The sequence below is a fragment of the Hibiscus syriacus genome, unplaced genomic scaffold (assembly GCF_006381635.1).
Source record: "Hibiscus syriacus cultivar Baekdansim isolate YM2019G1 unplaced genomic scaffold, ASM638163v2 tig00110318_pilon, whole genome shotgun sequence".
Lineage (NCBI taxonomy): Eukaryota > Viridiplantae > Streptophyta > Magnoliopsida > Malvales > Malvaceae > Hibiscus > Hibiscus syriacus.
The window spans coordinates 1,510,389-1,582,477 of record NW_024062677.1 but is presented as its reverse complement, the minus strand read 5'-3'; the positions used below and the strand labels follow the sequence as shown (position 1 = coordinate 1,582,477).

Sequence of the window (72,089 nt, the reverse complement as noted above, 5' to 3'; positions counted from 1 at the left end):
TGATTTACTAAGATGGGTTTTCAAGAGAATTGATTTAAATTGATTATATTTGGATTTTTAAAGATATATTTGACTTGTCAAGGGTCTAATTAAGAGGTTGAAAGTGTTAGAAAGGATTATGAACATGTTTGAATATTTGATAATATTTTTAGTTTCAAGTGTTCTAGTGAGATTTTTAGATATTTAGGAGGGTTAAAGTGATATAAGTTAGTTTTGATAAGTGTAGTTGGGATTAAAGGCATGAAAGGAGATAAAATGGAAGGTTTAGGTGGTAGATGAGTAAAATTTGAAGTGAAAGAGATGAAATCTGGGCAAGGGTATCGGTACTGGAAGAACAATATCGATATTATAATGTCAAATCGAAGGAAATAGGTTGAATATGATGAACAATATCGGTACTGATTGAATTAGTATTGATACTGAAAGTAAGGTATCGATACCAAGAGTAAGGTATCGATATTATTATTAAGTATGGATTACAGAATGCCAAAATGGTATCGATACTGAAAGGGGGGTATCGATACCCTAGGAGAGAAATATCGATACTGTAGTTGGAGTATCGATACTGTAGTTGGGGTACCGATACTATTAAGTCTGAAACTTGAAATTTTAAAGTCTTTTATTCCATTTATGTAGTGTTAATCTTTTATATGTTAACGGAGATTCGGTATTGATATGAGACATGTCTATGTGTAGATTTGGATCGAAGCGGCATTGAAAGACGGCATAGTACGAGATTGAAAGAAGATGATTTCGTTTAGAACTTATGTAAGGAAAATGTGAGTGCTATTTACTTATTTTATTTATGTTTGGAGGACGGCTTGCGAGGAGCCAACCTCAATTGTTTCTGAACATGTAACACCCTCAACCCGTATCTGACCCGGATACGATCCGAGGTGCACATTGACTTTTTAAAACATTTACTTTTACAAAAGAATGAAGAATTTTAAATTAATTAAAAACAACTGGTTTACAAAACATATTAGAGAGTATACAATTCAAATCTCTTAATTACATGCCAAATATATTCATTAAAACAAAATACATATTAATCATTTCTTTTCTGATATGATCTTCGAAAAGGAGAGGTTGAACTGTCTTGCTCTTTAATCTTCTCGAAACCTACGTGTGAAACATTCACACGCTAAGTCTATGACTTAGTAAGGCATATAAACATATAATGGAAACTCTAAATACTTAACGATGCATGAACATATCATACCATGACATCACACACACACACACATATATATATAACATTTCATATAATCAAATATATATATACAAGTCACTCATCATTTCCATCATTAACCTCATTTCACTATCAATATTATTATCATTTATATATTTTTACCCTCTTGTACCTAACCTTCTTAACTATCATATAACTCATTTAACCAAACAATACACACAACATCATATAAACCATGTAATACAATTCATATCACAAAGCATATACATCACATACAGTGTATTCATTGTTATCTCTTTATTAGCCCATGTATACTTCTGAGAACTAAAGATATATGAGTACATTGAGGTTGTGCACATATGTTGTCACCACAACACGTATAAATTCCCACTAGGGGCACATAGAATTTGTCCCAAATAACCACATATATGTCTCGAAGGACCACATAGATGTCCCGAAGGACTACTCCTTAGAGACTACATACATATTCCAATGGACTAAATAAGTGTACCAAAGTACCACATATATGTTCCAAAGGAATACATATATGTCCTAGAGGACCACGTAGAACCCTCAAATCTTGGTATGCCAACTATACCCCTAGCTCTCATAACACATAACATGGGCATTATCATTTATGTTTGTCACATATTCACATATTCATATCACATAGGCACATAATCTCATAACTTCTTTCACATTGCACATAGTCACATTTTCATATGATCACATAGGACATATCTCATAGAGCTCATAACCTTTCTCTTATAATCACTTATACCGTATCATATAGCTTACACTTGGTTATCTTATGTTAATATATCATATAATTCTTTAGCTCGTAGCTTATGTCACATGTTCATATCATTCCTTATGTCCCTATCATATAACTTATTTCATATTCTTATATAATCACATATATCATGTATACTAGTTCACATGGCTTATCACACTAACATGTATTCACACAAATTATGTAACATATACAATAACCTATAACACATATATTAATATCAAACACATGTTTATATTTATGAATTCATGCATTCTACTATAGGAAATAGACTTGTCGCAAGTTTTATTTCCATTAAACATCATATACTAACTAGTATGCACTCACCTGGCCTCACTAGTCCATTTCGAACACTTATGGCTCTTGTACATTCTTATCTCTTCGAATATTCTTGCTTGACTTCGATCAATATCTACACGAATATATGACATATATAAATATCAAAATTCGAACTGCTTATAACCAATCAATATAACTTAAATTATATAAAGTACTATCTTAACAATTTCTATATAAGTAGTATCGATACCCTGCAATACAATACCGATACTTCTAGCCTATGGTATCTATAACTTTGAGCAAGTATCGATACCCAATTTTGATTCTGAAAATTCAACTTCAAAATGGTATCGATACTTGCTCAAAGATATCGATACCCCCAGTATCGATACTACTCCTTTGGTACCGATATTATTTGAACAATTTACCAATTTTTACCTTATGGTATCGATACTCATTCAACCAGTATCGATACCCATATCCCAAATATAACTCATTTTCTCTTTAAAGTATCGATACTGAATGAATAGTACTGCTACCCCTTGCCTAGAATACACTTCTTTAACCCAAAAATCTTACCAAACTCACTTAATTCTTATACCGTAACCTTCTTTTAACCCTTTAAGCTTAACTACACTTGTTCAAATCAACTTAGATCACTTTAATTCATCTTAATATCCAATATCCTACATACACACTTGAATTCTATAATTATGCCAATAAATCAACATGTTCCAAATTCATTTCTAACACTTCATACTACTTAATTTTGCTGATGACAAGTCAATTTTAGTCTCAAATTCTACTTATTAACCCTCATAACTTATCATTCTTTTAATTTCTACATCCCTTTAAGTTTCCATAGTCTTTCCTTATGCTCTATCAATCAAAACTAATCTTTAATTGAAAGAAAACCAGCTGAAAAATCAAACTTACCTTAGTTGAAGAGTTCACGTTGAGAGGAGAAAAAAGAGTGAATATATCTTTGAAAATCTCTCTTTTTCTCTTTTTCCCAACTCATAGTGGTATTTAATATCACCATGAGGAATTTTTAATTCATTTACTTGTCAAATGACTATTTTTCCCTTCCATCTTTTCTTCTTTCCCAATTAATCCAAGCCAAAGAATTACAATTAAGTCCCTAAACTTTTAAATTTTCCTAATTTGATTACCAAATTTAAAAAACTTCTATTTTAGTCACTAACCCAGTTTTTGGGATATTACAGAACAAAATAAAATAATATGAGTATATATATATATATGAAATTTCTATGTAAATATGGTTTATATAAGTAAATGGATAAGTTGTGTAAGGATATGTAAAAAGAGATAATTATGTGCATCACTATGAACGTATGTGATATGTGATTAAATGAAAAATAAATAATAATATTTGACAATGCTATGTGATAATGTTCTATGTGAAATGTTATGTGAATATGTGCTAAGTGAATATGTTCTATGGAACATAAATGATAAGTGAGAAAGGTTATAAGGAATGTTATGAATGAATCCTCTATATGAATGTACCTTATACGAAAATACTCTACGTGAAAGTAAACTACGAGAATGTACTCTATACAAATAAGACATGCTTTAAACAATGAAACGAAACCTAATTATAAAGCTAAAGCCTAAAGTATATTTTATGAGAATTAGGGGTATAGTTAGTATGCCAAGAGTCGAGGGTTCTTTGTGGTCCTTCGGGACAATCTTATGTGGTCATTCGGGACAATCCTATGTAGTCTTTTGGGACAAAACTATGTGGTCATTCGGGACAAATATGTGTCACTTCGGTGAAAATTATGTGAGTTATAGTGACAACATTAGTGCACAACCTCAATGAACTCACACACATTGAGTTCTCAACGATATACGTTGGGCTAACTAAACAAATGAATATAAATTAAACAAATTGATATTGAATGAAAATTGTATAAGTTATATGTAGATTATATGAAATGAAAACTAGTTATAAATTTTACATTGTTCTAAAAGTTTGTGTTAATTGTAACATCCCAGAAACTAAGTAGTGACTAAATTGTAAGATTTTGGAACTTCAGGTCTAATTTTGAAAAATTATAAAAGTTTAAGGATTTAAATGGAATCTTTTGGTATTGGATTAAATAGTAAAGATGGAAGGACTAAATGGTATTATGGTCTTTTAAGTTTAAAGGATATTTTATCTCCTTTATTAGGAGATAAGTGCGTGGGATTTGGGAGAGTTATGGAAGTTATTTCCTATTATCTTCTTCTTCTTCTTCCCGTTAGCTTCATTTTAAAGGTGAGTTGAGTATAGCTATTTATTTCTTAAATTTCTAAGTTGGTTCTTATTATTTGGGTGTTATATAAGCTTAGGGAAAACTTATATAAGATTAAAACAAGAGAAGAAAATTAGAAAGGAAATTGTAATAAAGGTATATAAGTGAATTATTGATATGATGTAGTTTTTGGAGTTTTATTGATAAATTTGACTTGTCATAAGAAAGAAGTCTAAAGTATTATAAATGAGTTTGAAAGTTTAGTAAAATTTTTAATATAAAGAGTTATGGTGAAATATTAAAGATGATGAGGTGTTATAGTGTTAAAAGATGGTTTAAGTATGTATAGTTGAGTTTAATATATTAAGGGATTTAAATAAATAGAGTTTAGGTGAAGTGTTTATAATTTTTGGGTTATGAAGCATATTCTGGGTTAGTAGTATCAGTACTAGTTGAGTAAGTACCGATACTACAAGGCATGATATGTGATAATTATGCTTAGGGTATCGATACTGCATGAACAATATTGATACCATAAGGCAAAAAGTTGGTAAATATTCATGGGGCATCGATATTGGAGTGATAGTATCAGTACCATGGGTATCGATACTAAGATGGAAGTATCGGTACCATTCTTGCAAGGAAATTATAGAATCGAGAATAGTTATATATATCGTGGAAGGGTATCCATACTACAAGCATAGAGGTATCGGTACTATACTTGTAGTACCGATACTACTTAAGTTGGAATTTAGAAATTAGTGCTTTGTTTAGTTTGTATTGGTAAGAATCTTTTCGAGTAATTCGGATTCTGATATTTATTGGATTGTATATTCATGTAGATATTGATCAAAAGTAAAGTCTGGATAAGTCAACAGAGCAAGAGTTACCGAGGAAAAGATAATAGATTTATATTGACTAGTGATACCAAGGTGAATATATGTTATTATGTATAGGCTATTTTATGGAATTAAGACTTGCGATGAGTCTAATTCCTATATTAGATTACATGAGTACATTAATGCAAGTACGATATTGAGATGGTGCTTATGTGTACAGGAGTATATACACATGTCTATATGTTAAGTGAATTTCTATACATGATTTAGATGAATACCTTTTAATATGAGATGATTATATGTGATATACTACATACGACTATAAGTTATGAGAATGTTATATGATCTATACAAGGATAAGTTATGAGACTATATGTGAAATGATATGAGCCATATGAGTACATGTATATGTGATGAATTGGTTGACAATGTGAGTCTATGAGAAGACATAAGAACAAGATATAAGTCATGTGACATATGAATGTGAATCATATGAAAATGTTCTACGTGTAAGTAAACTAAGTGCTTATATGAATGTGTGAAATGACATAAATGATAATGCCCATGTTATGTGATATGAGAGCTAGGGGTATAGTTGGCGTGCCAAGAGTCGAGGGTTCTATGTGGTCCTTCGGAATATATATGTAATCCTTTGGAACATATATGCAATTCTTCAAGACACATATTTGGTCCTTTGGAATATATATGTGATCCTAAGAAGTGGTCCTTCGGGACATCTATGTAGTCCTTCGTGACAATTGTATATGCCCCTAGTGGGAATTTATACGAGCTGTGGTGACAACATATGTGCATAACCTCAATGTACTCACAAATCTTTAGTTCCTGAAAGTATACATGGGCTAATAAAGAGATTAAACAAATACATTGTATGTGATATATATATATATGAATTGTTATGTGAAATGTATTATAGGATTTATGTGATGTTATGTGTATTGCTTGGTTAAATGTATGATATGATGGTTACGAATATTATGTATAAAAGTATATAATTATAAGGACTAATGATAAGATTGGTAATAATGAAAATGATGGTACATGAGTATGTAAGCATTTGTTATATGATTTGATATAATGTTATCGTATTTAATGTACATGCATTGTTAAGTAGTTAAAGTTTCCATTATTCATTTATATGTCTCACTAAGTCTACGACTTAGCGTGTGAGTGTTTCACACGTAGGATCCAAGACGTCTGGAAAGCAAGGATAAGTAGCGGAGACAACATAACATCATCAAAGATCATATCAGAAGTAAATTAACAGTATGTTATTTTGTTATTGTAAATAGTGCTGGCATGTACCTCAAAGTTAAATTGTATATACTTTGATTAGCTTTTGTAAACTTTTGATTTAATGTATTACTGTAACACCCCCAACCCGCATCCGACCTGGATCCGAGTCCGAGGTGTCACATTGACTTTTCAAAGCATGTTTCTTTACAAACTGATTAAAATTTTAAATTCACAATTCAAGAAAATGAATATTTTACACTAATCAAATCAATTGCTTTTCAAATCATGTCAGAGCGTATTCAACTCAATCAATTAGTACATGCCAACTATATTCAAAATAACCAAATACAACCAGATCATCTCTTTGATTTTCTGATCTGAACTTTGTAAGGAAGATGCTAACCTGTCTTGCTCCTCTTAGCTTCTCTTCTCGCTTTCCATAACCTACGTATGAAACACTCACACGCTAAGTCGATGACTTAGTGAGACATAAATACAATTATAATATAATTGTAACTTTTACAATGCATGAATATTTAATACTACCATTATATACAAAATCATATATTCTTCCATGTAACATATACACACATGCACATATCATGTAACATAACATCATGCATATATACATACTTAGTCCCATTATTAACATACTTATTATTACTTATTTTATCTTCACTAATTTTCTTTCATACTGTATCAACATATAATGTAAACTCTAATTCACATTAATGCATGAACCATTACCAATCTCGTATAACAAATACACATATCATCAATTACATTTATAACTTTATCATATTAATATCATACTTTCACATATGTACATATCATATTACCAAACAAACATATAACATCACATAGCATTTTTCTCATATTATATCTTTTCTATTGGCCCTTGTATACATGTGATAACTATAGATATGTGAGTACATTGAGGTTGTGCACTATGCTGTCACCACAGCTTGTATGGGGTCCCACTAGAGGCTTGTGAAATTTGTCCTGAAGGACTACTATGAAATGTCCCGAAGGATCGCGTAGAACCCTCGACTCTTGGTATGCCAACTATACCTCTAGCTCTCATGATACATAACATGGACATTTCTATTTATCATTTCACATATTCATATAAACATATCAAATATGCATATAGTCTCATAGCTTCTTTCACATAGCTCGCTGTCACATTTTCATATGATCACATAGTTTATATCTCATAGAGCTCATAACTTTCTCGTATAATCCCTTATACAATATCTGTATCACATGTCTTACACTTGAATATCTTATGTTCACAGATATCATATAATTTCTTTAACTTGTAGTTTAAATCACATGTTCCATCTTTATCATATAACTTATTTCATATTCTTATATTATAATATATATCAACCCTACTTTGTTTATATCACTTTTCATTTATTCGCTTATATATAATTCATATAATTGATACATTATCATCATACAATTTCCTATACCCATAGCACACAAAATCACATATAATACCAATAACTCTATTCATGTATTCATGCATACATAATAATCACCCATATTAACATTCATAGAATCATGCAATAATCAATAACACACATGTATCATGTTAAACATATGTTTATTTTAATGAATTCATGCATTCTACTATAGGAAATAGACTTGTCACAAGTCTTCTTTCCATTACACATCATATAACTAATATGCACTCACCTAGCCTCACTAGTCAATACTAATATTTTATCTTTCCTCGATCGATCTTACTTGCCCAATGTTCGAAAACTTGTTTAAGCTCAATATCTACATACACATTATTTCCAAGACGATTATTAGAAACCTATACCTTATAATTCGATGCTAATAACTTGAGTTAACTTAATGAACCAAAATTCATTTTTCCCTTTAGGAGGGTATCGATGCACTATGGGTGTATCGGTACACAAATTAGGTTCGAAATTTCCATGCATCGATGCCTGCCAGTGTGTATCAATACACGAGTATTGATATACCCCTGAATATATCGATGCACTATATAACGATTCTTCAAATTTTGGTCTTAGTGCATTGGTACCTATTCATAGTGTACCGATACATCTACCCAAAATAGGTTGTTTCACCTGAAATTCATCAATACTTCACCCAAATTTTCATGTATAAAGCCCTTATTATGCTATCAAACTCATCTATAACCACTATAACTAATTTCTATCATTCAAACACCTTATAATCTCTCATAGTTCATCCAAATTCTTAAAACTAAGAATCTTACCACATTTTCCATGTTATCCAAACTTAATTCTAACTCTTATAACTTCTTGTTCTCATAGATGAGAAGTCAAATTCATCTCCTAAACTCCTTTTAACATTCTTATTCAACTTTTCACTTATGCACCTCTTACATTCAATCCTCCCTAACTTACAATTCTTTGAGTTTTAAGCTTTTCTTAATCTTTTCTATCACTCCAAGAATCAAAAACAACTTTAAAACAAAAGAATTAACCAACTTGAGACCAACTTACCTTAGCCATGGAGATACAGGAGAAGTAGAAGCTGAAGAAGAAAACTTTGGATGCTTTTTCACATTTCCCACGTTTTATATTACTCAAAAAGGGAAGAAAAAATATTTCCCTTGAAAAGACCATTTTACCCCTTTAATTCTTCCATCTTTGCTATTTAATCCACATTAAAATTCTTTACTTAAGTCCCTGAACTTTTCACTTATTTCAAAATTGAGCATAAATTTCCAAAATTTATATTTTAGTCACTAACCCTGTTTTGGAATGTTACATGTAAATTATTTAGTTTATTCAAATTAAGTCTGAAAATATCCTTTATTTTATATAAATAAATTATTTAAAAGGCTGATGTGACATCTCAGACTCGTATTCGGGTCGGATACGGGTTGGGGTGTTACATTAATGATATGAAATGTATAAGTAAAAGTAACATGAGTATAAAGTTATCAATGTTTAATAAGATATGTTATAAGTTATAGAACTTGTAGTGTTTTGTACCTAATTTTTCTTTTGTAAAATTTCCATAAATGTTTTATTGTTTTATATTGCTCATAATGCCTCACTAAGCCATAGACTTAGCGTGTGAGTGTTTTTACACGTAGGTTCAAAGTATGCGAGGAGTAAGCCGAGTAAACGAGGGGCAGGACAACATACTGCTGAAGACTATCAGGTCAGAAAATATTTGGATTATATGTGATTGTGTTATGGGAATGTTGTTGGTATGTGTTGTAAATGTAAAGTATAGATACTCTGATATGTATTTTAACTATGATTTATTAAGTTTTGCTTTCATTGTCAAGCTTAAACCGCATTTTAAAAAGAGTCAAAGTGTTTTAAAAGTCAATGTGACACCTCAAAGTCGTATCTAGGTCGGTTACGGGTCGGGGGTGTTACAGGGGAATTTAAAAAAATAGTCATTAGTTGGTAGTCATTGAGGTATGAAATTAAAACCGGCCTAACTCGTCACACCGAAGTGACAAGTTAGGATGGATATTTTTTTAAATAAATGAAAAAAATATTACAAATTTTAGAAGTGAAAAAAAATGAAAATAAATTAAAAATTAATAAAATTTATTAAAATAAAAAGAAGAAGTTCAAGATTACTATTCATTAAAATGTAATCGACATTACATTACATTAGAAACATTGCATTAAAATGTACTCTTTTCTTATTTGAATGAAAATCAATTTCTCTTATTTGATTTGATATTTCAATGAAAAGTAAATGACGTGAATAATGTAGATTCTCTGATTTTCTAAATTATTTTACTTTATCTGAGTTGATGTGATATGTCAATGAAAATCAAATTATGTGAATAGTGTAGATTCTCTTATTCTCTAAATTATTTCAGTTTATATGAGTTGATGTTATATGTCAATGAAAAAAAAAGGACATGAATAGTGTATATTCTCATATTCTCTAAATTATTTCAATTTATCTGAGTTGATGTGATATGTCAATGAAAATTAAAGGATGTGAATAGTGTAGATTCTCTAAATTTGATATCCTTTTGATTCTCTACAATGTATAAATGTTAGGAATGATACTTCTCTATTCCGTTTATTTCCTTTGAGTTTAAATCATCTTCAATCTCTTACTCACTCTTCTCATCTAACGAAATACATTTCAAACAATGAGCAAGAAATTATTCACAGTTGTCCATTATAATGGTGAAATTCTACACATTGATGTTGGTGTTGTGTTTAAGTCACATAGGTCTATCAATATGATGTTTCTTCTAGATGTATCTCATCGCCAAATGATGTAAAAAATTGAAAGAAAACTTGGAGGTTCTGTTTCATCTTTAAATTATCGGCACCTAATCTCAAATCCAATCACATATGGAACGGTCCACCTTGATGATGATGACAATGTAGTTGTTATGGTTGGACTTCATCAATCATCAAATAATAATATGGTCGAGATTTATGTCAAAACCACAATTACAACAAATCTTCTGACCTCATCAGTACCAGCACCACAAACAAAAGAAGCAAGACCCTCTGAACCACATGCAAGTACTGCTAATGATTATGATGTTTTTGAGGCTGCTTCAGAGGGACAATGTTTGGATATTGAGCATAATGTATGAGAGACAGCTATTTCACGATGTCAAGGATTGTAGATTGCTCTAAATGTTTCGACACAAACACACACTCAACCTGAAATACCTTACCATGATTTGCCTTGGCATTATCATCTTGTTGTAATGCATAACGTTAATTATGATGCTATGCAGAATCATGAAATCTATGATATGTCAGAGTTATGTGTTGCCCACTAGGGTTCTTAAGACAAACAATCATCTGAGTTGGCGATTGGGTCTCAGTTTGAAACAAAAAAGAGGAACAATTAGCAATCAAGCAGTACTACATAAAAGCTCATCTTCAATTATACGTCACGAAGTCTGACCATAAGACATATTTCATAAGGTGTATACACCATGATATTGGCTGTAATTGAAGGATACGAGTATCATACCTACAACTGAAGATGTTGTGGGAAGTCACAAGGTTCAATGCACTGCACTTATGTACAATGAGATCGTTAACACAAGACCACAAACATTTAGATTCAAAAGTCATATGTCCGTATGTTAAAGCTATTGGTGGAAAAAAATCCAAGAGTACCCATTTTTTTGTTAGTGGCATCCATTCGAAATACATTTGGTTATATTTTGACTTATTATAAGGCATGGATAGCTAAAAAGAAAGCAATGACCTTGTTGTATGGTGATTGGGATCAGTCATACAATGAGCTACTACGTCTGCTGTAAGCAATGAAAATTTTCATCCCTGGAACCACTGTTAGATACTATACTATTCATGCAGTCACGCTTTAGGGAGACATTATCTCTGGAAAGAGAATTTTTGATGGCTTGTTCCAAGCATTTAAGTCAGCAATGGAAGGGTTTCAATTTTGCAAACAAATGATTTAAGTCAGTTATTTTCCCTGTTGTCTTCGCCATTGTTAAAAATGAATAGGAGAAAATTTGAAATTTATTTCTCTCCAACTTGCATTCCCATATTATCACTCAAGATGAGGTTGATCTCAGATCGTTCATCTGGGTTGTTAAGCACAATTTCAAGATCAGAAAGTAGATAGACTCCTCCCCACGTATATCTGGCATATTGTATACGTCATATTGCGTATGATGCTATGAAGAGGATTAAGTAGAAAAAGATAAAAAAAAGAGATTATCAACATGAGTAACTATTATGTCATTTCTCATTAATTATTTATGTTTCATTTATGTTCTTTTTTGTATTTTTCAATAACATATTTTACTACTTTTTAGGGTATCCTTTACTACAACCAAATTCAGTGCACGGCTAGAAAATTTGAGAAGATACGGAGATGATGTGTATGGATTCTTTGCTGAAATCCCTAGGGAGATATGGTCACATGCATATGATGTTGAGGGTCAACGTTACGACCATATGACTACCAACATTGCCGAATATATCAACTCAGTGCTGAAAGGGACTCGACATCTCTCGATAACAAGTATTGTTAGGGAGACTTACTTTAGTTTGGGTAAAGTTTGGGCAGCAAAAGTGCACAAATAGATTCCATTATCAGCGATGGGAGAAATTGAGCTCCAGATTTAGATAAGGTAATTCAAAAGAATTAAACACATGTGACATTAATGTTTGTCCATAATTTTGTTAGACTTGATTCTGATTTCGTTGTCCAAGCACTTGTTCGACACATAAGGGAGGTAATTCTACAACATACATTGGTAATCTCAATAAAAGATGATATAATTATGGTCGATTTCACGCTGTTGTTGGATGTATGCACATTAATGTTAACCCATACTTATATATTGATGACATTTATAGCTTGCACACTATGCGTAACATTTACAGTTGTGACTTTATGTATCTCCCAAATGAAACATACTGGCCTACATCAACAATTTCTGAAGAATGGTTGTCAAATCCTGAATTGCGTAGGAAGTTAAGGGGTTAACTTGAATCTAGCTGAATTTATACTGATATGGATGATCCTTAAAGAGAGCCAGGTCTACTAAAGCTTTGTGGCCATTGTAGAGGTGAAGGGCGCAATAGAAAGCATTGTCTTCATATTCCTAAGTACCGAGTTGGATGCTAAAATCTTTATAAATAATATTATGTTATAATTTTAGTTTTACTCTTTTAACTATGGTTTCACTATGGTTTTTTACTTGTACTCTTTTCAATATGTTTATGAGTTTTTAGTTGAACTTTATTAACAACGTTTATGTGTGTTCATTTGTATTTTTTAACTAAGTTTATGTATGTCTCTAGTTCTACTTTGTTTTTTGTTTATGTATTTCCAACATCATTACTTTCAACTTTCACTTCAATTCTTATATAATTGCAAACAATTACTAAATAAGTTTACTTAATCCAATAATTACTTAATTAATAAAGACAATTTCATACATAAATTAAAACCATACAAATCAACATTTCTACGTATGTTATTTTCAATTTTTTTAGATCTCTCTACAATTCATTCATTAAGTCGGATTAAGACACCTTCGTATTTCTCTTTCGTCGTCTTCTTTTTCTTCTCAATTTATATACTAATATTTTTAATTTTTTCTTCCCTCTCAACGAGTCGTTTGCTAGGTCACTTCAGTAAGTCTTCATACTTCTTCTCCTCCTCCTCCGTTTTCATATTCTTCTTTTTATACTCATCAACTATGTACTTTATTGCCTAGTTTTCCCACTCTTCATCTAAAGAAGAGCCTGAATCTGAATCGTCGGTCTCCGAGTTGGTGTTGTCAAACTCATAAACTGTAATACCCCAAAAATTTAGACAATGGCCAAAATGAAAATTTTGAAAGTTTGATGGTCAAAGAAGAAAACTGGGAAAAAGTTTAGGGAATTAAGTAATAATTTCCTAAAAAGAATTTTATTCCATAAATAGATGGTTTACTCTTGAGAGTGGAGTTTTGATAGAAATCATATTTTTTGGATTTGGAATTTTAGTAAGGAAAAATTAGAAATGACTGAAGCAGGTAAGGAAATCGATATTTCAGATCGAATTGGAATTTTACAAAAATAGGAAGGATGTTATAAATTGGTTGGAAATATTATTTTAATATTTTGGATCAGAGAAATTTGGTTTGGAAATGTTCAAATTTTCAAATTTAAACGAAACAGTGGAATTTAGTGACTAAAACGCAAGTTTTGAAAATTTCATGCCATTTTTGTAGGTCAAAGTCAAATTAATTCATATTTGACTTTGTAATATGATAAGGATCAGATGGATTGGTTTTATGGTGATTATGGAGATTCATTAATGGCAAAAATGGAATTTCCTATGGTGTTGAATAAAAAAATTCTATGATATATTATTAAGCATGTGTTAGATCTATTATATCATAAAATATCAATAATGGAAGAGCAATTTCAGCTTCTTCTTCATCCAAGACCGACACCCCCAAGCTTGCAAGGTAGGTATTCTTGTTTTGAATTTTGAAGCAATCTTGTTGAGAATTAGACTTCGGTGTGATTAGGAAAAATGTTCTACGTTCAATTCTCTACATTTTGACATGAATATTACTAGGGTTTCATGTTCAAGTTCATCTTGAGTTGATGAAGGGGATTTTGATTCTTGTTTTTTTATGGATTTTGAAGAGTTAAGTGATTTTAAAGAATTGATTGTAAGAATTGATGAAGAACCCAAGAATGAAGTTAAAGAAAACAGTTTGGATTTTGAATCTGACAGTAGGTTCGAAAATTCACCAGAAATTATATAAAAATAATTTCGAGGTTATTTTTATATATTTTTATTCATATATCGATCTAGTTTTGTTTAAAATGAACGGGGATCAATTTCAAGGTGTATACAAAAAGATATGAATTTTTAACCAGTGAAAGGTCAGAAAAATCGGACAGCAGATTCTGCAAAACAGATTTTGTTGATCAACTTGGAAAATTCACCATAAATTGTACAGAATGAATTAGAAGAAGTTATTTATATGGATAGATTCGTATTTGAGTATAGTTTTCAAAGGAATAAACGGAATTGAATTTCAGTGTGTATATCAATACAAAATACTGATTCTTTAAAGGTAGTACGAGTTGTATGAATATGGAAAATTGATGGGTTGTTGTGTAAGTGTTGTATAATTGATGTAATATGATGGAATTATTGGTATTAAGAATCTAAGTGGTAAAATGGTGAAGGACCATTTTGGGTAAATTGGAAAAGTTGGTTACAAGGTTAAAAGGAAGTATTAAGAGTTAAGTATTTTGATAGATAATGAGTATCAAAAATATTATGGAGTTATTTAGGATATGTTTATGTTAGTAAAATACTAACATATATATCGTTATGAAATTGTGAATTATACATATTATGATTGATTTGTGATTGAAGCAAGTCAAGTGGGTTTATTGTAGACAATAATGAGGCACAAGTTTGGAAAATTATAAAGTGTCAAGGTGAGTGCAATACATGCATGACATTATACATGGATGTTTTATACATCATCAGAAAGACTTGCAATAAGTCGACGTTGTTTATGTTGACATGATTTTTATGTCATTTATCATATATTTGATATATTCTAAATATGTCAAAGGTTGAAAATAAAATGTATTGATCACTGGTTTTTGCATATGATGTTATCATGAACATATATGATTTTTTACCATGAATGTTATTTCGGGTATGAACTGTCCAATGTTAAATATTGATAATATACTTTACCATGGATGGATCAAATAAAATATACTGTATGCCCAAGTAAGTCATTGAGGGACAGGGTATAGTTGTTATGCCATAGAGTCCAACAGCAGGCTGCATACGGGATACACTAAAGGATACCTAGTGTATATGGTGGGTACGACCTTATGTGCCATACGGGACTGTACTTAAGGATACCTAGTACAGATGGTGGACACGACCTTATGTGTCATACGGATTATGGTGGACACGACATTATGTGTCATACGGATTAGCACTACGGTGCTTATATTTGACTCGTGTACCCAGGGTCCTCAGGGTTGTATATTGGGCTATTGTCTATTGTTTATGGTTATTGTCTATGGTATATGGTTATGGAATAATGGAAAGTGTATTGGTAAAATAAGCTTACGAGCTTATGGATAAATGGTAAGTGTATTGGTAAAATAATCTTACGAGCTTATGGTATTAAATGGTAAAATATTGCTCATGTATGTAACATGATCTTATGGCAATTGTTTTTGACATTGAAAATCATGCATGAATTGTATTGCACTGTTTATTGTTTTAATTGTCTCACTAAGTATATATACTTAGCGTGTGATGATTTTCACGCATAGGTAAAAAGCCAGAGTTCAAAGTGACATCAAGCATCGATGAGTATATTTCAATATCAGTAAGACATTTTATGATGAAATTTGATTTAGATAGTGGCATGCAATTAAAAATGTTCAATTTATTTTGTTAAATGAATTTTAGAAATTTTTATAGTGATGAAAGGTTAATTTTTATAAGATTTATATGTAATTTTGGAAGTTACTGAGCAATGAACAGTAACCACGTTTTAGAAATTTTTTACAGAAAGCTTATGGGGTACCGATTCCCCCACTGTTCACTGTTACTGTTCACTGTTCACGAATAATATTCACTTTTCACGAATACTATTCACTATTCAAAAAAATCTTTCGAATTAAATTGGTTACAACGAAACATGAATTATATGATATGATATTTTTATAATATCATTTACCATTTTAAGAAAATAAATTTTAAATCGCTCATAAATTGAGAAATGGTTTTAGAAATTCGCATAACATCTATAACCTGTATAGGTATAATTATACGGGTTATGGGTGTTACATAAACACCGTTCACCAAATCATACCCAAATTTTTCCCACAACCACATGATTTGATAATCTCAATTTTTTCTCACTTCTCATGCATCAAAACATTTACCCTAAACCCCCTATTTATACTAAAATCATCTCCAATGTAGCCGTTGGTACTCGTCACACCGGCGTGACGAGTTCCCTTGATTTTTTTTAAAACATTGATTGTTGGCCAACAATCCACCAAGCGGGCCAAAAATTTCAAAATTCCCCCTCTTGGCCATTAAAAAATATTTTTTAAACAATATTTTTTATTACCACACAAAAAATATTTTTTATTTAGACTCGTCACGCGGGCATGACGAGTCCAAAAAAATATTAAATATATTTGGCCTACGGGGCCCATGTCCCAAGGCCCATTAAAAATAATATCATTGGAACTCATCACGCCGTCGTGACGAGTTCTAGATTCACTGTAAAATTTACCGTAAATCCCAAAATAAGAATCAGTTTATCCTATTGGGCTAAATAATGAGTCTGCTTGCATTATTTCACTAATTCTACCAACCATTTGTATACTTTACTCTTAAAATTTTAATTCAATTACAACCCATAACAACAATAATGACTATCACAACTAATATAATAATTTTAGACGTGAACCACGGTAGATGACAGGTGTATTTAAAAGTAACTGACAAAAGAGTGAGATCTACATAAATGACATATAATTATATGATGTTGCTTTGTTGATTTACTAGCTATTAAAAATTATAAAATGATCTTTATAAGATAATATTTTGTTAAATTACCTAACTATTAAAGGTTATAAAATAATCACTCCACTATTCATATATTTTAAATTCGTTCTTTTTAGTTAAAAAATTAACGATCAATTGAGCTAGATGTTAATATGTTATTTGGGATATAATAAAATTATATTTTAATGAAGTCTACTAGCACCGCCATTGTTTTTAAGCACTAACTCAACGATATAATATTTTAAGTACTGATTCAATGACATAATATAAACAGAGACTCGATACATAAAATACAACTCAAATGATTCTGACATTAGATTTTATCATATCACAGTCAAACATGTTAACATTAAGCTCAAACACTACTATTGTTTTAGCGGAAAATGATGTGTTTGGAACATATGAATGGTTTGGTGACCATTTTGTAACTTTTAATAGTCAGAGAACTCAACAAAGTAGTGTTTTATAATTAGAGGACTATTTTATAACTTTTAATAATTGGGGGACTCAACAAAATAGTACCCTATAGATGGAGGATATTTGTGTACTTTACCCTTAAAAGTAATTGAGAAAAGAGTAATAGACTGATCCTAATCTGTATTCATCTTGGCCATGTCCAAAGGAAAACCAAAATCCTTCCTACAAGGCAAGAACCCTTCCTGTGTTTAGACTAGTTAATGCTCAAGAATTAAACTGCAGCCTAAGTAGGGAAAATCAACAAAAAAAAGTTAAAAGTTTGTCCTTTCTCTTCACTGGACCGGTGAATCTTTACTACCCGTGTTTATATTTACTCCGCCACTGTTTGCACACCTCCAACTGAGCCATTTCATCTTTAGCTGGTTTCTAAGAGCTTGTATCTCCTTTGCTTGTCGCTGTTGAAAAGGAAAACATTTTTAACTCACGTATGTAACCAAATGGAGCCTAACTAATAACAGAAAGAAGTTAGGATGGCAATGACAGCACCTCATGTAATGCCTTCCACGACATATCTGATTTCATTTGCAGTATTCTCCACTTCATTCCCATATCAAATTCAATGTTATTGGGCTGAGATGCATGTGATGTTGACTTTGCTTTTTTCTGGATGGGGGGGGATGGTTAAATTGATGTAAAGGAGAAGAGCTGATCAAAAAATCGAAGAAAGTTGATGCAAAAATAATGTTTACCACCTCTTCGGTCTGCTTTTGAAGGACTTTGTCAATGGTAAGATGACCAACAAAAGCAGCTACTTTGGCAGGCGTCCTTATAGGCTCCCTCCTAGCAATTAGAGGTCTGCAAGTAAAATAAAGCTATTAGTAAATCACCTATTCTGCCAACAAAGTGAAAACAATCTAATAAGATGGAACTTAATTAAAGTACCTCCCATCTGCTAGCATTAAGCATCTCTCCATTAATTGGTTAATGGCAGAGTTAGCTGCTTCTTTTGACTTGAATATAAGAAGAGCCTTACCTGTTTAAAACACAGAGTTCATGTGATTGTTTGACAAAAGTTACTTTGTACATGAAAGCCACAAGGTGTTGATGTACCATAGCAAGGGCAAGAAAAAGCAGTACGTCCTATCATTTTTGCCTCAACCTTCTCTTTCAATGCATGCCAAACAAGATCCTGGCAAGGAAATTCCAAATTAACTACTAAATAAAACTAAAAATATATTTGGGGACCAGGAAACTTCAACAATATCTATTCTGATAGATTATGGTATACTTGGCATTTCCAATACTGAATTCAGGATTCTATCAAAGCATACAGTTGATAGCATTGGACTCCCATATTTGAAAAAAACAGCAAACATCCCACAGTTTCTGACCTAGGGATGGGCATGGGTCGGGTCGGGTCGGATTTTCGGTCAACCCGACCCGAACCCGATCCAAACTTTTGAGATAAAATCCGAACCCGACCCGAATTAATATATTTATTTAAAAATATTATTTTTATTCAATAAAAATAAGGATTTAATTGAAAAAATAGAATATAGAGGGGGCATTATTGCAATTATCCCTAAATATAAAGGTAAAATTATTGCAATATAAATCGGGTATTTTTCTCCCTAAACCCGAACCCGACCCGAACACAATTAAAAAAAACCTGACTCGACCTAAATCTAAAATTAAAAAAAAAACTGACCCGATCAGGTCGAGTTGAGTCGAAATTCGTAGGATTCGGGTCCCATGCCCATCTCTATTCTGACCCCATAAGCTACTTTTATGGGACGAGAATAATAACCAGGAAAAAAAATCACAAACCTCGACTTCTGATGACGTGGAGGATGGATCTACATTTTCAAGTGAGATCAGGGTACCTGCTTCTTGAGCTCTCTCAAGTCTTTGCTCCCAAGGCTAATGATAAAAACGGTGATAATTACATATTGAAGATAAAAAAGATAAGAGATGATATTATCAACTAGGCCATCCACGATAATGACTAATTTTCAGGTTTAAACTTTAGTCTTAAGCTAATATATGCTTCATATTATGAAGTTTATATATCACAAAAAGAAGTGAAACACTAAAATGAATAAAAGAAGTAGGACGGATAATTTTTAAAAAGATTATCCAAATGGTAAAGATCAGCTATGAACTATGTTGGAAGACATTTCAGTGAATGAAGATAAAATATAAGGATGAAGCAACTGCATGTAAACTTGGAAGAGCAACTAGAGAGAAAATAATGGTGAGCAAGAATAGAAACAAGGCTGAAGCTTACTAGTTTATCGAACCAGTTCCTTCTATCCTGAAATGATCAAACTGGAAGATATTAGAAGGGTTGCTAAAGTCACAAGTGAAATGTGTAACTTGATATCTCAAACTAAAAAGACGTGTAACATACATCATTTGGTATTCGTGAAGCCTGTAGTTGATTATCAATGTTTGTGTCCTGTACTAGTTGACCATCTAAATTTTGAACTTTACTGCTTGTCCTTTCCTCTACAAAAAAGCTTCCTCTTTTTACAAGGGGTTTCCTCAGCAGCGCTAGTAGGTGAATCTCTAGGATATTTCACTTCAGCTTTATCAATTTCATCTTGAGCTTGGCTTTGCAAACTTCCACTATGCTGCGTGCCACTGTTAGAGATAGATGTCTTAGGCCTTAGGGAGGTATTCTTACTTGGAAGATGCAATTGCTTGCTCGTGCTAACAGGTGCTACCTTTGAATCTGCAAGTTCCAGGTACAATCTAATTTCACCTAATTATCCGGGTCTACAGATACATACGGGAAGAAAAAAAAAGAATACATAGAAATCTCCTTTCCCCTATGCGCTTACTCTGCTATCAGAATTGTTATCTTTTACAGAATTACCATTTTCTTTTGCTACTTTAAATTTGAAAGATAAATTTGGTCTTTGAGTCTGCCCCTCAACATTTGATTTGAGATTGGTAGTATCTAGCTGTTTTTGCCCTTTTTTCTTGTTGAAGAAGTGTTCCACTGCAAGCATTAAGAAAAATCATTCGAAAGCATCGCTAGGTACTTATCCCAATCTAAAAGAGTATATATCTATTAACCTTTAACCCCATCCACCATATCTGGAAAATTATCCAATATTGCAAGCTCTCCAACATCAAAATGGCGGCAGAAGACATAATCAGCACATCTCAAGTCTTCATGAGAAGCTTGTGGATTTCTTTGATCATTTGATGTGCAGACAACATTGCATTTTCCACCAATTAGTTCCTACATGCATAACTACATATTATCTCGATGACCATAAGTTTGCACTCAAATGCAAAAGCTGCAAATGTTGGTGATTGATCACAACAATAATAAATCACCCCCATAAGTTGTCAAAATCGTCGACATGGTAAAAGTATATAAGAGCAACGATTAAGACAAATACATGGACACAACATTAGTAAGAACACAAGCAAGTTCAGCAACTTCAGATGATAAGAAAGAACAACCATAAAGAAAATGTTACCGCAAGGTTGATATTAGAAACCCCACGTCCTTGGCCTGTAGCCAAGAAAATCTCATTCCAACGAGGCTCATAATCTCTCAAATGGTTCCTAATCTCACTTGGACGCATAAACCAAACAACCTTAACTTTCTTAACATGGTTTGGACTCTCAAACAACTTCACCAGTTTACCAATGGAGGCTTCGGGTTGTCCAAGGTAGAAGTAAACACAATCATAAACAAAATACTCTTCACCCTTGTGAAAAAACGACTCGTAAAACATGGTGTCCCTGTTTTTCGCTCCAGGCCCTTTCTCAATACCCCATTTGAACCCAAGGTTATTTTCTTCTGGACCATTCTCTCTGAGATGTGACATCGTGCATTAATGAAGAAGCAAAAACATAAAAGAAAAACAAAAACTAAAAGCAAAAGCAAATCGTTGCCGGCGTTGATTCCTCCCTCGCTCTCCCAAGTCCCACACTCGGGAGGCAGTGAGGGCCGAGCTTTAGAGGTTAGAGTTGCTTATCAACTGTTTTTGGCTATGCATGGGTTGAGGCGATCGACTTCATATTCTTCCCTTTTTGAGCTTCTTGGTCACTATTGGACCTTGCTTGGGTAATCGACCGGTCTGATGGTTTACTAAATGAAAATGTCTGGTTGGGTTGTTCAGAGAGAAAAGAAAAGCGAAGTGCTAAAAGAGAGAGTAATCACCAAATTGTTGTGTAGTATACATTTTTCAGTACAACACCACAATATGACATGTTCACATTGTCGCTCTTCATGCCAAAAAAAAACATATCTAAAAATCACAAAAAAAGAATGAGTATTAACATATTACATTAATACTGAGAATAAAAACCCAGAAATTGAGAATGTATTTGAAACTAAAAAAAAAAATTGCATTTTGCTATTCAAGAAAATGGGGGGGTGATATAGGATGGCAGTCTTTTGGAGCTTTCATGGAAAAAGAATATTAAATAGGATCATATTTGTTTTTTATTTTTTATTTTTTTTAAAAAAAAGGAGTCACGTGATTTTAGTTCATAGGCAACTGCCCTAGGCTGAAAATGGGCCAGAATGTACAGTACTAGCTACCCAAGTGATTTTCTATTCTCTTCCAAGCCTTTTTCAGTTTTTACTGGAAAATTAGATTTTTTTAATGGACTTCAGAAAATTCATTTTTCAGAAATAGCTTCATAAAGAGTTAGAAGTCTGTAGGGAAATTTCCTTAATATATTCTTCCATTTTAAATTTTTAGGGAAGTTGTCCTACAAACTCAGATTAAATAAGGAAGTATTAATAAAATTCAGAAAGCCACAGCTTGGTAAATGGAGTTAATGAGGAAAAGTTTCCAAATTTGGGGCTTTTTCAAAGGAAAATTATTGTTCATTAGATAATATTATCATTTACTATAAACAACTTAATTCATTATTGTTCATTTTATCGTCATTCTTTTTCTTATATAAGTCGACTTCTCAAAATCACCAGTGGCTACTAACAAAATTTAAAATTTCATCTCATTTAGACACATAACATTAGATAATATCATCATTTACTATAAACAACTTAATTCATTATTGTTCATTTTATCGTCATTCTTTTTCTTATATAAGTCGACTTCATTAACTATTAATAAATAGTCATTTTCTTATTTTTCTTTTATTCTAAGTTTAATTATTCCAAAAATTATAATTAGAATACAAAATCTATCGAGATAAGTTCACCCCAAATTACGATTACAGTAAATTATATACTGAAACTGGAAGCTAGAATATTGTAAATCAATAAAACCATGAAACAGATCCTTTCCAATCTCCAACCCATCTTTCAAAACTGAAACTCAAATGCATACATTGCCAATTTTGACAAATAATATGTACAAATTCTGCCAATCCTTTTAAGTAGCTCATGATGCATTTTAACCTCAACGCTGTTAGCAGCCAAAATCAGAAGGAAAGCATAACAAATATTACAAACAAACACCCCCAGAGAATTAGGACTAAGGGCAAAGGCTTTTAACTCATCAAAATTACCCAAACGAAGAGGTAAGGGGGTAAATTGCTTGAAGAATATAAGGATGAAAAAGGAAGTGGAAGGTAACATTAAAGATATAGATAGAAAACTCCTACAAGAGATGAGAGTCCTATTTGAATTATGTCAAAAAGGAGGTGTCCTACAGACTCTTTGCAATTCTGATTTGTTTACCAATCTGCTTATGAAAGGTGAAATAGCTGCAAGTAATGCCTTGGGGCATTCCTCGTGAGGTAGATGGCCACACCCGGATATTGCAATCAGCCTCTGCATGGCAACAAATTATCAACATTAAGAAACACGATTCGTTGTTCGCATAAAATGCAACGAATCAAGTATTCAACAAGTTCAGTTTGAAATACGACAACAGAACCCCAGAAACGGTAAACATTCTTTCAGTAGAGTTTATGCATGCCAGATTTTCAATTTCTTGAAGAACTACAACCCGGAATAAAAGAGTGATATGCCAAGAAGATTGACCGTTCTCGTTAAAATCGAAATTTGAGAGGAGAGGATACAAATTGAAGCAGATTACTTACAGAATTTACAAGTTCTGAAGCCATGGCCTGGGATGATTTGAGAGAAATATGGGAATCTTCAGCACCAGCAATGACCAATACCGGCATCTCTTCAACCGCGTTCAGGAGTAATGTTGCATTTTGTGGTGAAAGGATTGTCTCATGTGACAAGCGGCATATCTCATGAAGTGCCTCATCCCAACCCTCTACACATAGTGGGGCCTGATTGCAGCAAAAGATCAATTCAGCTCATCAAATAACTAAACAAGCTGAAACTTCAAACTAGTAGCTACATTCAATTTCAGAAACCTAAAAATAAGCTACAAAATAATTTGACAAAGTATGCCATGCACATGAAAGTTAACTAAAATAAAAATACAATTTTCCTCATGGTAACTAGTTGCGTGTTATCCTTATGCTACAATAGCAATATAGAACTGTAGGAATACATATGCAAATTGCTTTCTCCCTTCTATTTCTTTCAAATTTTGGGTTTAAATGTTAGGTCTTTATGGAGATTCATGTCAGTACCATCATTCTGCATAAATGCACTAACCCTGATATTATATGCTTTTTTTTATCTCGATTAGATTTCCTTTTAAAATGCCCTTGTTCCTTTTGCAAAATAAAGCATTGTTTCAAAAGTAAAATGTAAACGGCAAATATACCTTATAGAGGCTCAAAACTTCAGTAGTTAACTTAGTCGAATCATACCACGCACGCCTATTCACCACTTGCGTAATTTCTGTTCGCAGAAGCGGACGAACTAAGTGCTTCTTCCCAAGTGAAGTACGCAAGAGTATCCTTGCAAAGGCAGGGACAACTTCTCTTGACAAGCTAACACTTAGCAAAACCACAGCTTTGATTGTAATCTGAATAAACCACCAAATAAACAAAAGGATAAATGGTAAGAACAAAGCTTAAGCATTTCAAGCAATTTCTACTAACAGACACTTATTTAGATGGGTCATACAACCACAGAAAGATCTTACAAAACGTTAAGCCTATAATTTGGAATTTCAGTGAGACCTGACACTCCAGTATACAGCAACAAAATTGTGAACATCTAACTCAAACCTCATATGCAATATTCTTAGTTAAATCCACAAATAAAATTCTTAGACCTAAGGAACCAGGTAGATTGAATTAGGAAATCTGAAAAGGACAACAAATAACTAAACTAAACAATCTCCAGGTGTGTGTGTTTTTCTGGCCTGTCTCAAGGCGTATTCTAAATTTAATAACCTTTTCATTGTGCTTCATTCCAATAAGTTAAACCCACAACTAAGCTTCTTCTCAGGAATCAGTCAATTAAAACAAAAAAAACTGACATGAATAGATAAATAAATAAACAACCTTTAAAACACCAAGGTTTAAATTTTCCCTCCTTTATTCAGATTACTTTTGTATACATTTAAAATAATAATCTTTGGGTTTACCAGCAAAACTTACGGAGAAAATGTGAGGTCCTTAAAAATGTAAAAGAAGAGAAAAACACCAAACGAATCACTTATTATTGGTACAGAAAAATCATGAGACCTCACTCACATTGAAAGAATTTGTTGAGGCTTGGACTTTTTGTGCGGCCTTCAAAGCAAGCAGGCCTCCATCGTCGTGGCCAACAAGCACCACTGAAGAAAATCCCACCTCATGGCAAAAGGAAAGAAGCAAATCGACCTGAAAATATCAAGTAACAATACTTATGAACTTCGTATGACAGATGTGAGAACGAACAAATAAACAAAGACACGGCAAGAAAGTCCTTAAAAAATCAAAATGAGCTTCAAGCATTATACGTGTAATTTAAGGCCTCAAGGACTCGAAAGAACTGCTTGTATAAACGGCATGGCATTTATGAAACACTTTGAGGCATTTTACTTGGTAATTCATCCTATGCGCCAGAAATGCATCTCATGGACAATAACCAAACATCATTTAAAGGAGCGCCTAACCATACCTGAGTCTCAAGCTTGTAAGGGTTGGGTAACTCTTTTCCCTCCCAGTCCTTCCGGCTGGGCCTAGAAGTCAATCCCCAGCCAGGTCGATCAAAAGCAGCTACTAAACAACCAACCTGACGAGCAAGCACTCCTATCACATGCCTCCATGAGAAGACTCCCCCTCCAAACCCATGCACTAAAACAATGCCAAGCTGGACATTTGCCTCTATGTCTTGCTCTAGACTCCCAGAGCTCAAATGACTTGTCTCAACTTGAGCAACTGAATCCTCAAGGCTCAAAACGGGAATATCTTCAGAAAGAACAGGAGAGTTTGGTGACCCATCCAACAATGGAGCATAAAGTGAAGAGCTGTGAAACTGATTGCTGTAGCTTCTATGAAGATGGTGATGTTGTGTCTTCGACAACACGCATAGTGCTTGCCTATCAAGCTTTAGCTTTCCAGGAGAAACTTGTGGTGAAGTAGACGACAAAGACCTAGTGGGAGAACCAGGAAAGCAGAGCTTGTAATGAATGGTAAGCCCTTGCAGTTTAATGAACAAACTATCTATGTCAGCAAGTAATCTAACAGGGAGTTCCCCTTCATCTCGAGATTGCTTGAAAGGATTTCGCCTTGTTTCACTATCGCTTTTTGGAGTTTTCCCTGCAGAGGGAGTGGGAGATCGTGGAACCTTCTGGAAGCTGGAGAAAACATTTTTGCATGAAAGAACCTGCAATAACGAGAATGTTCCTACCAAAATCAAACACTGTGGTAGCTATAAAAGGCTTTCCAGTTGCGTTAGTTTAAGCAACGGATTACATCTCATGGAATAAAAATACGTTCAGTTGTACTTAGAGAAACAATAAAAGTTTATTTCACTTATCAAAACCAAGAAAAACAGTAAAAGTATTAACAACAAAAACCACCGAATTTCAGTTTTTCCCCTCAATAAACTTTTTAAAAATAGAACTTAAATTCATTGAAAAATATAATATAAAATCACTTAGAATGCGTTCAGTTATTTGCTATTTTCCGTTTAATTTCTGTGTCTAAAATTATTGGTGAAAAACAAAAAGATAAAGATAATGATAGAAAGCAAATCACTATTCATTGTTGAACAGAAACAAGCAAGTAAAATGCAAAATCAGTTCAACTAACACAATACTTCCAAATTACCGTAAAACAATGAAAAATCTCTATTCAAAATAACGATTAGAAGTTTAACTTTTAAAAAAAATACAAAAACAAAAAATCCAATTGCTAACCTTTTGCGTCGGAAAGCAAAATTCATCGTTAAAAAAATTGAAAAAATAAAAATAATTATAGCATAATATATTAAGTAAAATCACGCAATTAGTTATCAGAAAATTTCCAAAGTTCGACTTATACACTAAATTTCTGGGGAACCCAAAAAAAGTAGCAAAGGCAAACACTGAATGCTTCCCTATATAATTAAAATCAAAATTAACCCAGAAATGGAAGGCACGAAAACTTACAGCTTCAGGGTCAACTCGATGAAGGAAAAGCTTTCTTCTTGCTCTACAGCTTGTTCTGTAAGCAACTACAGTGTGACCAAGTGCGAAAACTACTGACGAAAGAAACAAAACAGGAAGCCCCCATGATTTCTTCATATGAAGCCTTTGCTTTGAAATGGAATAAGCCGGAGATGCCTCTACACCTGCCTCTGCCTCTATTTGAGAATTCACCGTAAAAACACACGCTTTAACTGAAAGCAGAATAATCGAAATGAATGAACATAAAGTAACAGATCCTAAGTAAGGTCCATGGGATAACGCCGGACCGTCACACATCGAATATACACCTGCCAAACCCAAAAAACAAAACAATGAGGACATTTGAATTACTTGCTTTTTCCCCTTTTTTTGATAAGAACTTAAGGAAAAAATGGAAATAAGAATCGTACAAGCGATGACAACAGATCTGAGGATGGAGACGAGAGGGATATCAGTTAAGGAGTTTTTGAAATCGTAACGACGAAGGTGCTCCTGGAAACCGTGGCACGTGACGCAAGTGAAGCTTGAGAGTAAAAGGAAAGGGACTGTGATGTCGCATATCGCCACCAGCAACGGCAGGGACGATGCTAGAAGCGATGCCAACATCACCACCATGAAGAAAGCCGTCCGTACGATCCTCCTCGCTTTCTCCACCGCCATCCATGCCCTCATCTCCATGATCGAACAGCCCCGATACACTCTTCCGGATTTAAAAACCAAAACGAAGAGAAAAAAAATGAAAAGGTACTGTTTTCTAAAAGGACGTTATGTTGGAGTTTGATACCCTGAAGAGAACCAATTCAAATGCCGGATTCAATGGTAGTCTCTCGACCATCATCCGACTATAGAAAAGGGCAAAACGATCAATTCAGCGGTGGCTGGTCGTCGCCAAAGGAAATTCCGTTCTATTATAGGTTTCTTCGCAAATTCAATAAAATCAACTTTTTCCTTGTAATTTATAGTTCGACAGTATTGATTGAATTGTATATCCTTTTCTCGCTTTGTTTACGTCCCCCCTTCTTCTTTGGTTTTCTCTCCTTTCCCTTTTCGTTTTCACTCCCTTTTATATTTCTTTTATTTAGTTTTCTTTACTGGAATTTGAGTTTTCCATTGTGGGGATTTCTTTCTTTGTTTCGTTTGTTTTTAATTTTTTTTTATCGAAGTTGGTATTTTCTTTTTAGTTAAATAACTATTAATCTTTTAATTTATGTTTAAATAGTTTTTAGTCAAGAAATACTGTAAATCTATCGATAAATTATATTTATGATTACTACTAATTTGATATACCCTATATTAAAAAATTATACTGTAAATTTATATTCATTAATATTAATGATTTATTATAAAATAATTACTATAATGTTAATTTTAATTGATAATATGATATTCTAATCAAATGAGTAAAAATGTAAGGATTTAGAAAGTTCATGAGGTAATTAAATCACATATTTTTTAAATATATAGATTTGTAAAATGATAAGAGTATACATCCGTTTTTTTTCTGATTTTAATTGTTTATTATTATTAATTATTATTATTATTATTATATCCTAATTACATTTTTGTAGGCCTAAATGGAGCCCAAATTATAAAGCCCAAATTATAAAGCCCAATATAATCAACCCGAAGCTCAAAATGAAGCCTGTTTTAGAGAACCCAACCCGACTAGGGTTTCACCCTTAGCATCCGGCACATCCAGTCCACAACCGTTGGATCTCCCACAGATCCATCGATCCAGATCAACCAATAGCAACTAGGGTAAACCCTAGTACATCAGTCACCGCCTAAACTGAAGCCCTCTGCTATCACCGTCGCTGCCTAGGTTGAACATCTCTCATCACTGTCGTTGCCACCTATTGACGCTGTCGTTTCAACCTACAGTGACAGGATATCAACATCAACAGTGAAAAAAGGGACAAATTAATTAAAAATAAAAACAAAATCCAAATGAAATTTCGAAGTCAAATTCGACCCTGTCATAAAAATAGGGTAATCATACTCTATCCTCTCAGCAACACAAGAATAGAGCATCATTCCAATATTCGAGATAAAATGAGGAAGAGAGAATAGAGAAAGGATGATTAGTACAAAAAAATAGAGGGGAGAGAAAAAACCAGAGAAGAACAGGGGGTTTTGAACCGAACAGAAAGATCTAAAAAAAGAATATATTAAAAAAAGAAACAAAAAAGAATTATCCTTTTGCAAAATCCGGCCACCGCTATCTCGGGTTCTTATTTGAAAAAAGGGATCCGTTTTGAGTAAAAAATGGTAGTGTTTAGGTTGGTTTTGGTCAAGGGGAGAAAGATTGAGGGGTTGGGGTTCCGATTCAGTGGTTGTCGTCTCCGGCGTCGGATGAGGCGACCGAAGTTTACTTTATTTTTTTGGTGATGTGGAGAGGGGAGAAATGAAGAATTTTCACACTCTCTCTAAAATGAAGAAAGAGGAAAATCGTGACAAATGAGGGTTTGGCCGATTTTTTAGCTTTGGTTGTTAGCTTTTATGCCAAGTATGGAACGACATTGTTCCAGGGAATGGTGGATGTACATTCAGCGCTTGGGTAAAGTCTTATTGGTTCATGAAGGTTTTGTAATATTCCATTTTAGTCACTTAATGTAAATTTCAAGTTTATATTCCGAGTTTCAAATCTTGTTATTCTTGTATTTCGGTCAATGAAAAATGCTCCAAATCTTTTTATTTTGAGCACTCGTTTTGTTGTATTTCCATTTTAATCCTAGTTCTGTTATCTTCCTATTTTTATTAATATTTGACATTGAATATGATACTTGTTATTTTTATATTTTAGCCATTGTTTTGTTTATTATTGCTTCTTGGTTAAATATCCTTATATACCTGTTGAATTAGATTACATTTCATTTTAGTCATCAAATGGAACTTTTGCGAGCTTTACTTTAAGCTCTGAATTCTGTTATACTTATATGTTGGTCACTACTTGTTTATTATTTATCTTGAGGTAAATAACTTTTATGATTAGTCGTTTTTTTTATTTAATGCATATTAGTCCATATTTGATTCTTGATTAGTACATTGGTTTAATCTTTGATTTTAGTTGATAGTTGTTACCAGAGTTCATTTTAATCCTCTTCCTTGTATATTAAATTGCATGTTTTATTCTAGTCTTAGGACCATTAGTTTTTCTAGGAATTAATTTTAGTCACTGTTCTTGTTATTGATATGAGATTTTGTCGATTCATTGTGTAATTAAGATTTATTATGTTGGTTTAGTCATTTGTCATTCGGTTTTATTTTAATCTTTACGTATTCAAATCTATTTAATTAAAATGTAATATTATTTTATTCCTTTATACGTTTGTGATTCTTTAATATCAAATGTTTTGTGTTTATCCATGTATGTTACGTTCTCATGTTGTATGTTTATATATATATATATATATTCTTTCAATGCTTCTTAACTTTGTATGTTTACATAATGTTTACCTTTATGATTTCATTCTATCTCACTTATTTTAACTTGATTTATGAAATGTTCTTTTGGCAATATAATGTGTATCTCTTATATTTGATTTTTTAGTGGTTTATTCGAACATTTTCAAGAACATTGGTTGAAGAATGGGCGTGAAAAGCATTACTTTATAGAAGTGGTGTGATTCAAAATGACATTCGAACAAAATATGAACTCGAAATAAATTGAGTTTTTTTTAAAAGTGCTAATTAATTCATTTTTTTATTTTAATTCAAATGATGCAATGCATGTTTTTTAATAGTAATTTATTTTATGAAAATATGGTTATTCAATTTATATTTGATTTGTATTTTTTTTAAATCGAAGAGGGAATATTCTTTTTAGACAAGAAATAGAAAATATAGTCTTCTCGTTAGAGGATAAGCAAATCTCGATATTTCTTTTCGAATTAAAGGACTTTTCCTAGTAAATAATTTGAAGCAAATTAATTAAACTTTAATAAATGGATCATATTATAACTTTATATTCGATTTATAATTTCAACTACTGCGATAATATGTAAGGGACCAGGTACCAATTTTGGGCATTGTGGGTGTGTTTATCCTTCCCCACGCGTAACCGACTCTCGAACCCGTTAAGTCGAGTTTTTGGTAAACGCAGACCAATTTTTGTCTTAAAAACAATTTTTCCTTAAAATTGTTTTAAAAGACGTTTTTAGGTATTCGACCTACCTAGGCCAAAGGTCGATGGCGACTCCAATTCAAAATTTTCAAATTAATTCAAAATTTCTAATATTTCAAATAAAGTCATAGTTGTTTTTTTTAAACTTAAATTGTTTTAAAAATGGTTATGACAACTTGGCGACTCCAATGTGTACACTTTAGAGAGTGATGTTGTAAGTCGCTTACATATTGTCGTTGTGGTGGAAATTATGAGTTTGAATCTATAGTTAGCTTATGATCCATTTATTGAAACTTTTTTAATTTATGTATTTTATCTCACTAACGTTTTAATTTATGTTTTCAGCTTTGTCAAGGTTTCTTTCAAGTTTTTTCGTTTATGTAAGTAAATGTTTGTATATTCCTCCTCACACACATCACATGCATCTGCATGACATAATCTTTATACCTGAGTTTCATCCCAAGTAAGTAGGGTTTTACTCTTGTGAGAATTTATTCTTAGTATGAATTTTAGCAAATAACCCCCGGGGTACACATACCTTATACTTTCATAGAAATTTATTCCTCGTATGGGTATAAGGAAGTGAATCCCCTCAAATTGAACTCGATCCATTTACATCTTTATTAGGTTAAGATGAAGGGTTTGGTAGCCCAAAGGGGCACTGACATCAAGGACAATTCGAGTACTCTTTCCTCATAGAGCTGAAACCATGCATGTAGTGAACCGTAGAATGGTCTCCCTAGGTAGAGCCATACAGAACCTCTGTTAGTTAGTAGTTATCAAAATAAGTGTACACGAAGGAGGAACGACTCTAAACCTGTAACACCCTCAACCCATACCCGACCCGGATACGATCCCTAGATGTCACATTTACTTTTTAAAACAATATTCTTAACAATATAATAAACATTTGGACTTATATTACTAAAATACGATAATATACATAAGTTTATACAAAGTTCATCAAAATGCTTAGAGCATACACAACTTAACCGTTTGATTACATGCCAACATTCATTTACGTAACAAAATGACCTACTGATTAAGTTGCTTCTGATCTGGTAGTTGCAAGAGTGATACTGTCCCAGCTGCTTAACATTGCTCGTATACTTTCTCGAATCCTACGTATGAAACACTCACACGCTAAGTCATCGACTTAGTGAGGCAATATAATGATAATAATGAAATATAATGAAAATGCCAAAATGAGATGAAATGCAATGAAAATATGTATTTAATCAGTATAATATCCATAACCATGTTTCTTACACATAGGCTTATCAAATTAACATTCATAAGTTCATATTAATAAGTTCACTAGCCCATGATACCATACTGAGAACCTAAGGTATGTGAGTACTGTGAGGTTGTGCACTATGTTGTTACCACAGCTCGTATAAATGCACCAAAGTGCCACGTAGAATTGCACCTAAGTGTTGCGTAGAAATGCACCGTAGTGCCATATAATATGTCCCTAAGGATCACATAGAAATTCCTTAAGAATCATATACATATGCCAAGGATCACATATGTGTCTCAACAGACCTCATACATGTTCTAAAGAATACATATACGTTCCGAAAGACCGCGTAGACCCTCTACTCTTGGCATGCCAACTATACCTATAATTCGCATCTACATAACAAGGGTTTTTCTCAATTTACATAGTATATCACATAGACATATCATTTTCTTACCTTCATCACATAGCTCATATAACTTTTCCTACACATTCATTTAAAACATGCTACACAATGCACATGGTATGAATTCATATAATGTTTCATAATATGAAATGAATCATGCCTCACGGTATTAAATCTAGACTTATCACAAGTCTAGAATTGAATATGCTACTAAAATAATGTTATGCACATGCACTCACCTAGATCTATTTGTTTTTCCCCCGATCGTTCTTACTACCCAAATGTTCCGGAATTACTTTAGGCTCAGAATCTACATAAATATACATTTTAAGGTAATTATTAGATATATATACCTCGTAATTTGATGCTAATAAATTAAATGAATTTAATAGACCAATATTTATTTTTTTCCTTTAGGGGGTATCAATGCACTATAGGTGCATCGATACACAAATTAGGTTCGAAATTTTCATGTATTGATGCTTGTCAGTGTGTATCAATACACAGGTATCGATACACCCCTGAATGTATCGATGCACTATGTAACGGTTCTTCAAAATTTGGTCTTAGTGCATTGGTACCTATCCATAGTGTACCGATACACCTGCCTAGAATAGGTTGTTTTCACTCGAAATTCATCAATACTTCACCCAAATTTTCATGTATAAAACCCTTATTATGCTATCAAACTCATCTATAACCACCATAACTAATTTCTAGCATTCCAACACCTTATAATCTCTCATAGTTCATCCAAATTCTTAAAACTAAGAATCTTACCACATTTTCCATGTTATCCAAACTTAATTATAATCTTATAACTTCTTATTCTCATAAATGACAAGTCAAATTCAACCTCCAAATTTATTTAAATCATCTTATTCAAAATTTCACTTAAATGCTTAGTATCTTCAATCCTCCATAACTTGTTATTCTTTGAGTTTCTAAATCCCTTTTTCCTTCCATCGTCTTTCCTAAAGCTTCATTAATCAAAACCATACTTGACTCTTAAGAATTAACCAAGAGAAGACTAACTCACCTTTGCTTATGGCTTCACGGTGGAGAAGAAGAATGAAGAAGAGAAGTCTGGAAACTTTGTTTTCCCAAACATAGGCTCCACGTGGGTATAAAATATCCTCACATAATATTTAATTATTTCCCTTAGCTCAAAGACCTTTTTGCTCCTTTATTCCTCATTTATTTGTTAAATCATCCTACACAAATATTTAAATCAAGTCCTTGAACTTTTCAATTTATCTACTTTGATCACTGAATTTTAAAATTTCACAATTTGGTCACTAACCCGATATTGAGGATGTTACAAATCTCCCCCTTAAGAAAATTTATCCTCGAATTTTCATTGAACGAACATATGGGGTATTGATGACACATATCTTCTTCACGTTCCTACGTTGCCTACTCTACTTTGTGATTTCTCCAAAGAACTTTGACCAACGGAACCATTTTATTCCTTAACTGTTTGACTTCATAAGCTAATATTCTTACTGGTTCTTCTTCATAGGTCAAATCAGGTTGGACTTCTACTTGTTCTGGTGCAACGACATGAGAATGATCAAACCAATACCTTCGCAACATGGACACATGGAAGACATTATGAATTTTCTCCATTTCAGGTGGCAAAGATAGTTGATATGCCACTGGTCATATCCTTTTAACAACCTCATATGATCCAATGAATCTAGGAATTAATTTTTCTTTCCGACCAAATCGTAATACTTCCTTCCAGGGAGATACCTTCATAAACACTTTATCCCCAACTTCAAATTCAATCTCTTTTCTTTTAAGGTCAGAATAAGACTTTTGTCGATCAAATGTCACTTTGAGGTTATGCTGAATTTCACAAACTTTCTCTTCCATATCTTGAATCAAATCTAGACCAAACACGCTTCGTTCTTTGAGTTTATACCAATTTAATGGTGTACGAAATTTCCTCCCATATAATGCCTCATAGGGTGTAATCTTAATACTGGACTGATAACTATTGTTGTAAGCAAACTATGCTAGTGGTAAATATTTCTCCCACGACCCTTTAAACTCAATTACGAATGCTCGTAACATATCTTCCAATATTTGAATAGTTCTCTCTGATTGCCCGTCCGTCTGAGGGTGAAAAGTCGTATTAAAACTTAAGCGTGTCCCCAATGCTCCATGCAAGGTTTCCAGAACCTTGAAGTGAATCGAGGGCCTCGATCAGAAACTATAGAAACAGGTACTCCATTCAATCTAATAATTTCTCTAATATACAGTTTTGCGTACTTTTCCATAGAGAAATCAGTTCTAACATAAAGGAAATGTGCTGACTTGGTCAATCGATCAACAATTACCCAGATTGAATCTCTTTTGTTCGGATTCAAGGGTAACCCCAAAATAAAATCCATCGTTATATTTTCCCACTTACATTGAGGAATGAAAAGCGGTTGCAATAATCCTGATGGAACTTGATGTTCGGCTTTGACCTGTTGACATGTTAAGAACTTGGACACAAATTCAGTGAAGCTTCGTTTCATCCCTGGCCACTAATACCGATCCTTCAAATCCATATACATCTTGGTTCCACCCGAGTGCATCATTAATGGACTACAATGAGCCTCTTTCAATAAATGTTTCTTCAACTCTTCATCGTCGGGTATCACAATTCTTCCTTTATAATACATATTCTCATCCGACTTAACCTCAAAATCTTTAATCTCTTTATTCTTTACTTGCTCTATTCCTTTCAAACGCATTTCATCTTTACTTTGTAATTCTCCAATTCGATCCAACCATGCTGGTTTAAGTTTTATCTCTGCACATATATCACCGTCTCCAGTTAAAGATAACATTGCATCCATAGCTCGTGAGGCTGCAAATGTCTTTCTATTCAAAGAATATGCTACCACGTTAGCCTTTCCGAGATGGTAGTCAATTATTACATCATAATCTATTAATAACTCAACCCATATCCTTTGCCTCAAATTAATCTCTTTTTGAGTCATCAAATATTTCAAGCTCTTATGATTAGTATACAAGTAACAACGCTCTCCATACAGATAGTGACGCCAAATCTTGAGAGCGAACACCACTGCAACCATTTCTAAATCATGGGTGGGGTAATTCTTTTCATGTGGTTTCAACTGTCTCAATGCATACGCTACTACCTTCCCTTCTTGCATTAATATACACCCCAACCCATTGTGGGACGCGTCACTGTATACTACAAAATTCTTTTCAGATTCCGGTTGAACCAATATAGGAGCTTCTGTCAGAATTCCCTTTAAAGCTTCAAAACTTTCTTGACATTCAGGAGTCTAACAAACAGTACGTTCTTTCTCATCAGCTTCGTTAAAGGCATCACAATCATTGAAAAATTCTTAACGAATATTCGATAATAACCAACAAGTCCAAGGAAACTCCGGACTTCTGATATATTCTTTAGAACCTCCCAATCCAGAATAGCTTTTATCTTTTGAGGGTCCACCCGAATTCCTTCTACCGAAATCACATGCCCAAGGAAAATCACTTCATTAAGCCAAAACTCATATTTGGATAATTTGGCATAAACCTTCTTATCTATGAGAATTTGTAATATTATCCTCAGATATGCGCTATGCTCTTCATTTGATTTCGAGTACACCAGTATGTCATCAATAAAGACAACTATAAACTGCTCTAAATAGGGTTGAAAAATCTTATTCATAAAATCCATGAAAGCAGCAGGTGCATTCGTTACTCTAAATGGCATTACGATGAATTCATAATGGTCATATCTCATTCTGAAAGCTGTCTTCAGAATGTCTTTCACATGAATCTTCAATTGGTGATAACCAGAACATAAGTCAATCTTCGAGAATACTGAAGCTCCCTTTAACTGATCAAACAAGTAGTCAATTCGGGGAAAGGATACTTATTCTTGATGGTTACCTTATTAAGCTATCGATAATCAATGCAGAGACGCATTAACCCATCATTCTTCTTAACAAATAACACCGAAGCTCCCCAAGGTGACACACTTGGTCGAATAAATCCCTTCTCTAACAACTCTTGCAATTGATTCTTTAACTCTTGCAGTTCTTTCAGAGTCATCCGATAAGGTGCCATTACAATCGGAGTTGTTCCCGACATTACTTCTATTTGAATTTCTACCTCTCTATCTGGAGGTAATCCTGGTAACTCAACATCGAAAACATCAGGGAACTCTCGAACTATTGGAATCTCATCTAACCCTTTCTCATTAGCTCTTGTATCGATCACATTTGTAAGAAAAACTTGACATTCTTGTAGCAACAGCTTCTTGGCAGACATCACTGATATTACATTTGCTAAAGGATTAAATATTTCACTGATTACATTTACTTTTATTCCTTCTGGACTCATCAGGGTTACCTTTTTCAATCTACAATCGACATTCCCATAATAACGAAACAGTTAATCAATTCCCAGGATCACTTTAAACTCGTCAAAGGGTAGTTCCATCAGATTAGCAGGGAATTCAATTCTATGAATCTTTATGGGATACCCTTTACAGACCTTGTTCACTCGAGCAATATGCCCTAAAGGATTAGTTACTATCATCTCATTACTCGTAGCTTCTAATGGGATTCTCAATTCCTTTACTAATTTATTGGTAATATAAGAATAATTAGAACTCGGATCAATCAGAACTAATACTAATTTATCATACGGCTGAAAAGTACCTGTTATAATATCGGGATCATCATGGTCTTCACTTGTCTTTAAATTGTATACCCGTACAGTTGATCAAATTTCAGGTTGTGTAGAGGATTCAGACTGGTTCCTTTCTCTGTCACTTTCTCGTTCTCTCTACGAGGCAGAACTAACTCTCTCAGATGGTGCAGGCTTACCCACCATTAACGAACAATCTTGGATAAAATGTCTGGCATCTCCGCATCGAAAATAAGTCCCAGAAGCCATACAACATGCCCCAAAGTGGTTCTTCACACAATGTTGAAACTGTCTCGCTTGGTCCTGATTGGATCTCCTAGCACCAGATCCCACTAATTGTGTTTGTCTAGGTCTCGCCTGACTTGCTCCTCTAACAGAGGATGTCACTGATTCTGATCTAGCTTGTGATCAAAATCCTGAATCTTTTCTCTTTTTGGTGTTGCTGAGCTGGAAGAAGCACCCACTATCAGCATCTCTTTCAATCTAGGGCGTAAGCCCTCCACAAACCATTCATAAGCGTCTTTCTCAGTAGGCACAAGCTCCGCAACAAATCAACTAAGCTTATTAAATTCACATTCATATTCATATACGGAGTGATTCATCTACTTTAAGTTTATAAACTCCTGCTTCATTTGCCGAATAAGCTGATCTCCAATGTACTTGTGTTTAAATTCTTCCAAGAACAGAGACCAAGTCAATTGCTCGCTTGATATCCTCATGGTGACATTCGTCCACCATATCCTCGTTTGTCCTCTTAACAAAGACACCTCTCCATCCAACTTCTCTAATTCAGAGCAGTGGAGACCATCTAGCATGATTTTCAAATCATTTAACCAAAGATCCACTACCACCGGACCTTCCTCGGCTTCTCCCCTAAATTCGAGAGCTCCTAAACCTCTCAACTCCTTTGCTACATTCATTCTTTGAGTTGGTGGAACAGGAGGTTGAAGACGCGTCAGGATGACGTCCAACGTCCTGAAGAAAGTGTCTTGGTCTTGTACAGGCACTCCCTGAGATGCATGTCCTTCACATTGCCTGGCCAGGGCAGGTGAATTAATGCTTTCAGCATGCCTATCTTCTCCCGCTTCACTTCGGGAGCTACTATGTTCGGACATCTAATAAGAATAAACACATCATTATATTAGGAAAACAACATACTCATTACTATATCAAATAAGAAGTTCTCACTGTATATTGGCATATATTCAATTAAAGACACTCTAGACTCTGGTTTATGCCTAGAATCAACTAAATCATAGCTCTGATACCATTAAATGTAACACCCCCAACCTGTACCCGACCCGGATACGAGCCTGAGATGTCACATTGACTTTTTAAAACAATATTATTAACAGTATAATAAACATTTGGACTTATATTACTAAAATACGATAATATACATAAGTTTATACAAAGTTCATCAAAATGCTCAGAGCATACACAATTAAACCGTTATATTACATGCCAACATTCATTTACGTAACAAAATGACCTACTGATTAAGTTGCTTCTGATCTGGTAGTTGCAAGAGTGATATTGTCCCAACTGCTTAACCTTGCTCGTCTACTTTCTCGGATCCTACGTGTGAAATACTCACATGCTAAGTCATCGACTTAGTGAGGTAATATAATAATAACAATGAAATATAATGAAAATGCCAAAATGAGATAAAGTGCAATGAAAATATGTATTTAATCAGTGCATTATCCATAACCATGTTTCTTACACATAGGCTTATCAAATTAACATTCATAAGTTCATATTAATAAGTTCACTAGCCCATAATACCATATTGAGAACCTAAGGTATGTGAGTATTGTGAGGTTGTGCACTATGTTGTCACCACAGCTCGTATAAATGTACCGAAGTGCCACGTAGAATTGCACCGTAGTGCTATATAATATGTCCCTAAGGACCACATAGAAATTCCTTACGAATCATATACATATGCTAAGGATCACATATATGTCTCAACAGACCTCATACATGTTCCAAAGAATACATATATGTCCCGAAGGATCGCGTAGACCCTATACTCTTGGCATGCCAACTATACCTATAGTTATCATCTACATAACATGGGTTTTTCTCAATTTACATAGTATATCACATAGCCATATCATTTTCTTACCTTCATCATATAGCTCATATAACTTTTCATACATATTCATTTAAAACATGCTACACAATGCACATGGTATGAATTCATATAATGTTTCATAATTTGAAATGAATCATGCCTCACGGTATTAAATCTAGATTTATCGCAAGTCTAGAACTAAATATGCTACTAAAATAATGCTATGCACATGCATTCACCTAGATCTCTTTGCTTTTCCCCCGGTCGTTCTTACTTCCCAAATGTTCTGGAATTGCTTTAGGCTCAGAATCTACATAAATATTCATTTTAAGGTAATTATCAAATATCTACACCTCGTAATTTGATGTTAATAACTTAAACCAATTTAATAGACCAATATTTACTTTTTCCTTTAGGGGGTATCGATGCACTATGGGTGTATCGGTACGTATCGGTACACAAATTAGGTTCGAAATTTTCATGCATCGATGCCTTCTAGTGTTTATCGAATACACCCCTGAATGTATTGATGCACTATATTGAAAACATTTTTGTTTTGATATAACAAATTAGTTTAAATGAATTTTAAAACTGATTTTCTAAGTATATTCGATTCAATTAATCGAATATCAAATTATTACTCCAAGTCTTTTAAGATCAATTTCAAACCTTACTAAATGTGTAAAATTGTGTTTTATACTTAATATATTTTTGAAACAATTTTCACAAAGTATTTTGAACCAAAATCAAGCCTAAAATCAATTTTTTAGAGTGATGCACCAATCCATGCATCGATGCACCATGAATTAAATTGAACATCGAATGTATTTCTTGCATCGGTGCACATACCATGCACCGATGCACTGAGGATTTTATGAAAACATCGAATGCATTTGATGCATCGATGCACCAGCCATGCATCGATGCACTCTGGCTATTTTGAAACATCGAATGCACTTGATGCATCGATGCACTATTAGTGCACCGATGCACTAAGGATCCAACAGTTAAAATATTTGAATTTTACACTGATGCACCATGGGTATGCATCGATCAACAATCATCCCCAACGTTCAGAAGTGATTCAAAGTGTATTTAAACAAGCTTAGAAGCCATTGATCAACAACAAGAAACAACAAGCAACTAGAATCAAGAGAGAATCAAAGAGAAAGCATCAAACCTCAAGTTTGAGCATTTCAAGCCTATTTTTCATTCAATATTCATCTTGCTTTGAAGAACACTTATTGTGCTCAAGTTTGCAAATTTGTAATCTTCTCTTTGAGAAAAGAGTGTTCTCAAGAATTTGGGTATATTCTTGAGGGAGTTGTAAGGTTATCTCTTTGGCCTTAAAAGAAAGAACAAATTAGTTAATTTGTTGGAAAATCCTTAGTGTGGATAGCTAAGGTAGTGGATGTAGACTTTGGTTGATAAAGTCGAACCACTCTAAATCAATGTGCAATTACTTTCAATTTTCTACAAAAGCTTCCACCAAAATTTTTATTGCCAATTCACCCCCCTCTTGGCCGATTCCATCGATCGATTAACTCAACAATTGGTATCAGAGCCTCACTTATTTGAAGGTTTAATCGCCTCTTGAGTCGATTCGAGAAGAGTTACATCGATTATCAAGTCATCAATGACCTGCGCTTCAAATTACAACTCTGGTCTCGATTCGATGCCCGTCAACAAGCCTCCTTTCTTCAATGGGGCTAACTATGCCTATTGGAAAAATAGGATGATGTACTTCATTCAAGCAAGTGACATGGGAGCATGGAATGTCGTAGAAGAAGAATACATCAAGCCTCTCACTCATCCAAGATTGTGGAGTAAATAAGAGACAAGAATGTTCCAGCTCAACTCCAAAGCCATCCATATCATATTTTGTGCTCTTGGACCAGATGAATACGAAAGAGTTTCATCTTGTACAACCGCAAAAGAAATATGGGACAAACTTCAAGTCACTCATGAAGGTACCGATGAGGTAAAAAAATCTAAAATAAGTATTCTAACCCATAGCTATGAAAATTTCAGGATGAAACCAAATGAAGATATCAAAGCTATGACGGATAGATTTTCAACGATTGTCAATGGTCTCAAATCATATGGAGAAATCATTTCAAATGAAAAGCTTGTGAGGAAGTTAGTCTACTCCCTTCTAAAATCGTGGCAATCAAAGAAGACGGCAATCATCGAGTCTAAGGATCTAATGTCCTTAAATCTTAAAGAACTAATCGGTTCCCTTCTCACTCATGAAATGATGCTTGAAGATGAAGTGGACCTCGATAAGATAGACGGACGCCAAAGGAGAAGGAGAAGAAGAAAAACATTAGAGTTGCTCTCAAATCCACAAAAGATGAGAGTGGTTCAAATGACGATGATGATGACGAGAAAATGGCATTATTTGCCAAACGATTCAGAAAGTTGATGATACCCAACCGAGGAAGAAAATTCAAACGTCATGAAGGCGTCAAAACTGAATCGAATGAGAAAGACCCGATCATTTTCTATGAATGCAAAAAGGCTGGGCATGTCAAATATGAGGGAGTTGTAATCTTCTCTTTGAGAAAAGAGTGTTCTCAAGAATTGGGGTATATTCTTGAGGGAGTTGTAAGGTTATCTCTTTGGCCTTAAAAGAAAGAACAAATTAGTGAATTTGTTAAAAAATCCTTAGTGTTGATAGCTAAGGTAGTGGACGTAGACTTTGGTTGATAAAGTCGAACCACTCTAAATCGGTGTGCAATTACTTTCAATTTTCTGCAAAAGCTTCCACCAAAATTTTTATTTCCAATTCACCCCCCCTCGTGGTCGATTCCATCGATCGATTAACTAAACACTCTATATAACGGTTCTTCAAAATTTGGTCTTTGTGCATCGGTACCTATTCATAGTGTATCGATACACCTGCCCAAAATAGGTTGTTTTCACTCAAAATTCATCAATACTTCACCCAAATTTTCATGTATAAAACCCTTATTATGCTATCAAACTCATCTATAACCACCATAACTAATTTCTAGCATTTCAACACCTTATAATCTCTCAAAGTTCATCCAAATTCTTAAAACTAAGAATCTTACCACATTTTCCATGTTATCCAAACTTAATTCGAACTATTATAACTTCTTATTCTCATAAATGACAAGTCAAATTCAACCTCCAAATTCATTTAAACCCTCTTATTCAAATTTTCACTTAAATGCTTAGTATTTTAAATCCTCCATAACTTGCTATTCTTTGAGTTTCTAAATCTCTTTTTCCTTCCATCATATTTCCTAAAGCTTCATTAATCAAAACCATACTTGACTCTTAAGAATTAACCAAGAGAATACCAACTCACCTTTGCTTTTGGCTTCACGGTGGAGAAGAAGAGAATGAAGAAGAGAAGTCTAGAAACTTTGTTTTCCCAAACATAGGCTCCACGTGGGTATAAAATATCCTCACATAATATTTAATTATTTTCCTTAGCTCAAAGGCGTTTTTGCCCCTTTATTCCTCCTTCATTTGTTAAATCATCCTACACAAATATTTCAATCAAGTCCTTGAACATTTCAATTTATCTACTTTGATCACTGAAATTTCATAATTTGGTCACTAACCTGGTATTGAGGATGTTACAAAACCTTTACATTTTGATTTAAATTCATAGAATAAATTTATTTTGAATGAAAGCTGTGAAGTAGATACCATGTGATTAGGATCAATTTCTTGAAAGTAAATCATTTTAGGTAGAAAACCTGTCTGGGTAGGATCGCTATTTAATGAAAGCGTGCTCGGGTAGATACCATGATTGGTTAAGTGTTATATTTAAATAACATCTTTTAAATTTTATCGATGATCTTACCTATACTAACTCATTTTGATTTTTTTTTCATTTTCACATCTTTTGCATTGCATTTAATTAACGTGACACAATGCGAAAGTGTTGATCCGCAAGGGATATTTACGTGAAAATTTTTACAAGGAGAGATAAAAGTTTTCAATCAAGCAGTCACTTACACAGACATGCACCGAGGGCTAAAAGAAGTTCAGAGAGTACAATAAGGAAACTCGCTTGAAGATTATGCAACATTCGAGACTGGAAAGATGATTCATTGATCTGAAAAGTAATCAAGTGGTAAAGTCTTATCTACGATCGTTTCATCGTTAATCACCAAGGAGTGACGAATGACTTCAGTACCGTAGGGGCATTAACTGAGATAGGTTATATAGTGCTTGAGGGGCATAATTTTCAAGGACAAAGCTACGAGACAAAATCGACTCATTTTAGACCCAGTGTCTAAGCAATAACATGTATGTAAAATGGATTATCTTGTAATGTGAAGATTTTTATCTCTGGTGAAAATTATTCTATGATATTCACCGTTGGGGTCAACACTTTTTGCTTCTATATCTTTTCATTTCGCATATGCATTTCATTTATTTGAACATTTTCACATGCATCATTCATGAAAACATAAGGATTAATTCTTGGAGGATTGAATGAAGTGGTCCTAATCATGTGACACCACATTAAGAATAGAAGTAAAATTCGAACAAGTAAAAGAAGAAGTTGAAATCAGTACGGTGGGAGCTTACTCAGCCAGCCATAAGATTGAGCCTTATAGGATGATCCGAGAAAAAAGTCAATTTGATCTAATTCAGTGACCTACGAGGAATTACCTCTAATGCAGATTGAGAAGAATCTTGTGACTTTCATTCAGTCCAAGCCAAAAGAGTCCCCATATCCTAGGGTATGTGATATTGATGTCATATGCAGCTATCACATAGGAAGCTCAAGGTACGCCACTGAGAACTGTGGGGCATTGAAGTGCAAGGTCCAAAATTTGATTGATTCAGGGGCATGGACGACCGATAAATGATGGGGCATTCTGATTAGGAGTGGGCTATGGCATCCATCAGGAATTTTTGTTGTGCTCACATCAAAAGTATTTCATCTTGTTTGAACTTATTTTTCTCTCTTTCTTCTATGTTTAAGTGAGTATAAATCATTTGACATTCGAACATTTTAAATAAAATGTCACCTTCTAAAGTTGTGAACAATTGAACGAGTTTTAATCTTGTAGTTCTTTTAATATCATTTGACTTAAAAGCTCTATTGAGAATTAAGATTATGACTTTTGGGCAAGTGACAAGATTAAACCCTCGTAAAATAAGAACCCTAATATTAATCCAGAAGATATACAAGAATACATACCCTTATCTTGTAGGGATCAAGCTAGTCTTCTCCTCGATTGAAGAGAAAATTAAGGGCTTGACATTCAGGTATGTAAGGGTGTGAACTATATGGGGCATCTTACACGTGAGATTGCAAAGCTAATTGGTTTCTACTTATGTTGATGACATTCAATGATGATCATGATCTTCACAGATGAAATAGTTGAGTAGGTGAATCTAGTTTGGGTAAGTAACTTGGAAATTAAACTCTAAGAAGAGACTTTCTAACTTTCAACAACACTTGGATTATAACCAGTCCTTCTTGAAAAGCTTAAGAAATTGAATTTATATACCCAGAATATAATTATATATGTATACAATAAAATTGAGCTATTCCGCTAAAGCAATTGGTTATAGAGAAAACTCAAAAGCCCTAGCTTTATGAATATATTACATTTAAACCATGACATTGATCAGATACTTGGCAATTCAGTGTTTGATCCACTGTGATTGTCAAGTCAAAGACTTTGTTATGACATGAATCCTTCAGCTAGCCAAATAAAGGCAATTTTAAAATATATATGTATAATAAAGTCGAATTCAACTAGTCAAACAATTGCAAATTAAATCGAATTTACTAAATAAAGAGTTTCAGTGAAGATGGACTAAGGGAGTCGAGAAACACCTGTTATAGTCAATTTTACACGAGCACTCAGGAATTTCATTTTTAGACCGATATGTTTGTACTTCCTTGGCTAGAGGAGTCTACGAAGATTGAAAAATGGAATATTTAATAGAACTGAAATAAAAGTGTTCTAAAAGGTGTAGCAATTGATTATGATAGTTGCGACATTTTGTTTACACCCAATTAAATGTCATGCCAGAAATGAGGGTCATTTAAAATGTTCCAACGAGCAGGGACAAGAAGAAAGACTTAATGGATGAAACCTTGGAATATAGAAAGCCAGCCTGAAATCAATCCCTAATCCTGACACTTGTCAATAAGCTATAAGTTGGAATAATTAAGAGAGTAATTAATTCTTTGATCTCCAATGAACTCTAACTTTATGATGTCTCAATTGTGAAACCTAGAAAGGGACAATATTTTTCAAAAAAATTTATTAAACATTTTTCAACATTCTTTTAATTGATATTTTTCAAAATTTTGAAAATAGAAGAAGAAGAAGAAAAACATTTTCAAACAAGACAATATCTCTGGAGTAGACCTTGGTAATTGACACATGGCTCTCAAACACAAAGCTCACGCTTAGAATCAGTGTTGGAGTAAGAAATGATAAATGTTGGGGCATTTTTTAAGGCCCATACAATTCAGAAATGATAAATATTAGGGCATTTTTGAAGGCTCATATCTTCCAGGAAGACAAGATCATTGAATTGAGCGAACATTTATGAGGCAGAAAGGCATGAAGAATGAAAATTGTGAAGCAGAGATAGTGGAGATCACTATATATGATTGTTTTGTCCTTCATCACAACATACAGTCGCATTATTCTAGTGATTTCCCAAGCATTAATGTTGGCAAGCCAAAATGTCCCACTTATATTCCCACTGAGCTTTACTCTTTGGTATCCTTGCAACGCTATACAAAAGCTCTAAACGCCATGCAAAGAGCTTCCCTAGTTGAAAAATCTAGGCAGAAGCCATATAAAAAGATAAATAAGTTACCGGATATTTTAAAAACCAGTAACTATGACGCTAAACCAATATTGTGATCATATGGTGTTCCCATAAATTCTAATTTCACCAAAGTTGAAGGTTGTCTTCTATAATCCTCGAGGTTGAAACTGAGGATTGATGATGATTTCTTTCCATGGAATGGGCAATGAAATTTTAATAGCAAGAAACTAGTGGAGCCAACTAAGATTGAACAATAGTTTGTCGTTAACTTCTCAACACGATGTGATACAAATAGTCTCTTTCGGCATTCAATTCAGATAGATCCTCTGTTCAAGGATAGTCAATAGTCTAATAAAAGCAAACACTACTATCTTGTTGAATGAATTTGAAGAAATGATCAGGGAAACCCAATCTAAACTTCCTGACGCTCCATAGTTCCTCCTTTATGTTTTACCTGATAGGAAGAATTATGCTCCTTATGAATCTTGTCGAGCTTGGCATAGTCACACAAGTGTATGGCTCCAACCAGGGTCAATGATCAGTACCTTACGAATTTGCTTCTAAAAATCAATGCAAAGTTTGGAGTGTTGAACTTGATGTTAACAATTAAGCAAACAGCTTCAATTCCAGTCATTTCTAAGGTTCCAACCATCATCCTTGGCATAGATGTGTCACATGGTTCTCCAAGGCAGTTTGATATTCCATCAATTGCTACGGTGGTCAGCTCCAGAAAGTGGTATTTGATTTATCGCTACAAGATAGCTGTGTATACACAATCTCTGAAGCTTGAAATGATAGATTCTATTTTCAAATCATCTGGCAGGGATGATGATGGTATCATGAGGGAAGCTCTATTGGATTTCTACACAAGTCCAGGCAGGGAAAGCCAAATTCATCTAAGGTAAAATTTTTGGGGTAAGAAAAAATTGTCACGAGTCAAGATTTTCCAGTGCACGCTGGTGCAAACAAAGAGTGAAGACAACCGAATCAGGGATATAAAGAAGAGTGCTCCAGCATCTGTCCCTGACCATTGAATCAAGAAAACATACATCAACATATACATACATGTTACATGAAATTTGCATCATACATTCATCATCACATTGCAATAAAAAAAGGTTTTTCTCTTCTCATAAGGATACTCATATAATTACTTTTGAGAAACTAATTTCATCTTTTTTAAGATTGTTTGTCTAAAAACATCAATATAATCTTTCTTAAGACTGTTTTTCCTAAAATCCTTATTTCATTTTCTCTCAAAGGCCATTTTTCTCCTCTCATAAGGACATCGTCTAATTCTCCCTTTCTCAAGATCATTTTCTTCTCTCATTAGGACGAATTCAAAAAGGTCATTTTTATCAAAAAAAAATCAAGTCAAATACATGAAATCAAATTCATCATAGCATCCAAGATAATCATTCATAAATGCATTATTTTTATATTGATCTTTCAGGAAATAAAAAGTTTGGTGATGACTAGACGTCCTCAACACGAAGGAACGATGTCATCCACAGATTTGACATCTTGAAGTGAACGATCAGATCTTATAAAGGCAATTTCTCAACATGCAAGAGTAGACAATCTATAAGCCTTTGAGATCATTTCTCTCAAAACAAATTTTGTCTCGCTTGAGACATTTTTCCGCAAATTTTGAAATTTCTAAAACAAAATTGATATCACTTGAAATTGTTTCTTTCAAAACAAATTCTGTCTAGTTTGAGATATTTTTTCTTCGAAACACAAATTTTGAAAAATATTTCACTTGAAATTAAATTGTTGACATTTGAGATTGTTTTTCGTCTCGCTTGAGACAATTTTCCACAAATTTTGAAATTTTTGAAACAAAATTGATCTCACTTGAGATTGTTTTCCCAAACAAAATTGTGTCTCCCTTGAGACATTTTCTCTTGAAACATAAACCTTTGAGATTGTTTATCTCCAAATATAATTTCATCTCCCTTGAGACATTTTCTTTTGAAACATAAGCCTTTGAGATTATTTCTCTCAAAAACAAATTTCATCTCGCTTGATAAAGTTTTCCCTTGAGATGAAAATTCTGAATTTGGTTCACTTGAAACAAAGTTGATCTCACTAGAGATTGTTTTTCTCAAAACAAACTTTGTCTCACTTGAGACAGTCTTCCTTAAGATACGAACATCTGATATTATTTTTCTTAAAAAACAAATTTCATCTTGCTTGAGATAATTTTCCTTCGAAACATAAATTTTGAAATTGTTTAAATCGAAACAAATTTTTATATCGCCTGAGATAGCTTCTCTGTAAACAAATTTCTTTCCACTCATTTGATTTCACTCAAATGTTGAATATTTGACAGAAATTCAATTTAGCAAAGACTTCGTTTCACAATTCCATGTTGAAGAAGAAGATTTTATTTCAAGTCAATCATTTGTTTCTATGACTAGATCTCCACAGCATGAAGGAGTGGTGTCATCCTCGGACAATCAGACTTCCTCAACGTGAAGAAATTGTGTTATCTCCAAATTATCCCCCAAAGACGGCTAGATATCCTCATCACGAATGAACAATGTCGTCCACCGACCGGATCTCTTTAACGCAAAAGAGCAGTGTCATCCTCATACAATCAGACTTCCTCAATACGAAGGAACTGTGTGCTCTCCAAATTATCTCCAAATACGACTAGACGTCCTCAACACGAAAGAATAATGTCATCCACCGACCACATCTCCTTAAAGCGAATGAGCAATGTCATCCTCAGATAATCAGACTTCCTCAACGTGAAAGAATCATGTTGTCTCCAAATTATCCCAAAGACGGTTAAACATCCTCATCACGAATGAACAATGTCGTCCATCGACCACATCTCACTAACGCGAATGAGCAGTGTCATCATCAGACAATTAGACTTCCTTAATGTGAATAAACTATATTGTCTCCAAATTATCTCTAAATATGGTTATACGTCCTTAACACGAAGGAACAATGTCGTCTACCGACAAGATCTCTTCAACGCGAAGGAGCAATGTCATCCTCAGACAATCAAAATTCCTCAATGCGAAGGAACTGTGTTGTCTCCAAATTATCTCCAAATACGGCTATACGTCCTCAACACGAAGGAACAATGTCATCCACCGGCCAGATCTCCTCAATGTGAAGGAGCAGTGTTATCCTTAGACAATCAGACTTCCTCAATGTGAAGGAACCGTGTTGTCTCCAAATAACCCAAATACTTCTAGAACATCTTCAATATTATATCATCTCTAGATTGACCCGATTTCCTCAACAAGAAGGAACAACGTCATATGAAAGTGGCCATAACTCTTTAAAATAGATGAGTTGTGTCGTCTTCAACACCAAATTATATTCAGATTGACTTGATTTCCTCAACAAAAAGGAACAACGTCATCTTCAACAGATAATTTACCCCAAAAATTGCCAGATCTCTACAATATGGATGAGCAATGTCGTCGTTAATATCAAATTTCAAACCAAAAGAGAGAACTGGACAAAAACTTGTTGTATTGTCATCTTTGCCCTATTATAGTCAATACAATAATGAACAAATATGGTCAACTGTATACACCCGTTTTTGTCTAGGTTTTAATTTTTAATTATTATTATTATTATTATTATTATTATTATTTTTTTATTTATAATATCCTACTTACATTTTTGTAGGTCCAAATGGAGCCCTGTGTTAACTTCCTAAAAAGGCTACTTTTAAAGCCTTTTTCACTTAAGTTATTGTTTGTTTAAAAGGTCATTTTAGGATCATATAGTTGCATTTGTGGTGGTTGTGCTATTTTATTTCTTAATGGTGTTGTTTGAGGGAAAGGTGCAGTTTGTCTATGGTGTGCAGGGAATAGCAAGAAAAAGGATTCTTTGGGAAGTAATGCCGCGGCATCACACGTTGCTAAAGCAGATTGAAATGCCTTGGCATTTTCGGCGCAAAAAAAGACAAAAAAAGATATTTCTGAATCAGGACAGCTGGCACTGGATAGCTGTCTCTGCACGTGAAGAACTACTGTAACCGCCTGCCAGAGCTGCAAAAGGACCACTGCCACTTGGAGGATAAGGTTCATGCACAACATGTGATTCTAGGGGTATGAGGGGTATTTTGCACCCAACAAACTCATCATTACCCCTAGATATTTTTTATTATATATGACATCTCATGGGAGAGAGATACACGGACAGAGAGCACACGCATAGAGCAGAAAAATCACATTTTTATTTTCTCTTTTCCTTTCTTCTTCCTTGGGATATTCCTCCATTGATAAAGCTCCAAGGAGTGGCAAGCTAGGCGCCGAAAGGAGCTAGCGAGCTAGGTGGTTCGTGGTGGCCGAGAGGAGACCTCCGGTGGCGCGGCGAAGGCTTCTTCTCACTTCCATTTTTACTGCTATTTTTATATTATTTTGTGGGTTGTTGGAACGAATATTTTCATGACTTTGTGTTTGGATATTTCGAACCCCACCATGAACTAACTTATTTGGTGGTTGTTGATTTAATGGTTGTTTAAACTTTATTTTTAATGGTATATTTAAGTTTATTTTGGTTCTTTATTTGCTTTGCTTATGAATGCTTCACCATCTAGGCTTGTAAGAGGCATGGAAATGTCCATCTCTTAGATGAAGGTTAGGTATTCGGAAGAATCCTAAACTAAAAATACTTGTAAGTATTCGGAAGAAGCGCAAGATAAGATCCTCATAAGCAATGGGTTATGGTATTTTCAAGGGGCTTTGAACCGACCTAGGAATATTATAACTTAATCCCTTAGATCTCAGAAGAGACTAGGTTAGGATTTCAACGACTAAAAAGGGTGTCTTTATCAATAGGGTAGGCTGTCCAACATCGTTGAGTGAGAGCAGATGCCTTGGCATCCTATTCTGTTAGGTTTTTTTGAACACCTTAGAAAAGCCCTGTCGAGTAAGTAAAGACAAGATAGCTTAAATATACTTGAGAAATAAGTTTAGCAACCTTATACCAATCCTTACCATTCATTTCATTGGAAGCTTGTCACGTGAGGATTATTTTCTTCTTATTTTTTTTTTATTTTTTTTATTTACTGTCTTTACCATTTCTCATTGGCTCAACATTTCACCATACTCAATATTAAACATCCATCATTGCCACTGCATTTCCATTTGCTACACCATCACACCATAAATCCACATTCACCAGCATACACATTTCCATTACCGTGACATTTGTATATATGAAGACTAATTATACTTAGATAATTTAGTGCGTTGCTTTGGTTAGACTTTCGTAATTTCACCCAATCCCTGTGGAGACGATACTCACTCATCATTATATTACTTGAGCGATTGTGTAAACTTGCACATTATTTGCATATATTTTATAGTACTCACAACACGCGAACAAGTTTTTGGTGTCGTTGCCGGGGATTGGCAGCCTGAAGTTATTTAGTTTTGCCATAGCATTTTATTTTGATTTGCATTTTTATTTTTTTGTATAGTTTACTTGATATTTTTGTTTTATTTTTCAGGTTTATTTAGTGTATACCTAGAAGAAATTCTGAAGAGCCTTTGGAACCAATAGAATCTGAGATTGAAAGACTCTTTAGAAGAAGAAGACGTGCTCAAGGAAATATGTATCAGATTGGAAACCAAGGCATTGGTCAAGATGACGGAAATCAGAATGCCGCGGCATTAAACAATGCTGAACCTGCTATCAGGCCTCGTGTTATTCGAGATCATTTAAATCCGATGCTGGATGATCTGAATCCTGGGATTGTGGCACCCGAAATTCAAGCTGCACATTTCGAGCTGAAACCAGTCATGTTCAACATGTTGAATTCTATTGGGCAGTTTGGGGGTATGCCAACTGAAGATGCCAGGCAGCACATTCGTAATTTTCTGGAAGTTTGTGATTCTTTCCGCCAAGAAGGAGTGCATGAGGATTTTCTGAAACTAAAGCTTTTTCCGAATTCATTGCGTGACTGAGCAAGAGCTTGGTTGAGTGGTGTACCAGCCGGTTCGATGGAATCATGGGCCGATCTTTGCAAGAGTTTCTTATTGAGGTACAACCCACCAAACATGAATACGCAGCTAAGGAATGAAATATCATCTTTTCGCCAGGGCGACGACGAATCCATGTATGAGTGTTGGGATCGTTACAAGAGTTTGCTTCGAAAGTGTTCAAATCATGGTTTTTCATGATTGGACTCAAGTAGTCATGTTCTATAATGGAGTCAATGCACCCACGAGGATGTTACTGGATGCCTCGGTAAATGGGACATTGCTGGATAAATCACCTACGGATGCATTTGCTATCTTGGACAGAATTGCTAACAATGATTATCAATTTCCTTCCTCAAGACTTGGGAGTGGGAGGAGAGCACCTGGAGCATTCGAGTTAGAAGCTAAAGATTCGGTGTCTGCTCAACTCTCCGCTATTTACTAATATGTTGAAGAACTTACAATGTTCCACTGATGTGAAGGAAGTGAAAACAACTAATCTGGCATGTCTGTTATGCCAAGGCAATCATCACGAGAGCGAATGCCCAACCAACCATGAGTCCATCAACTTTGTTGGTAATTAATATCGAGGCAGCAACAATCCTTACTCAAACACTTATAATGCTGGATGGCGTCAGCATCCCAATTTCTCATGGGGAAATCAAGGAGCCCACATTGCTAATCAACCTACTAGGCAGCAGAATCACAATGAGCCTCAAAGTTACCAAAATTATATGCCATGGCATAATGCTAACAAATGAGCTTCATCTTCAGCGAGCATAAGTTCCTTAGAAGCTACAATTCAAGAATTCATATCTACTACGAAGACAATGCTGCAAGACCTTTCTACTTCAATTAAGAATCAAGGAGCTTTACTTCATAGTCAAGGCGCCTTACTTCAAAGCCATAGCTCGTCTCTGAGAGCTTTGGAAGGTCAAGTTGGTCAGATTGCTACGGCATTGCAATAGCGTCAGCAAGGACGTTTGCCAAGTGATACTGAAGTCACTAAAGGGCCTGGAAAAGAGCACTGCAATGTGTTAACTCTTAGGAGTGGAACACAAATCAATCGACAAGTCAAGGATAGTGGGCCACAGCATGATGATTCTAATCCCACTACTGAAGCTGAATTACAAGATGATAGAGTTTCTGAGAATGACAAGGAGGAGGATTCTGCCAAGGTACCAGATTCTGATGCCAAGGCAAAAGAAAATTCTATTCCTACAGCTAAGGAAGCTAGACCTCCCCCACCCTTCCCGCAAAGATTGAAGAAGCACAATGATGAAGTTCAGTTCAAGAAGTTCGTAGACATTCTTGATCAGCTCCATATCAATATACCTCTCTTGGAAGCTGTTGAACAGATGCCAATGTATGCCAAATTTCTGAAGGACATCTGTACCAAGAAGAGGAAAGTAGAGACTGTTGCCACGGCAACAGAATTTTGTTCTTTATTGAGTAAGTTGCCGCCAAAGAGAAATGATCCAGGCAGCTTCATTATTCCTTGTTCAATTGGAGCTAATTTCGTTGGAAAGGCTTTATGTGATCTTGGTTCAAGTGTCAACTTAATGCCGAAATCGATATTCTTGAAGCTTGGCATAGGAGATGCAATACCCACCTCAGTTATTTTACAACTTGCCGAAAAATCCCATGTTAAACCTAAAGGGAGAGTCAAGGATATCATAGTAAGGGTGGACAAGTTTGTGTTTCCAGTCGACTTCTTAATTCTGCACTGCGAAATTGATGCCAAGGCACCAATCATTCTGGGAAGACCTTTCCTAGCCACTGGACATATCTTGATAGACTGTGAAAAAGGTGAACTCACCATGAGAGTGGCTGATCAGTGTGTGACTGTCAATGTTTTTAGAATGCTCAAATATGTTGATGACACTGAATAATGCCAAGGCATTTCTGAATTGAACTCAGTGATTGAAGAAGAGACTGAACATCTTTGCCAGAACAACTTCATTCAGCTAGCAGAAAATGAATATTGGGTGGATGATGAAAGCTTAGTGGAGTCCGACGACTTTCCAATTTTGGAGGAGCAATCTAGCTTAGTACAAGTTAGATCAGGTATGAATTTTGAACCTCTGAATTTTGATGAATTCATTTCTCCTAAGCCTTCATTATTGCATGCACCCAATCTAGAGCTTAAGACTTTGCCAGGGCATATTAAATATGTTCACTTAGGTAGCGATGAGACTTTACCGGTGATTATTTCCGCTAACCTTACTGCTAACCAAGAGCAAAGTTTGTTAAGTGTTTTGATGCAGCATAAGAAAGCAATTGGTTGGACTATGGCCGATTTGAAAGGCATTAGTCCCACGATCTGCATGCACAAGATTCTGCTAGAAGATTGCCATGGCAATTCAATTGAACCACAAAGAAGACTCAACCCTATTATAAAGCAAGTGGTGATGAAAAAAATTATGAAATGGCTTGATGCTGGAGTGATCTACCCTATCTCAAATAGCTCATGGGTGAGCCCTGTCCAATGTGTTTCGAAGAAAGGAGGCACGACGGTGGTTACGAATGAGGATAATGAGCTATTACCCACTCACACTGTGACCGGATGGAGGATATGTATGGACTATAGAAAATTCAACAAAGCTACGAATAAGGACCACTTTCCTCTACCTTTCATCGACCAAATGTTGGATCAATTGGCTGGCAAAGCATTCTATTGCTTTTTGGATGGGTACTCGGGGTATAATCAAATTGCCATCGCACCAGAGGACCAGGAGAAGACTGCATTTACTTGTCCCTATGGCACTTTTGCCTTTAGGAGGATGCCTTTTGGACTCTGTAATGCCCCGGCAACGTTTCAACGCTGTATGCAAGCTATATTTTCAGATATGGTTGAGGGTTTTCTGGAGATCTTCATGGATGACTTTTCTGTTTGTGGGGACGACTTTGAACGATGCCTCGGCAATTTAGCAAAAGTTCTCAAGAGATGCGAGGAGGCTGAGTTGGTCTTAAACTGGGAAAAATGTCACTTCATGGTGACTGAAGGTATTGTATTAGGCCACAAAATTTCACACAAGGGTATTAAGGTGGACAAGGCAAAGATTGAAGTGATTGAAAAATTGCCACCACCAACTTCAGTCAAGGAAATAAGAAGTTTTCTTGGACATGCTGGATTCTATAGAAGGTTTATCAAATACTTCTCCAAGATTTCTAAACCCTTGTGCACATTGCTTCAACAAAACCAACCCTTTGTGTTTGATGAATTATGCCTCGGCGCGTTTACTGAGCTAAAGTGACAACTGATCTCGGCACCCATTGTAGTCCCTCCCGACTGGACATCACCATTTGAGCTGATGTGTGATGCAAGCGATTATGTCGTAGGAGCTGTTTTGGGGCAACGCAGAGGTAAAATCTTTCATGTTATTTATTACTCTAGCCGCACTTTAAATGAAGCACAATTGAACTACACCACCACTGAGAAAGAATTACTTGACGTAGTATTTTTTTTGATAAATTTAGACCTTACCTAATAAGCACTAAAGTTATTGTTCACACTGATCATTCGACTATAAAATACTTAGTGAACAAAAAGGATGCCAAGCCTAGACTTATTAGGTGGATCTTACTTTTGCAAGAATTTGACTTAGAGGTGGTAGATAGAAAAGGAACTGAAAATCAAGTTGCTGATCACTTATCTAGGCTAGAGAACAATTCTGAATGCCATGACACTGTAGATATCCAAGAGGAATTTCCTAATGAGAAAATTTTATATGCCGCGGCAATCCCGTGGTACGCTGACCTTGTTAATTTTCTTGTTAGTGGAATTGTGCCTTTTGATTTGAATAGTCAGGCTAAAAAGAAGTTCAAGAACGATGCAAGGCACTATTTTTGGGATGAGCCATATCTGTTCAAACATTGTGCCGATCAGCTCATTAGACGATGTGTACCCGAAGAGGAGCAAAGTGATATTTTGTACCATTATCATTCGGCCCCAAGTGGAGGCCATTTTGGTGGAGCAAGGACAGCTATTAAGGTCCTGCAATCAGGCTTTTACTGGCCAACTTTGTTTAGAGATGCCCAAGTATTTTACAAAGGATGTGATCGATGCCAACGGACTGGAAACATCTCCAGACGACATGAGATGCCGCTGCAAAATATTTTGGAGATAGAGCTGTTTGATGTGTGGGGCATTGACTTCATGGGACCATTCCCATCTTCTGAAGGAAAATTATATATATTGCTTGATGTGGATTATGTGTCAAAGTGGGTGGAAGCAATAGCAACATCAAGGAATGACTCCAAGACCGTACTCAAGTTTTTGCACAAGTATATTTTCACTCGGTTTGAAGTACCTCGTGCTATCATCAGTGATGAAGGAACCCATTTTGATAACAAGTTGATTGCCAAGGTATTGCTGAGATATGGAGTTCGACACAAGATTGCCACGGCATATCATCCGCAAACAAATGGCCAAGCTGAGATATCTAATCGAGAGATCAAGCAGATTTTAGAGAAAGTGGTGAACCCAAAGCGAAAGGATTGGTCGTCAAAGTTGGATGAAGCACTTTGGGCGTACAAAACAGCATTCAAAACTCCTTTGGGGATGTCACCCTTCAAGTTAGTGTATGGTAAAGCTTGTCATCTCCCGGTTGAGCTTGAACATAAAGCTTATTGGGCTATCAAGCGATTGAATTTCGATGCTCAACTAGCTGGGGAGCAGAGATTATTAGAACTTAATGAAATGGAAAAGTTTAGAGCACAAGCATATGAGAATGCTCGGATATACAAGGAGAAAACCAAGAAGTGGCATGACCAAAAACTGATGCCATGGCATTTTCATGTGGGGCAACAAGTCTTGTTTTATAACTCCAGACTTAAACTCTTTCCTGGGAAGCTAAAATCTCGATAGTCAGGGCCATTTGAGGTGCATTATGTCTATCTCCATAGAGCTGTTGACATCAAGAGAATAGACAATGGGAAGATCTTCAAGGTCAATGGCCAGCGTCTGAAAGCCTACAATGGAATTCCACCACCGCACAACAAGGACGTGTTACGGCTGCACGATACTGAAGCGTGCCCAGAGGAGAACCAAAATTCGATGCCTCGGCATGGAATTTGTGTCTGTATAAATAAAATTTAACATTCAAGTTTTTTTTCTTTAGTTTTATTTTATTTTGTAATTAATTTTTGATCTGATTTGTAGGGACCACATTGTTGCAAACCGTACAAGGAGCGGTTACCAAAGGGAGGAAAGGACAAAGCATCAATTGGAGAGATATTCTTTTGATTTGTTTCTTTTTATTTAATTTAATTTCTGACATTTACTTTTCTCTTTCCACAGTTTTTGTCACATCATCATCATTGCTTTTTGGCAGTTTTTCCTTCCCCATACACGCACAACCCCCACCCACTAATTTCTCTCTTAACCTTCTATCACCCCCTTTTCCCTCCCAAATTTTTAACTTTTTTCTTTTCTCTTTCTTTATTCATTTTTTTCTCTCTTTCATGTTAACTTTTACTTTTTCTCTCTCTCTTACTCATCTTCTTCCCTTATTCTCTCCATAACCGAAATACATCCAAGTTTTTAAAGCTTTCAAAAGCTTCTTCCTTTTTTATTTTTCTTACATCAAAAACACTGAAAATGGTGCGCTCAAGACCGGCTCCAACCGACACGACCGCTTGGCAACAGTTTGAGAACGATGAGGCTAAGGCTCGGTTCCAAAACTTCAAGAACCGAAAACTCTTTTTTGAGTTAGGATTTATTTTTACCGAGGAAACCGATGGTGGTTTTGGACCCAAAGTTATGGACATCGTGACGCCACTCAAGTGGCAGAAGTTTTCCCGTCATCCTGGTTCGGTGAAAGCCTCATTAGTTAAGGAGTTCTATGCGAATATTTCCAAGCCCAATCAATACTCCATCTTCGTTCGAGGTAAGCAAATCCGTTTTACATCCACTGCTATTAATCGTTATTTTCATTTACAGGAGGTAGTAGACGGCCATGCCACGTTCGAAGAGGAAGCCAATAGCAACACATACGATGGGGTCTTGGAGGACCTTTGTTTCGAAAACACTGAGTGGAATGGTCGCCATACGAGATGATACTCGGTCAACCGGGAACGTCTTCAGCTGCGTGCCAAATTATGGAATCACTTCCTCAAGCATAAACTCATGCCCACCTCCCACAACACTACGGTATCACTTTCACGCTTATTGCTTTTACATTCTATAATGGTATCCCGTCCGATCGATGTAGGTCGTATTATTGTTCAGCAAGTTCATGACTGTTTGGGTAAAAAGGCAAGTGCTTTGTTGTTTCCTAATTTAATTACCGCTTTATGTCGTAAGAAAAAGGTTGAGGAAAATGCTTTTGATGAAATTTTACCTGGATTATCGGGCATCACTATGGCTAGACTTCCACTATTATTGGGACTTGAAAATCCCAAGTCTAAAGACCCTGTTCATGAGCAATCTGCAGGTACTACAGAATCGAATGCCGAGGAAAGGTTACTTGCTCTCGAGGAAGCTGTGACGCAGACTCAAGCTCAAATGCATGCTTTACACGGTGACATCCGTAACTTCTTTGGATATGTGAAGCATGGAGATGCTGTGGTAGAATCATTCTTTCAGGAAATCATTCCCCACGGACAACGGAATTTTCCTGGATTCCCAGACAAAATTCTGCCGGCATTCAATGTCGAGGCATCTCCAGAGCCTGAGCACGATGCACCTGAACCTCCTGCTGCTAACCCTACTCCTGATACACACCGGTCCGAGACTCCTGAATATCCGCCCACTGTCCCTGTCGAAGAAACACCCATTCCCGTCCCAGCACCCAATCCTTCTCATGCACAACGTAGTGGTCGCCGCACCAAGACCACGGCTAGACGCATTGCACACTATTACTCCACTTCTTCCGAGTCCAGCCCAGCACCTATCCGAAAGCGTACCCGACGAGGAGCTGCTAGCACCTCCAAAGCACCACCACCACGTAAACATTGAGGTACCTCTCTTGCATCCATTTTCATTTAGTTGCATTTCATTGCATAACATATATTTTCTAGTTAGTTTAGTTCTCTTTAAAGCATTGAGGACAATGCTTCCCTTAAGTTTGGGGGAGGTATTGTTCTTGGTAGGTCATATGCATGATAGCATTAGCATAGTATTACGCCATGGCATCATTAAATGGTAGGACAGTTAGATGAAATGTTTTGAGGATACCCGATGATGATAATTTTGTTAGGCTGGAATCTGAATGTAAATGACTGTTGAGAATGATAGAACTCACTCTAGGGCTTGATGCTTTGTGAAAAATATTTACATGATTTGTATGTTTTCTATACTTATAAAATTTAGGAAATTTTTATGAAGGAACTTTAGTTAGTCTTGGCATTGAAATATAGTATGGTGTTTAAAAGAAAAATAAAAAAACAACCTCCCTTAGAAATGAAACTGTGAATAAATGCTTAAGCATAGCTGTAGAGGGACACTCCTCTTTGTCGTGGCATTTCCTGGAACTTTCTTTAATAAATGGAAGCCTTGTGCATATGAGTGAATGAAAGAAGTCACGGGATGACTCTACTTAACTAGCTCGGGGATGGAAGGTATGCTCCCTTTCATCTAAAGTGTAGGAGAGTAGGTGTGATGAACTGACTCCCTTCGTAACAGCATAAAAAATCAAAGAAAAGGGAGTAAAAATGTGCTTAATGATAAGTAAATGCCTTGACAAAAACTAAGGGACTTGATTAGAAATTGTCTAAATTCACTAAGTATAGATTGGATACAATCACGCACACACACTACCACAAAGGATTTTGACCTAGGGAAAAGTACTTGAATTCTTGATAAGTCTAGCATGTTGAAGCCTATCGTTCTGAGGGTTGAAATTCAATTTTGTCCTACTGTCTTACTATCAAACTTTGCCATGACATTATGCTTATGTAACTGCTATCCATTGCTTGAGGACAAGCAATACCTTAAGTTTGGGGGTGTGTTAACTTCCTAAAAAGGCTACTTTTAAAGCCTTTTTCACTTAATTTATTGTTTGTTTAAAAGCTCATTTTAGTCATTTTAGGATCATATAGTTGCATTTGTGGTGGTTGTGCTATTTTATTTCTTAATGGTGTTGTTTGAGGGAAAGGTGCAGTTTGTCTATGGTGTGCAGGGAATAGCAAGAAAAAGGATTCTTTGGGAAGTAATGCCGCGGCATCACACGTTGCTAAAGCAGATTGAAATGCCTTGGCATTTTCGGCGCAGAAAAAGATAAAAAAAGATATTTCTGCATCAGGACAGCTGTCTCTGCACGTGAAGGACTGCTGTAACCGCCTGCCAGAGCTGCAAAAGGACCACTGCCACTTGGAGGATAAGGTTCATGCACAACATATGATTCTAGGGGTATGAGGGGTATTTTGCACCCAACGAACTCATCATTACCCCTAGATATTTTTTATTATATATGACACCTCATGGGAGAGAGAGATACACGGACAGAGAGCACACGCATAGAGAAGAAAAATCACATTTTAATTTTCTCTTTTCCTTTCTTCTTCCTTGGGATATTCCTCCATTGATAAAGCTCCAAGGAGTGGCAAGCTAGGCACCGAAAGGAGCTAGCGAGCTAGGTGGTTCGTGGTGGCCAAGAGGAGACCTCCGGTGACGCGTCGAAGGCTTCTTCTCACTTCCCTTTTTGCTTCTATTTTTATATTATTTTGTGGGTTGTTGGAACGAATATTTTCATGACTTTGTGTTTGGATATTTCGAACCCCACCATGAACTAACTTATTTGGTGGTGGTTGATTTAATGGTTGTTTAAACTTTATTTTTAATGATATATTTAAGTTTATTTTGGTTCTTTATTTGCTTTGCTTATGAATGCTTCACCATCTAGGCTTGTAAGAGGCATGGAAATGTCCATCTCTTAGATGAAGGTTAGGTATTCGGAAGAATCCTAAACTAAAAATACTTGTAAGTATTCAGAAGAAACGCAAGATAAGATCCTCATAAGCAATGGGTTATGGTATTTTCAAGGGGCTTTGAACCGGCCTAGGAATATTATAACTTAATCCATTGATCTCGGAAGAGACTAGGTTAGGATTTCAACGACTAAAAAGGGTGTCTTTATCAATAGGGTAGGCTGTCCAACATCGTTGAGTGATAGCAGATGCCTTGGCATCCTATTCTGTTAGGTTCTTTTGAACACCTTAGGAAAGCCCTGTCGAGTAAGTAAAGACAATATAGCTTAAATATAATTTGAGAAATAAGTTTAGCAACCTTAGACCAATCCTTACCATTCATTTCATTGGAAGCTTGTCACGTGAGGATTATTTTCTTCTTATTTTATTTATTTTTTTATTTACTGTCTTTACCATTTCTCATTGCCTCAACATTTCACCATACTCAATATTAAACATCCATCATTGCCATTGCATTTCCATTTGCTACACCATCACACCATCAATCCACATTCACCAGCATACACATTTCCATTACTGTGACATTTGTATATATCAAGACTAACTATACTTAGATAATTTAGTGTGTTGCTTTGGTTAGACTTTCGTAATTTCACCCAATCCCTGTGGAGACGATACTCACTCATCATTATATTACTTGAGCGATTGTGTATACTTGCACATTATTTGCGTATATTTTATAGTACTCACAACACGCGAACAAGCCCAAATTACAAAGCCCACATAATCATCTCAAAGCCCAAAATAAAGCCTATTTTGGAGAACCCAACCCGGCTAGGGTTTCACCCTTAGCATTTGGCTCCTCCTGTCCACAACCGTTGGATTTCCCACAGATCCAATGGTCCATATCAACCAATAGCAACTAGGGTAAACCCTAGTACATCAGTCGTCTCCGCCTAAACTGAAGCCATCAACTATCACCGCCGCTTCCTAGGACGAACATCTCTCATCACTATCGTTACCACCCTACTGACGTCATCGTTTTAACCTACAGTGATAGGATATCAATATCAATAGTGAAAAAAGGGGGACAAATCAATTAAAAATAAAAACCAAATGAAATCCCAAAGTCAAATCTGACCCTATCACAAAAATAGGGTAATCATACTTTATCCTCTCAGCAACAGAAGAATAGAGCATCAAATCCAACATGCAAGATAAAGAAGGAAGAGAGAATAGAGAGATGATGATTCATACAAAAAAGAGGGGATAGAGAAAACCATAGAAGAACAAGGGGATTTCAAACCGAACGGAGAGAGCTAAAAAGAAGATATTTAAAAAGAAGACACAAAAAGAACTTACCCTTTTGCAAAATACGACCACTGCTACCTCACTAAGAGGCCACCATTATCTCAGGTTTTTATTTGAAAAAAAAGATTCGTTTTGAGTAAAAAGGGGTAGTGTTTAGGTTGGTTTTGGTCAAAGGGATAAAGATTGAGGGGTTAGGGTTCCGATTCGATAGTTGTCATCTCCGGCTTCGGTTGAGGACGGTTTGAGTTCACTTTATTTTTTTGGTGGTGTGGAGAGGGCAGAAATGAGAGAATTTTCACTCTCTCTAAAATGAAGAAATATGGAAATGGTGACAAATGAGGGTTTGGTCGATTTTTCAGCTTTGGTTGTTGGTTTTTATGCCAAGTATGGAACGACGTCGTTTTAGGGAATGGTGGATGTATATTCAGCGCTTGGGTAAACCCTTGTTGGTTCCTCAAGGTTTTGTAGTATTCCATTTTAGTCACTTAATGAAAATTTCAAGTTTATATTTCAAGTTTCAAATCTTGTTATTCTTGTATTTCAGTTACTGAAAAAGGCTCCAAATCTTTTTATTTTGAGCACTCGATTTGTATTTCCATTTTGTTGTATTCTAGGGAAGGGTGGATATATATTCAGCGCTTGGGTAAACCCTTGTTGGTTCCTCAATGTTTGTATATTTCATTTTAGTCACTTAATGCAATTTTGAGTTTATATTTTGAGTTTTAAATCTTGTTATTCTTGTATTTCGGTCACTGAAAAAGACTCCAAATCTTTTTATTTTGAACACTCATTTTGTTTTATTTCCATTTTAATCCTAGTTATGTTATCTTCCTATTTTTATTAATATTTGACTTTGAATGTAACACCCCAACCCGTATTCGACCCGGATCCGAGTCCAAGGTGTCACGTTGACTTTTCAAACATTTTCCTTTATAAAATGACTAAAAGTTAATTTCACAATTCAAGAAAATGATTTCTTTTCATTTATTTAAAATCAATTGGTTTTAAAAAATATATCAGAGCATATTCAACTCAATTCTATTAGTACATGCCAACTATATTTAAAATAACAAAATACATATTAACCATTTCTTTTCTGATATGAACTTCGTAAAGGATATGCTGACCTGCCTTGCTCCTCTTCACTTCTCTTCTCGTTTTTCTGGAACCTACGTTTGAAACACTCAAACACTAAGTCGATGACTTAGTGAAGCATATAAAACTTATAATAAAAACTCTAATTCCTAACAATGCATGAACACTTAATACGATTATATCATGCACAAACATATATCCTTTCATATAACAAATACACACTTGCACATATCATCATCTTCATACTTAGCATTATTGTTAATCTTTTTATCATATAATCTTTTATTACTATATTTGCACATCATATATCACGTAGATCAATTCACCAAGAATCAAACATATCATCATACGGTTTCTATAATTCATCTCATATCACATAAGCATATACATCACATATATAAGGTATTTGTTGTTATCTCTATCTTAGCCCATGTACTCATGTGAGAACTAAAGATATGTGAGTACATTGAGGTTGTGCACATATGCTGTCACCAAAGCTCGTATAAAGGTCCACTGAGTGGCATATGAAATCTATGTCCTGAAAGACCTATCCATATATTCCGAAGAACATAGGTACCTGTCTATATGTCCCAAAGGACATAGGTAATCATGTCCATATATCCGAAGGACATAGGTAACTCTCTTGGCATGCCAACTATACCTCTAGCCCTCAGGACACATAACATGGGCATTATTATTATTCATATCATTTCACCTATTCACATGTACATGTCACATTTCATATGATTTTATATTTATATGTCGCATGGCTTATAGCACTTCTCATGTGTTCCTATGAACATGTCAGTTATTGTCATCTCTTATTCACATATGTTTCTTATATATCACATACATATATCATATATCATATAACATATATATCTCTTATCCTTTCCATATGTTCACAAATATCATATCATATGGCTTATATCTTTTCATATAGTTTATGTTTTAATCTCTTATATTCACATAATTCAATATCATTAAACTTAGTTCACTTTCTCATATCATCATACGGGCATATAATCTTAAATGTCCTATCAATACCATATAAGCTTACACATGTAGTCATATATATTTTTTCATACAATCCATAGTAATGTCATATACTTATATCACATAATAATTTCATCTGACTATATCTTATGTCCATTTCCCTGCTCAAATCATATAACACCATCTCATATGTTCACAAATTTCATATCATATGGCTTATATTTTTCATATAGTTTATGTTTTAATCTCTTATATTCACATAATTCAATAACATTGAACTTAGTTCACATTCACATATCATGCATGCATATAATCTTATATATCCTATCAATACCATATAAGCTTACACATGTAGTCATATATATTCTTTCATATAATCCATATAGTAATGTCATATACTTATATCACATAATAATTTCACATGACTATATCTTATGTCTATATTTTTTCATATAGTTTATGTTTTAATCTCTTATATTCACATAATTCAATAACATTGAACTTAGTTCACTTTCACATATCATCATACATGCATATAATCTTATATATCCTATCAATACCATATAAGCTTACACATGTAGTCATATATATTCTTTCATATAATCCATATAGTAATGTCATATACTTATATCACATAATAATTTCACATGACTATATCTTATGTCTATTTTCCTGCTCAAATCATATAACACCTATAACCTTCTCATATGTTCACAAATGTCATATCATATGGCTTATATCTTTTCATATAGTTTATGTTTTAATCTCTTATATTCACAAATTCAATATCATTTAACTTAGTTCACTTTCTCATATCGGCATACAGACATATAATCTTATATGTCCTATCAATACCATATAAGCTTACACATGTAGTCATATATATTATTTTTATTGTTATCATATAAGTCATTTACTTATTTATATGATTTGTGATCTTATGACTTATTTTACATGCTCATATAACCTTTTCATATAGTTTCATAGTTTAGTATCACATAACTTAACTTATATCATATTATCATGTGTTCACATATATCACATAACACACATATCATGGGCACTTAACAGGTATCATATAAACATGTACTCTCATGATTAATATTCACATACTTAACATATAAACATATATTCATGTATCCATGTCCACAAAGAAATCATATCAATGTGACAATTGCATTCATGAACTCATACAATCTAATAGTGGAAATAGACTCATCACAAGTATTATTTCCATAAAACATCTTATACATAATAACTAGCACTCACATGGCCTCACTAGTTAATACATATCCCTTATCTCTTCTCAATGACCATTACTTGTCGACTTGTATGGACGTTACTCTCGATCGATGTCTACATAATCATATGTATTATATACATATCAGCATACCCAATATCATAATATGATCCTTAATTTCTTAAACCAAAAGAAATACTTAATTCCCTTTTTACTTAGAGCAGTATCGGTAACCCCCGTAGGGTATTGATACTTCCCTAGCTGTGGTATCGATACCAAGCCTGGGTATCGATACCCTTTTTGCATTCGAAATCCTTGTTTCAACAATGGTACTGATACTGTACTTATGGTATCGGTACCCTTGGTATCGATACTACCCTTCTAGGTATCGATACCCCTTGACTATCTTATCAATTTTTTGCTTAGGGTATCGATACTGATTCATAGAGTACCGATACGCTCCCTCAAATATTGACCCTTTTCTTTTTCAAGTATCGGTACTTGATGAACAATACTGATACCCCATGCCCATAATCTATCTTTTTAGATCGAAATTTCATCCATACTTACATATATCTTCCATATTAAACTCCTTTCATACTACTAAACTCAACTATACTTTCTAAAACCATCTTATATCCATATTGGACATCATTATCTTCAATATCTCATTCAAATTCTTGAAACCAAGAATCTCACCACATTTTTCAACGTGTTCTTAATTCACTTCTTTGCTTCTAACTTCTTAATTATACCCTTGACAAGTCAAATTTCACTTTAAAACTTATTTAATAACTCTCTTCCAATAATTCACTTAAAAACTTTTTTTACTTAATTTCTCATAACTTGTTCATCTTTGAGTTTTAAACCATTTAAAACTTCCCTTAAGCTTTCTTATCACTCTAAGAATCAAAAGAAATCTTAAAATTAAAGAAACAATCATCCCACTCACCTTACCAAAGCCACTGGAGGAAGAAGATAACAAGCCTCCAGAGTTTTATTTCCTTTCTCCCCCTTTCCACGTGGTTCACTCTCTTATAAAGGGAAATAAAACATCTTTCGGGTCAAATGATCATTTTACCCTTTACTTCATTTAATAATTACTAACAATTCTTCACAAAAATATTTTCAAATAAGTCCCTAAACTTTTAACTTGTTTCAAAATTGAGGACAAATTTTTTTTAAATTTATATTTTAGTCACCAGCCCTAATTTGGGATGTTACATTGAATATGATACTTACTATTTTTATATTTTATCCATTGTTCTGTTTATTATTGCTGCTAGGTTAAATATCCTTATATACCTGCTGATTTAGATTACATTTCATTTTAGTTATCAAATGGAACATTTGCATGTTTTATTTTAAGCTCCGAATTATGTTATACTTATATGTTGGTCATTTTTTATTTAATGCATATTAGTCCATATTTGATTCTTGATTAGTACATTGGTTTAATCTTTGATTTTAGTTGATAGTTGTTACTAGAGTTCATTTTAATCCTCTTCCTTGTATATTAAATTGCATGTTTTATTCTAGTCTTAAGACCCATTAGTTTTTCTAGGATTTTATTTTAGTCATTGCTCTTTTTATTGATATGAGATTTCTTGGATTCATTGTGTAATTAAAAAAATGGCTGTCCCCTTTTCCCATATATATGGGGTAAGGGGGAGGTAAGATAGTAGGCTATCCCCAACACCAGGTTGAGAGCAGCTTCCGTAAGAGACCTCCGAATTATGAAATGCCCTCCGTGGGACTCGATCCCACGACCTCATGGTTAAGAACCTTGTGCTCTACCAACTGAGCTGGATGGTCATTTCATTTATTGTGTAATTAAGATTTATTATATTGGTTTAGTCATTTGTCATTCAATTTTATTTTAATCTTTACTTATTCAAAACTATTTAATTAAAATGTAATATTATTTTATTCCTTTAGACCTTTGTGATTCTTGTAATATCAAATGTTTTGTGTTTATCCATGTATGTTATGTTATCATGTCGTATGTTTATATATATATTCTTTCAATGCTTCTTAACTTTATATGTTTACATAATGTTTACCTTTATGATTTCATTCTATCTCATTTATTTTAACTTGATTTATGAAATGTTCTTTTGGTAATATTATGTGTATCTCTTATATTTGATTTTTTAGTGGTTTATTCGAATATTTTTGAGAACACTGGTTGTAGAATGGGCATGAAAAACATTACTTTATAGAAGTGGTGTGATTCAAAATGACGTTCGAACGAAATATGAACTTGAAATAAATTGAGTTTATTTTTTAAAAGTGCTAAATAATTCATTTTTATTTTAATTCAAATGATACAATGCATGTTTTTTATGAGTAATTTTTTTATGCAAATGCGGATATTCAATTTATATTTGATTTGCGTTTTTTTAAATCGAAGAGGGAATATTCTCTTTTTAGATAAGCAATAGAAGATATAACATTCCCGTTGGAGGATAAGCAAATCTCGATATTTCCTTTTTGAATTAAAGGATTTTTCCTAATAAATAATTCGAAGTAAATTAATTAAACTTTAATAAATGGATCATATTTTAACTTTATATTTGATTTATAATTTCTACTATCGCGATAATATGTAAGCGACTAGGTACTAATTTTGGGCGTTGTGGGGTACTTATCCTTCCCCATGCGTAACCGAATCCCGGACCCGTTAAGTCGAATTTTTGGTAAACACAGACAAATTTTTGTCTTAGAAAACGATTTTTCCTTAAATTTATTTTAAAGTACGTTTTTAGATATTCGACCTACCTGGCCCAAAGGTCGATGGCGACTCCAATTTAAAATTTTCAAATTAATTCAAAATTTCTAATATTTCAAAAAAAGTCATAATTGTTTTTTTTAACTTAAATAGTTTTCAAAAGAATGATTATGACAACAAGTATTTAAAAAAATGTTTTAAATATTTGTCTAGCTATTGAGTGATTGAACATGTAATTTATTTATATTTTTACTCTCTTTTTCAATTATTTTATTTGAATCAAATCTTTAAAGTTTTGACCTATGTATTTCCTATTAAACGCACATATTAACTTATACGACCAAAATGTGTGAATCTAAAAATTAATCGATTTTAAATGTTAAAATGACATAATATTTTAAGGTGCATTTGGAAAAAAAACGTTAATTGGACCTTTGAAAGTTACAAATTGACAAATCACGCACGGCTTTTAATAGTCGAAAAGTTTTTACTTAATAATATTTTTAACATATAATAATCATTTTTAAGTAAAATAAAGTAACAAATACAAAATTAATATTAAACAATTGGGGAAAAATCGTGATCGATTAGAATAATTTTAAACCTGAATTAATTTTTTCAAATGGAATTCTATTTTATTCACCAACTTAGAAATTAGAACTCCATCAGATTACTAATTTCATTGATCATAGCAAAATTATCGATGAAATTAAAGTTGCGATTTTTTTATGTTTTCTATTGGAATCTTTACAATGTCACATGTTTTTATTTCTTCAACTTAATATAGTTTTGTTTACAAATAAATTACGTATTTGTTTCATAAAGTGATCATAAATAAGTGTGGTTTAGTTAAAAATAATAATTTATATATAATTATTTTATGTTTCACCCACAAAGTCCTAGAGAACCGTGGCCGCATGCGCCGATTCTTGAACCATCCGCATCTCTAGGCGATTTGGTTCGGACTACTTGCCTGCTTCGTTTCCCGTGTTGCTTACTTAGATAAGTCGTTAAATCCATGTGTAAGGTTGGTTGAAAATATTTGACCTGCGATATTCGATTCTTTAATCCGTCAGTCACAGCAAATTTTTTTATATTTTTATTTAAAAATACATTTAATATCTGATTCATTAATTTTCTTAAATTTATGGTCCCGGTTAAAATTACAAAATCCTACTTAAATAAGTATTCCACTATTTGATTATCCCTCTCTTTATTTTATAAAACTAAATTATCAACTCATTCGTCTCATTAAATATTTCTCTTTTGTTTTTTAAATTTATTACATTTAAAATATCTTATTAAAAAACCTACAAACAACAATATTTATATATATTTTTTTATCTTATATGTATATTGTCGTAACCAATTTTCGTCCGGGCACAAATTTTTACTTGACGGAGAAAATTTAAAATGAATAAATAAATTATTTTTATAAAATAATATTTTGGGAGTCGTCATTGACCTCTTTTGGGTTAGGTAGGTCAAATACCTAAAAATAATCTTTTAAAATAGTTTTTAAGAAAACATAATTTAAAAGATAAAACTGATATGTGTATAACCAAAAATTTAAAAAAATTCGTGGTCGATTACGTTTGGGGAAAGATTAGCACCCCCATAACGCCCAAAATTGATACTTATTAATTATAAATTGTCTCTATTATCATAAATTTAAAAATTCAAAGATATATTTAATTTATAATATTGTTATTTCAAATTTATAATTTTATGAAAATCTATTAATTTATATATATATATATATAAGATATTTATTTATTTAGAAATATCAGAAAATGACTTCTAGGTGCTTTAAGACAGCTCTTTCCTTCGATATTAAAAACTAAATAAATATTAATAAAATATTTCTTAAAAATTAATATATATTTTATAGGATAAAAATATTAGAAAACAGACTTCTAGGTACTTTAAGACAGTCATTTTCTTTAATATTTAAAATAGGATAAAAATAATTTATATAAAGGATTTTAATAAAAAGTAAAATAAAATAAATAAATATTATTTATTATATATATTTTTTTAATAATAATAATATTTTAAATATATTGATAATAAACATATAAAATTTAAACAATAACTATAATAAATGAAAGTAAAAATAATAAAAACTAATAATTTAAAGTTAATGACTAAATTAGAATATATTAAAATTAAATATCTAATTCTCAATTAATTTATTTAAAATTACAGGGATCATGCTATTTTTCATTTATTTAATTTAGGGACTAAAATAAAATTATATTAAATTCGAATATCAAAATAAATTAAAACATGCTTTCAGGATTAATATATTAATTAATAAAATTATGAGGACTAAATCGGTTATTTGCCTAAAATATATATTTTATGGAAAGGACTAAATTATAATATATTAAAATTCGAATACCAAATTATAATAAATAAAAACATGCTATAAGGATCAAATTGAAATTTTTTAAAGTTACAGTGGCTGCGGGAATAATTTAGCCAAGCGTGAAATTACACAAAGGCCCTCCCTTAAACGACGTCGTTTAAGAGAGGGTATATATACTCGGTTATAGCTAGCCCTTCGGGCCACCATCTCATTTCTCTTATCTCTTCTCTCTCTAACTAAGAGAAAAGAAAAACTCTCTCTCGCCTCTCTCTAAGATTCCCTCACCGGAGGGAATCCAGTCGCCGGTCGGCGGCCATACACCGCTGCCAACTCCGCCGCCGGCCACCACCACTGGTGGCCAGAAAACACTATCTTACACCAAAATGAAGATCAGACCGTCTTGATGACGAATCCGGTGTCCCTTTCCCTTAAATGGCTCCCGATCGGAGCAAATCTAGGAAAATATCTTCGGTTTTCGAAGGTTTTTGGTGATGCGTGGAGGCTAGTATGAACTCCGGTGATGCCGTGGCTTCCTCGGTAGGTATCTCTTCGTCTTTTCTTGGTTATTTTGGTGTTTCGTGGTTGTTGGGTTGCTTGTTCCTCTCTATTTTTTTCTTT

The 72,089-nt window shown here is 34.0% G+C and overlaps 1 protein-coding gene and 2 pseudogenes across 1 annotated transcript; 1 reads left to right on the top strand and 2 right to left on the bottom strand.

The window, feature by feature from the left end:
* Window positions 1-18,300: 18,300 nt before the first annotated feature.
* LOC120117096 lies at window positions 18,301-22,362 on the bottom strand (annotated as a pseudogene).
* A 1,298-nt stretch (window positions 22,363-23,660) lies between these two features.
* Window positions 23,661-28,282, bottom strand: LOC120117085. The gene is made up of 7 exons (XM_039137425.1): window positions 27,983-28,282; window positions 27,555-27,880; window positions 26,081-26,788; window positions 25,672-25,800; window positions 24,792-24,995; window positions 24,145-24,345; window positions 23,661-23,872 (listed from the first exon to the last, which is right to left on the bottom strand). The coding sequence occupies exons 1-7, from the start codon at window positions 28,248-28,250 to the stop codon at window positions 23,732-23,734; spliced, it is 1,977 nt and encodes a 658-aa protein (XP_038993356.1). The 5' UTR covers window positions 28,251-28,282; the 3' UTR covers window positions 23,661-23,731.
* Window positions 28,283-46,667: 18,385 nt separating this feature from the next.
* On the top strand, window positions 46,668-47,801 carry LOC120117026 (annotated as a pseudogene).
* Window positions 47,802-72,089: the final 24,288 nt, after the last annotated feature.

Coding starts and splice junctions, on each gene's coding strand:
- LOC120117085 (XM_039137425.1), bottom strand. CDS start 28,250: ATGGAGATGAGGGCATGGATGGCGGTGGAGAAAGCGAGGAGGATCGTA. Junction 25,801..26,080: donor CTTACAAGCTTGAGACTCAG/GTATGGTTAGGC, acceptor TGATATTTTCAG/GTCGATTTGCTTCTTTCCTT. Junction 24,346..24,791: donor AAGTTTTGAGCCTCTATAAG/GTATATTTGCCG, acceptor TGCTGCAATCAG/GCCCCACTATGTGTAGAGGG.